At 40.0% G+C, this 72,089-nt stretch overlaps 1 protein-coding gene across 2 annotated transcripts; it reads left to right on the forward strand.

Moving 5' to 3' along the window:
* The first annotated feature begins 5,249 nt into the window (after positions 1-5,249).
* Positions 5,250-33,841, forward strand: TES (testin LIM domain protein). Of its 2 annotated transcripts, none has more exons than XM_032106893.1 (7): positions 5,250-5,365; positions 16,279-16,364; positions 25,374-25,623; positions 26,661-26,996; positions 30,288-30,503; positions 31,043-31,201; positions 32,401-33,841. In XM_032106893.1, the coding sequence occupies exons 1-7, from the start codon at positions 5,339-5,341 to the stop codon at positions 32,590-32,592; spliced, it is 1,266 nt and encodes a 421-aa protein (XP_031962784.1). In that variant the 5' UTR covers positions 5,250-5,338; the 3' UTR covers positions 32,593-33,841. The 2 variants fall into 2 exon arrangements, with proteins under 2 accessions (XP_031962784.1, XP_031962785.1); XM_032106894.1 differs by lacking the exon at positions 5,250-5,365 and adding an exon at positions 11,207-15,213.
* Positions 33,842-72,089: the final 38,248 nt, after the last annotated feature.

The raw sequence follows: 72,089 nt of genomic DNA on the forward strand, positions 1-72,089 counted from the left end.
CCACTGGTATTTGGGATTTCTGAAGGCCAGTCTTATTAGTAAAGACTGAGGTGAAGACGGCAATGCCTTTTGCATATCCCATGTCACCAGGGCCACTTCCCAGCAGTATGTCCACATTTCCCCTACTCTTCCTTTTGCTACTTGCATACTCAAGAACTTTATCTTGCTGCTTTTGACGTCATTTCTCAGGTTCAGCTACAAGTGGAGTGTGGCTTTCATAGACATATCTTTTCATGCCAGACAGTGCCTCACTATTCCTCTCACGTTACCCATCCCTGCTTCCACCTTCTATAAACGCTTTTTTCATGTTTGACTTTTGCCAAGAGCTCCTTGTTCATCTATGAATGAATTATCTTTGGAAACTTACTATACAAAAAGTTTTTCAAAGAACAAAAAGTGCATCTCTGGCTTTACTCAGTATTTTTCTGATACCATACATTTAATTTCTTATAATTTATAATACATTTTGAGTAGGTGCTTGAGAAGGTGTTGAGTAGGGCTTGTTGGCTAAGTAAATTTACCTCTATTAGAGATTTAATAATGCAGGATCCTTCTTCAGGTTGTAGCTACTGATGTTGTGACTGGGACTGAAAACCAGAGATGAAGTAAAGAACTAGCTCCCTTCCCCAGAACATAATTTCTGAGTTATATCCCGTAATTGACTTAGAAACCTAAAAGTGACACATTTACTTTCTGTGCCAGGGGACCTAAAGCACACAGTTCATGAAGCAGTCCCATCATTCGGAACAGACTCCAAGCCATGAAGCACACTGAGGAAAAAAGAAACGATAGTCAGCAAACTGCTGTCTCTCAACTTAGCTGAATCACACATACTTGATAGAAAATAGCTCTGTCTGTTGGGAAACAGAGACTCCTTCTATCCCAATTTTTTCAAAGAATGGAGCACAACTTATTCTTTCCTTTTAGAAGAGGTTTTTCTTTTATTGTTTTCTCCCTTTCTCTTTATGTCCCTAAAACTGTGCACAAAGTAGAATATACAGGTTCAAGTTCCTCTTCTGATTGAAGGCAGCTTTGATTTTCCCAGCAAGTGCCATAATCATGAAGCTACAACACATTTTTCCACCACTTTGCTTTGCCACCGTTTCAAAAACTGAAAAGTCACAGGGATAATCAGGGAGAACAAGAAAAAGCATGACTGTAGCCTGTGTTAAGGTTTCTTTGGATAACAAGCCCTCATTTGTAAAACTGTAAGTTTACCCAATATCTGGCCAATGTAGGCTTTGGGACTGCATAGCCATGTAGACAGATCTACCCTGTCACTATTTCAGTGGAGTACTTTTTCTTTTCTGTACACTTCAAAAGTATAGTTAGTACACCTTATTAAACTATGCAACCAAAGTCTGGTAGCGAGGCCACAGCCCTAACATATGAAAGCTGTAGTTTGATTCCCCATCATGCTGAGAAAAATCTTACAACTTTGTATTCTGACTTGGGGGAAGGTCCACTATCTACTCAGGCTTTATAGAAAAAGTGGTGCAGAGCCCCTTTTTTCTATATTCTTTTACAAAAGCTACAGTTATTACTGAACTTCACAAGGTTCTTAAATCAGCCTCTATTTCACGCACGGTCTGAAATTCCTAACATAATAAGCCTCTCTGAAGAGTGAAATACAGTGAAGTTTAGTCTCTAGATTTTGCATGGACCAAGCATGAAATAATTATCAAAATTACTGTGTCAATATTAACATCCACAGTATCTGAAATCTGAGACAGTAAAAAACAAAAGAATTAAAGTACAATGGAGAACCAACTATATGCTTACCTGGTAACCAGATAATCAGTAATACCTCCAGACTTACAACTTTTGATTTCTGCACCCAAATTCCCTTCTGGGTTTTTATCAGACCTGGCACAGGGCATTTCATGTAACATTCCTTTGTTTATTCAAATGGATACAGAAAGGCAAATGTTATTCCTTTCTTAAACTGAGATGTTTTTTAAACTAAATTAGTGTATTAAGCCACTTTGACACAAGACAGACTCCTTATATTTATATTACACTTCAGATTATACTTACAAAAAAAGATCTTAAAAGCACAGTGTCATTACTTCTAACATATAAAGCACTGAGTAAACAGCAAAACTAGAAGAATTTAACTGGAAGCTAGTGTCAAGTATTTGCATGAAAAGTTTAAACAGAAGAACTGTTTATTAAATAACAGCTTTACTGGAAACAAATTTTCAGCATTGCTAAGCTATTATGATACCTTCCATTTGAGGATGGATATATAAATCCCCTGTATAATCTACATATCTAATGTTTGGAGAAACATAGTTATGTTTGTCATTATGATATCTGAGTGCAAAGAAATTTGTAAAACCAGGAAAATTATCTGACAGACCATCCACTCTCTGCTGTCCATGCTCCCAGAAACGTATATGGTAGAAGTATTAGCCTTTTCCCATCTTTTACCTGTTGGGTTCATGAATGTTGCTGTGGGAAAGTTAGCGCTGGGATACATTGTGCACTTTCCTTAGAGAATACTAATATTTAAAACAGGTATTTGATAGTTCCCCGCCAATTATAAGAAAGCCCAGCTCTGTGCCCTGACATATCAATGCTGCACTCCTGGCAACTTCAGAATCCTTAAGTAGAAGAGTTATACCAGACCACATTCACGGAATAGGAAGTTATTTCTACCAGGCTAATTAAAGCCATAGAAAACACAGAAAACAGTTAGAACCTTAAAATGTATTCTTTATTGATCCAGGTCTCAGAGAAAATGTGTTGTAACAGCTATCTGCTGTTTGCAAATCAGAAGTTTTATATTACTGTCTGCATTTTCCATTATATACATGAATTTGTAGGCTTCATATATGAATTTGTAGATAGGAAAGATTACTGTATTCTGGTACTAAATGACACAATTGAAATACGCACAAATCACAACTAGAGCATCCCCAACTCAAGAAGTTTAGGAAAAATATAAGCAAATGAAATTATTATTAACTGAGCAGTGTCATAGCTTAGTAGGGAAAAAAAATTATATTATCAAAACCATTATTATGCTGTTGTACCCAGAGAGATAAGGATAAACAAAATATGCTTAAATCATAGAAGATTTTCTTTCACTTTTTTTTTGTTTCCTAGAATGAAAATATGCTGCTACATCCATTCCCATACAAAAAGCATATAATGAGGACTATGATGGTTTCACTTCTCTGCTTAAGTTGGTCAAAGGTACCTAGCTAGTCTTTGTAATTGCTGGCATTCGACAGCACATTCACTGAACAGGAACCATCTCCTGCTTATTCTTTTGATTTTAGACTGAGGAAGTTACGAGGCTTGATGGTATTCAAACTATATGGTCCCAGGTACCCCAACATCAGGCACTCTTAACTTCCCCTTGTCTTTCAACCCCCAAACCAGCAGGAAGTAACCACTAAACCAAACAAAACAGAATGAGAACCAGAACTGAAAAACAAAATTTCAAACCCAACCAAACAAAATACATGCAACAGCTCTCATTATTCACCTCTATTAGGGAGACACACACTAAACACAGCACCATTACCTGGTGGACTATGTTCTCATTTTTTCTAATGCTACAGCTTAAGTCCACTCTCTCTTAGTTTTGTATTGAACTTCTTGGCCAAGGTCTGCTGCATAGATTCACCTGTAGGAGCTGTTGGCCCATGGCATACACCATGATGCCAGTCCCAGCAGAAAAGTCAGGGTTTTGCTTGTATATGTTAACAGATACCAAACAGACCTGGTCTCATTTTTGCTTTGTTGGAAACATCTTTCAATAAGTGGTGTCAGACAAAAGTATTAAACACTGAAATATAAGTATCTCTGGCCCCTGGGGAAGAAACAAAATGACCTAAGATCTACTTGAGAAAAGCTGGTATGTGTGGAGAGAAAACATTAGATTCTGCAAATGAATGACAAAATTATCTATCAAATTATTCACCACCACTTCCTAGGGTAGCTATAAAGTCTGTATGAATGTTTGCTACTTTTTCCAAAGATAAAATAAATATGAAACATTAAAATATTTATGGAAATATTCAGTCTTGCAAATGCTTCATTTTTCTGTCATTTTGCATTACATACACATCATAGGTAAAAAAATATTTTATACTGTCGGTGACATCCCAGGACTGAACACACGCATAAGAGTTTGGACTGAGATCAGAGTCTAATTTTTTCCCACCGGCAAGTAGGTGCAGGCCGGGACCCAGCCCTTGCGGGCACGGCAAGGACTTCCTTGTGCGCGGGAAGCCGCCGGGAAGTCAGGAGCAGTCTCGGCTAGGCGGGGCACGGCAGGACCTCGCCCGCTGCTGCCTCCTGCTCCTCCTCGTGCCAATAAATCACAGAAGCATAGAATTGTTAGCGTTGGGAGGGACCTCTGGAGATCATCTAGTCCAATTTCCCTGACAAGGCAGGGTCACCCAGAGCAGGTGGCCAGATGGGTTTTGAATGCCTCCAGAGAGAGAGACTCCACGACTTCTCTGGGCAGCCTGTTCCAGTGCTCTATCATCCTCTGTGTGAAAAGGTTCCTCCTTACAGGTGAAACTTTCTGGGTTTTCTGTGTTTCTGTGGTTTTTTCCACGTTCTGTCACTGTGCACCACTGCAGAGAGCCAGCCATCATCCGACTGACACCTGCCTTTGAGATATTTATATGCGTTAATGTGATCCCTTCTCAGTGCTCTCTAGACTAAACAGGCCCAGCTGCTGCAGTCTCTCCTCATAAAAAGAGATGCTCCGGACCCCAAATGACCTTTGTGGCCCTCAATTGGACCCTCTCCAGCAGCTCTTTGTGTTTCTTGTACTGAGGAGCCCAGAACTGAATACAGCACTCCAGATGTCGCCTCACTAGGGCCGAGTAGAGGGGCAGGACCACTTGCTGGCCATACTCTTCCCTATGCACCCCAGGCTACCACTGGCCTCCTTGCCTCAAGGGCACACTCGGATTATAGCCCGAGATTTCCTCTTTTCTTTTCCTTCGGGAGGCTCCGCGTTTGCCGGTATCTGTACCCGAAGGCGAGAGGCTGCACCAGCGGCACCTTCTCCGTGACCCCCGGTCCCGCCGGGGCTGACTCACGGCCGGGCGGGGCGGCCGGCGGGGCGGGGCGGGGCGGCCGGCGGGGATTGGCTGCCGGGCCGGCGGCGGCCGGCGGGGATTGGCTGCCGGGCCGGCGGCGGCCGGCGGGGATTGGCTGCCGGGCCGGCGGCGGCCGGCGGGGATTGGCTGCCGCGCGGCCTTTGTTCGGCTGCAGCCACTGCTGCAGGGCAGCGGAAGTTTGAGCGTCGCGGGGCGCGCGAGCGGAGCGTCCTCCGTGGGAGCTGCCTCACAGCCGGACCCGCGCCGCCATGAACCTAGAGAATAAAGTGAAGAAGGTAAGGGGGGCTGCCCGCCGGGTTATCTGCCGCCCCCGCCGGTGTCCGCTCTCCGGAGAGTGGCGGATCCGCCTCGTCGCTGCAGCCCCCGCGGGGACTGCCCTGGGGTCGCCTCCCCGGTGCCGGGATCAGCCCTTCCCGGCGCCCCGCTCTTCCTGCCCGGCCCCCGTCGCAGAGGTGGGAGGCAGCAGAGCTGCCTGCCGGGGACCTTCCGCTGCCCCGGTGCCCATAGAGCCGGGCTGCCTCGCTGCTCCCGACCGTAGGTAGTCGCCGCAGTCGGTGCCCCAGGTGGGGACGTACCGCTGTTCTGTCATGCAAGTAAAACATGTGTTGGGTCCCCCCAGTAAACCCCTGAGATCTGAGAGTTGTTTTCGTATATGTACCCTGTGTATGTAGGTATGAAACTTAAATTACAAGCAGCCAAGACTCTGTCGCTACGTTAGTGATTATTTTCTGACCTGTGATGTGACTATCTCCTTACAAGTGTGATGTCAGCCTTCCTATGCATTACCCCCTTGAGCAAGAAGCCTGGGGTTGGTTTTTCTTTCTTTTTAAAGGCGTATTGACTAGTTAGTTGCGTCAGACTGGCAAGAAACAAAAGGTAAGTAACAGAAAGCAATGGGTAATCCAATTGTATTAAATCTCTTTCCAAAACTCACAATTTAAAACTTCCTATGTAAAACTGACTTAAGGTGGGATATTCATAGGCCTCTGCTTCTAGTTGTTTCACAAATTAAATGTAGTGCTAAAGCACTGACTTTTTTAAATTAAAAACTTATTTGTAGTATCTGCTTTGATACTATATGATATGGGAAAAGGAGCTTTATATGTGAACATGAGTTAAATCTGTACATAACCTTCATTGATATATGAGAACTAGTCTTTTGAAATGCATGTTGTATGAACGTGTGTGGGGTTTATTCCTCAACTGTTTTATTTAAAGGTAGCAACTTGTTTTAAAATACACATATGCATTTTTGTATACCTATGTGCTTTTCCAGCTTGCAGGCCAGAAACTGACTCGGGAATGGGAGTAGTTGTTTAGTGTGGAAGGCTACCTGTTAAGGCTGAATCCTAGCAATGGTTAGCCTTGAGCTACAGCTTGCTTCAAGTGATGTCAGCACATGATAGTGTCACTTGGGTGAGGATCCTGCTTTGGAGGAACTGCCTGTATCAACCCCCAGTCACTAGGCCATCAGTGAATAGATGGGTGTAGCTAAGTACTATCGCTGTCTTTAGAAGCTCGTTGTGTGCACAGGGTTGCTCCCCTTGTGTGACTCCTTGTATGTAATGAAAATCAGCTTCTTGAGTAGATTTGCTTATATTTACTAAGCACGATTTCAAACTGAAACTTAATGGCATCACAGAGCTTGTTTGCTGGAAGTTTATTGAAATCCAGGAGGTGAGAGACACATATTTGTGGAAGATAGAGCAGTCTAATTCAGAATTTATTCCTCTAAAGAGAAAATAAATATGGGGTGTGAAATGACTGATAAAATTCTGCTGATAATGGAGTCTTGGTTTGAGTGAACTTGTAGTTGCTGAACATCTGCTTTAAATTGCACTGTCATTATTGGGTAGTTGTGTGTGGTTTAAATTTATTTTACTATTTTTGTCATATTTTTCTTCGCTCATCTTTTACTTTTCTCCTTTATCAACTTCAAAGATTCTGAAGACTTTTCTGAGCCTGCTCAGATAGACACAGAAGCTACAGCTGCAAAAGAAAACCAGCAAAGCTCTGTTTATTGAAAGTAGTTTGTATTTCTATTCTGTTCTGCTTTAATACTAATATGCAGAGATGTCTATGATTTGAAAAACTTCACATTTTCTCTGTTTCTACTCTATGTATATTAAGAAAACTATTTCTGTTATTGAGCTGTTTCCCCTGCCTTGCTCTCATCTTCTCCTCATCTTTTTTTCTCTTTGTAACTTGGGTGAAGCTTATTTCCCAAGAGAACAGAAGAGTATCTGTTCCGAGGGAGAACTGGGAAGCTTTGCTAGGCACCAGAGAGTTTGGTACAAAATTCTTCTTTTTTGACTACCAAGATTTATTTAACCAAAACTTCTTAGATTCTGTACACTGATTAGAATAACAGTTCATGTCAACTCTGGAATAACTGTGTATCTTCTTTTTCTGACCTTTAATTCCAATTCTCAACCTGTTTGTTTTATTATCTTTTTGCTTCTCTCTTTTTTGTCAACTTCCCTCTTTCTTGAAGGGTGGAAGAACATTCTGAGAAGTTTCCAGTCAAGTTTATCAAAACCAGTAAACTACTTGGCTTTTAGAAGAAACTTCTCCTGAGGTGGAGATGCCTGTGTCAGAGTTTGTCTGTCAGCAGCAATGGGTTGCTTTACCACAAGTTGTAGTTCTCACCTTTTTTTGTCTTGCACCCTGCACCAAAATAGCTTAAGTCCTCCTACAAAATGTACTTTGTACTTTATGTAGCTTTCCATTTTGTAGTGACTTGTATGTATTTATTGCCTGGCAAATAACGTGGTAAACATTATGGACTGCTGAGTGGCTAACCTGCCTGTTGGGTTGGAAATTCCTAGAATACTGGGGTGAAGAAAGCAGGAATTGTCATGTTGTCCCCAGATAAGTAATTCCATTGCTTTTTTGAACTCTTTAAGTTTGAGTTTAGATGTTGTCTATTCTGTAGTCCTGGTGTTCAGCAGAGCAGAAGGAAATGAATGCCTGTTGGAGCAGCATGCAGTGTGGAGGCTCAGACACTCAGCTGATGCTGTAGAAAAGCTTCTTCCCCTGCCTGCAACTGCTAATTTATAACTGTACAGGGTAATATATTAGGATGTTTTCTGTTTCTGGAAAACTTGATAGATGAAGCTTCCAAGGTGACATTCCTAAGATTTCTCTAAGTGTCAGTAATCCATGAGTCCCCTATTCAGTTCTGAGCTTCTGTATTGTCTCTTTGGAAAGCTGCTACATACATTTATATCTACATGTCTAGATTTGTATAAAGAAAAAAAGCACTCAGAGAAAGTCTGTTTTCCTTGTTGGTACCAGGTTTGGTGGGTTTTTTCCTCCAAATGTAGCAGTTCTAGCACAGTTTGTCTGAATGGAATTGCTTCCTTCCAGTGGAAGACTGCTAGGACTCCAGCAATGTACCTGTTCAGCAGGAAGAAATACTGCCCCACCTGCCGCAATATCTAACCCATCCTTTCAGCAGTGGATACCTTATATGTTTGCTGCCTTGTGACAGGAAAGCACCAGTCCTGTTTAACATACCCTTCTTAAGGAATCTTAAGGGCACAATTACTTGGGTCAGACTTTTAATTTAAGTTCTACTATTTGGTTTCTTTCATGTCTTGTAAAACTCATCTTGCTGTCTTAACAAGTGGCCAAAGCAACCAGTACTACCTTGTAGCCAGATGTCTTGCTTGATCTGAATCCTGGGCTCTGGACAACCGCAGCCTGCCAGAAACAGAAAATTTCAGCATGAACTTTCTGCACTGAGCAATGTATGTGCAGAACATATGCAAATGTGTGAAATAACGTGTAACTTTTTTGCAGTCAGTTCACCATGCTTTTTATATATATTAAATGACTGGCAAACATCTAGGCAGTGAATAGTGTCTTTTTGGCTGCCTTGTGAATACTGAGACCTTCATGGTCTGTTACAATTTCCCTTTCAAGGGGATGGGGAGTTTAAGGGCAACTGTACAATTTTCTCCTTTTTTTCTCAGAAGAGATTGGATTTGCCCTTGCATTTGAGGATCATGAAGATAGTGTTGTGTATAAAAATATTGCACAACAGAGCTGAAGGCTAAAAACAGTATCTCCAGCTTGAAAAGTACTTGTGAAAAAAACAGACCACTGCTTCTCCCAAATACAATATATGCTGTGTTCTCAAACCTTGCTTTGAGGCTATAGGGAAAATGAAGATTTAATGCTTTGTGTTGAAGACTCTAGCAGAACTTTGTTCTAAAAGTCTGGATTCCTGCCCTATCTGCCACCTCTGAACTTGGTAAAATGAATCAGTAGGTCACGGTCCTGCTTTTCATCCCTGCTGGCAGCATGGTCTCGTGCTTCACTAGAGAAAATAAGAATCTGGCAGTGAGTCTGTTCCATATAAACTTTCACAGTATAATACTGGCTTTATAAAAAGAACTTTGATTGTGATGGAGAAGGGGCCAGGCAGTTTGGGGGGGAAGAGATGCAACTTCTCTAAAGTGGAATTTGTGCATGGTTATTTTTCTATGGTGTGAGACTTAGTTTGTTCTGTTACAGTTGGAAAACCAAACACAGAGTGCTTTAGACATTGCTAAGTCAACAACTGTAATGATCTTTGATAAGTGAACGGTGAATAAAGTATGTATAGGAGCAAAGTCAACTTTTCTGTGTTTTGCAAAGCATGATTTAGTAATGTCTGCTGGGCTGCACTTCCTGTTGAGGTCACTGTTTGTTTTGGTGTTACTGCTATGGAAACCCATTATAGTAGATCTTTTCTGCTGTTTCATATGTACAGTAAGATCAAGGAAATGTACTTTCATTCAGGAGTGAGTTTTGCCTGCAAGTAGAAGAATGAAAACATTTATGAAGATGTGAGAGGAGCTACCTCAGTTTTGTTCACATGGAAACTAAGTAACTGCTTCCTGCATGTGCTGTGGGGTTTGAGGGTTTTTCCCCCATCAAAGTTAAAAAAAAAATTTTAAATTTTGTGATGACTTTTTGAAACACCTGTCTGAATCCACACCTCTAGTTATTTTTTGTTCAGTATCCCTGGATAGAAGCTTGGCAAATATGGCAAGGCTAAATTAAACTTTTTGACTTTTACTTTTTTTTCCTATGGCAAAAGTACTCCCCAGGTGTCTGACTATAAAATATCATGAAATGCCTGAAGAGAAGGTCAAGAAACTCTTTGAATGCAGGACTGCGTGACTTTTAAGATCAGATGGAGCTTTCTTGGATAGGGTATAATTATAAGCCAAGTATTTTATAGCAAGGGGGAAAATTAGCTTACTTTGAGTTACAGTATTCTGTCATAAAAGTAACAAAGATCTGCTTCTGCAGTTGTTCCTGGAAAAAAGAAAGAAGTGTTTCTATTTTCCTCCAAGTAAGTAATAATAATGGTAAGTAGCAATTGTCAATGAAACTTGATTGGTAAATGTTGCTTAAAACAACTTTTTTTACTTCAAAAAAGTGTACTGAACGTGTCATGCAAATTACTGTCTTATTCCTGGCAGATACAAAGTTTATAGATATTTACATCTACCCCCTTGTAACTGTAATGTAGTGTATTTTAAAGTTGTATTTTACAATCTATCCTAAATAGATATGCATGTTTAATTTATATATAACTAATACTTATGAGCATGGGATGTGTGTGTGTATATATATACATATATATGTGCATGGTGTTTTATAGAGGTGTGTATGTACAAAACCCCCTAATACATAGTTTTTGCTGATGACCAAAATTGGTGGGGTTCTTTTAGGGCCTGGTGACCTTCAGGAAGAGTAGGGCTGCTAAGATGAAAGCATGTCACACTTGTTACCTAGTCTTAAAATTAGTACAGATCAGGGGAGTAAGGAGGCTTCTGTCCTGACATTTCCAGAATATACCTGATCTAACTTGTACTCCAGTACTGCTGTGTATGTGTTGCTGGTTTTGTTGTTTTGGTTTGGTTTTTAAGTCTGCCTAACTCTTTATTTGTGCCTTGTTTTCAGTCTGAGGTTGTCTAGCTACAGCTTTTAAAAGCAGAAAAAAAGCAGCACTTTCCTGCATGACTAAAGCTCCTAAAAAATGAATATGTAGGTGTCCAGGCCTGCTTCTGAAAACCTAATATTAGAGGATGCAACTGGGTAAGAGTGCTGATGTCAAAACAAATACATGGAGTATTATGAAAATGCCTCTGCAGTACTGGATGATGGATAGTGTGGTATTGGAGGTTTAGAGATAGTGTTACAGTGTGTGTCAGATGCATGCAAACTAAGCTAGTGTAGTGCTGCACTTTGTGAATAAGGAAGGCTTGTTTTCTGTCCAGCTGAGCTAGCTTTAATAGGTGTTAGGCTTTTGAAGGTACACTATGTAGCAGAGTTCTTAAATATTTAAATTCTGAGCTATTTGATATTTAGTAGAAGATATCACAATAAAATAAATTCCTGGGACTTACGTATTATCAGGCAACTGCAGCTCCTTGATTTATTCTTCTACCTGTCCTGCCCAAATTATTTTTCAAATATTTTTCTTGGATGCAATCACTTTTTGGCATCCTTCTTTCTGTGCAAAATGAACTTCTGTACCCAGGCTTCTTAATTCCAGTCAACTCTTCCCTAAATGAAAATGCATATTAAAAAACCCCATGTCACATTTGCAATCAATTTTATTAGACATGTTAAAAACAAATACAGAGTGGTTCATGGGATACTGTTCTTCATTACGGATCTGAATTTTTTTTTCTTCTCATACAGTGTCTGTCAAAGTCTTATAAGAGCATTGTCCAGATATTCATATGTCTTTGGTAGTGGTTTGTTCTTTTTTTCATTATGGAATCTTAAGAAGTAGCATCACTCTTCTGTTTTTAAAGATTAAATGTTGTAACCTATTTTAATTTTCAGTTTGTTGTGTTTCCTTGCTAGAGAAGACTTCTGATGGTACAGAATGGTACAGATGCAAGATCAGGTCTCAGCAACAGAGCATGCATAGCAATGAGATTTCTCATGGGTTTTTTGGGATTTTTTGTTTGTTGTTCTTGCTTTACCTTCCCTTTTTTAAAAATGCCTAAAGCACATTAAGATGTACTAGAAATCTGTTGTGCTATACAGGTGTTTTCCCACTCAAACATCCAAATAGATCAACAGTTAGGTAATCTTCAAAACAGAACATTCCTAGCATTTTATGGTAAATCCAAGAATAGCTTTAACATGGATCACTTCAGTTCTGTGTTTGGAGCACTGAAGAGCACAGGAGAAAGATCTGCAAAAAGGATAGTGAAGAAGATTTAGTTCTAATCTGAGCCTCACTGTTAATTGTTGCAATCCATTCTCACTGTATAGCCACATGCTTTCAAATTCTGGAGGAATCTGTAACATTGGAAAGGTTTTTGATCTTTTGCAGAGGCGAAGTACCAGTATGATGTCTTACTGTCTGTTGCAGGGTGAAGCTCACCTGTTTGGTGGTACAGGAGTCCTCTTGGGGTGAGGAAGGAAAAGCAGCTGAGGCCTGAGTTAATTCTGGTCTCTGGGTGGGACTGAGGAGATAAGAAATCTTCGATAAACTTAAGAATAAACCCTTCTGATAAGTCAGGTTTGAACTATTTCATAGGAACTGCTGTTTCTCTTGCACATCTGAACAAACTCTTAGACACTTGAGTATGATCATTTGAGTTTTTAAGATGACAGTAAGCTTGTGTTCATGACTCCTTACTGTAAAGTCAGCCAGCTTTTGTCACTGGATTCCAGTCTGAACTGAAATGGGGCAGTTTTTCACTAATTGTCACTTGGCTGTAACCATTTAAAGTTTTTTGCCTTTGAGTATTATGTAATCTTGAAAGCAGCATGCAATGGGAGATCTCAATCATAGTTACATCATCTTCAGTGCTCAGGCTATTTAAATCTATATTGGGTATTTTAGTAATACCAGATGGGTTTGGTTAGCTTCTGCTGTAAAATGAAAATTAATGGTGGTAGACGGACAGGAACCTTTTTCTGGCACTATTTCAGCTGACCTATCTGTGCCATTTCTCCCATAACTCCATTTTTGGGGAAAATGGGTTCCCTCCTGTTCTCAGGCATGCATTACCTCTGCTGTGCTCAGCCTGCTCTGTATCTCTTGAGTGCTTCAGCTTCGAGCTGGCCATGTTCTACGTGGGGATAGACATGGGGATAGATATGGGTCGCAGTAAAGAAGCAGCACACTGCAGTTTTAGGCTTTCTGAATTTCCTAAACTGCAGCTGAATTGGCTGCTGAAGAAGAAAGTGACTTCTGAGGCTGATGCTTCCTTAGAGCTGAAGGATGTCCTGTTACAGGACTCTGGAGAAATGTGTAATGCACCGATTTCTAGATAACAATAGCCCACAGTGCTTTTGAGTTTGGCTGGTTTATATCTTAATTTTTGGCAAGCAGCCACGTAGTTTCTCTGTCAGAACAAAGGTTGAGGCTGTGTGTGCATCTAGAATCACATCTAATCTGGTTTTCAGTGTGCCTCTCAGTCTTCAGCTAAACCTTTTCCATAAGGTGCCCAGACATCCCTTCTTTCTGTTTCACAGCAAACTGAAAAACCTGTTTCAAAAGAAGTTTCATTTGCTCATTCATTTGTCTCAAGCTGCACAATCATTTACATAATGATGTGCTCATTATTTCTAGGGAGGGAATGTAGAATCCTGTATTTCTGAAGAAATCTGCCCTGACGCTGCTGGCTGTGAAAGTGCAAGTAGACTGGCTGGTTGTTGTCCCTGTAATCTGGAGAGAGAATATGTTCTGGGTGGAGCATTTAGATAACACGTATTTCCTCTCCTTAATTTGTTTCTGAAGAGGGGTTTTTTTTAGCTGAAAAGAAAAACAAAAACTTAAATGTTAGGAGGCTTGTAAATTATAGCTAAAATGGATTTTGCAATCTTTTAATATTTCTTACTTGAATATCAGATTGTTTTGGGAATTCTTGAAATGTCAAGGTTATTTCTCTGTACTATAAAACAGTATTCTCTAAACAAGTGATCCTATGTTTCCAAATCTTGTAATTACAGTACTAAGGAGTTTATCACTATTTCTCTTTCTTCTCATTCCACTCTTTTTGAAGGAAGGGATAGCCTGAGCATAAAGAAATAATGCCAGTTTGTAACTGAAGTAGCAACAAGAGAGAATAGGTTAATGGTGTCTTTTTTTTGGGGGGGGGGGGGGGGGAGATGGGGGTTTTGGGGAGTTTTGTTTGGTTTAGGGCAGTTCAAGCATATTTTAACAGCTTTTTAGAGAGGATGACTTTAGAAACCAGAGAAACAACACTAAATAAAAAACAATCTGTCTCTCCTTCCTTCTTGCCATTCCCCCCCTCCCCCCCCCAAAAAAAAGGCAGTTGTCTTGTGTTGGTTTAGCTTCCTTTTTCCCTTTAGAAAACATCCTGGCCAACATCTTGTTCTCTATGAGTGTGAATTGAGAGGAGTGCTCGGTTTTTTTGTGGTACGTAGTGGCTGTGCATGCATATGGGGATCTCCAGATTGCAGATGAGAGGACTCCTATAAATGCCCATCTTCAGTGGAGATGAACTTTTATTAACCAGTTAGTATATCAAAAGTGTGGCTGATGAAGAAACCTAATCTTTTAAGTTATGTTTAGCTTACATACCTACTGGTAGACTTCAGGTTAGCACCTGTAACGTGAACTTCTTGAGCCCCTAGGTTGATGAAGATGTCACCAGGATCACAGCCAGCTTGTATTTCATCTTGCAGATATGCAAGAAACAGTGTTATGTCCTTCCCTGCAGTAGCTTAATAGCTGCCAGCATACGTCTTTTGTCTAAATAGATCACAATCTTCAGGAAAGTTTTCGTCAGGGATGTCTGATGACTGTTGAGGCAGTGATCCTTTAAATTATAAAATCACTGAAAATATGCCATTTGCTGCATTTTGCTGTGTGTTCTGTATTAAACAAGTGGTTTGTGAATAATCTTATCTTTATTTTGGACAAACAAGTTGAAAGTTGATCTGGTTTATATCCTTGTACAAACAACAATAGTAGTATGATTTTGCTAAGTAAATGGCAAACTTAATAATAAAACTGTATCACCACATCTAATTAACTCTGACATTGTGTTGTTGTTGCCAGGACAAAAATTAGTACCAGAAGTTGTCAGTTCTAGCTCAGTTTCCATTCACGGTAAAAGCCAAACTGCAGGTGAGCTGTTTCTACCTACAGCTCGTTGGGAGCGCTCCTTGTGCTGCCTGGGGGTGTGGGGATGGGTTCCTCTCTGCGTGTTGGGCATGAGCCTGCATACCCAGCTGTGGCCACATTTCCATGGTCCTTCATGTGTCTCATTTGAGAGCAGTGTTCCTCAACGGTTTAAAGCGCTGGAGTGAGACATTTGAAATTTACTGCATTATATGAATGCATAAGTTATCGTGCTTCATATTTGTTTTTCACCTCATACTTCAGGTGGCTGTTACTTGGTTAAATTTGCTGATGTGTTGCTATGTTGTGTGAATACCTAGCCTTTACTGTGCATTGTTTTTTATAGTCTCTCATATTTCCTCTGCTAAATGAATTGGTCATCCATACTTTTGAAACCCTTTGCATATCACTTCTGGTCATTGCTTTTGCTTACTGTGGTGTTTTTCTTTCCCCTCGGAAAGTAAGCTGGTATGAGTCCAGCTGAAATGTAATTGTACAGGGTATATGCTACTCTCAGTTACTATCAGAGTAGCCTCAAATATACTCAGAAATATTAGACATATCACTTAGTTGTTTCCTTTATTCCAGGTTAGTGCATATAAATGTGGGGTCTGTTTATTTCTTGATCTCCTGTATTTTGCCAAGTCATATACTGTAAATCACTTTGTCCAGACAGCTGGATTAAATTGACTTGAGATCTTCTGGCCTCACTACTGTGGTTTCACAGCCTTAGACCCAAGGAAATGCTGCAAAGAATCTACTACTTCTCTCATGTGAAGTTTGTAGAGCAAGCTGGGCTGGGGAGACAAGTCGCCAGAAAAATACTTGGTTTTGTCTAAGGCTAACTCTGCCTGCTTAGCTCAACCCTGTGTACAGGCTTGTGTGAACACTGCTACTTATATGGATACAATAGGAAGGTGAGTGGATCCCAAAATGCTGTCCTTATGTCAGCTTAGTCAAATGCTTAATCTTTTGCTTTAGCTGTTGATTGCAGATTATAAGGGCATCAGTAAGATCATTCATGCAGCATAATTCTTGAAGCTGACTGTAGTCATCTTGCTCTGTACACAGATGGGCTTGGGCCATGAGGAAGGATTTGGTGCCCCCTGCTTAAAATGCAAGGATAAGTGTGAAGGATTTGAACTTCATTACTGGAGGTAAGTGACACCAGGTGTATCCTAAGCTGTGACTCAGCACTGCAGACCTTGACACATGTATGCAAATGTCTAAGTAACCACTTAAGTTCTCTCTCTCAATTAAACTATTAAGATGCTTCAAAAAAGCTGACACAGTTCAGGGCCAGAACCTGTCAGCTACGTAACAACAGAGTATCTAATCACTTGTGAACATACATTTCATCTGCCCTGAAGTGAATGGTAGTACTTCTACTGCAGCATTTGCTTTAGCCGACTGAACAGTTGAAGTAGATTTGTAAAAATATGTCTAGCCTTATGATACGAGACATGACAGGAAGAAGTGTGTTTTATCTCTGTAATAAAATGCTTTTTCAACTCCTGACTAAATACATAAACTTTGATCTGAGATGCTAGGTAAAATTATTTTAAAAATATGTTGAAACTTTTTATACACCTACAACTTCAGGTGGGGAAGAAGTGTCACAATTCAACTAAGTTAGATAATACTGAGCCTTGGATGGTGTGCTGATCCTAAACCAGTGAGTTGATGATAGCAGTAAATAGTCTGTCATTACTTGTTTAGAAACTTTGTATTTTATTAAGACCTTTCTTGTTTTACTGAAACAAGATGTATATATGTATATTAATGCATATTTGTATCAGTGATCCAGTTCACTCATAATACTGGGTGTGCTTTAAGATGTGGCTTAGTAATTCTAATTTTGTAGAAAAAAGGTCTTTCTCAAAGGGAAAAGCCTGAAAAGAACAGAAAAATAATTGTTAGTAGCACTAGCACATGCTATCAATGAAAATTATTGCATTTAACCAATGCTGTCTAATTACAGTGAAAATTGCATTTGCAGTAGAGCTTTGTTTTGTGGGGTTTTATAAGGTAGCCATAGTGGCATTAGTTGCTGAGAAGGCCTAGGAGATTTTACATCTTTGTCTAAATGTTTGACTGCAGATGAGACTGTTTAGAAAACAATCAGCCAAACAAAGACAAAACACAGCAAAAACTTGATATAAGTTGATACATAATCAAGAAGTTATAGTCTTATCTGTAATATGTAGCTGTAGAAACAACTAATGACATGGATCAAGAAGTGATAATGCACTAGTAAGTAAATGTGCTCATCTAAAGATAAAAGATGTAATTAATTTATGGAAAGACTTTTTCAATACGCACTGCGTTTCTGAGGGGGTGTGTGTAGAAGTAATAGTAAAATAAAGCAGAATTAATGTGTGTAAGTAATGCAATAAAAGAGAATTTTAAGAAGTACAGGAGTCAATAGTGTTTATCCATGGTTAGATGAGAAATTGTATTACTTTCTACTTGAAAGCTCTTTTGTTCATAGTCACTGTGATAGATGGGGAAATCACGAGTGGGGGAGGAAAAAGTCCAGTTAACTTTCTCTTTTGGTTTTTTTTTTTTTTTTAACTTTTTCTGAGTTCCTAATGTTATACCTTGTAATTGCTAGTTTTTTCTTCAACATGAAAGAATTTGGAGTAAAAAGAAGTAAAATGGCTAAAGTGGTTTAGTCACATCATAGTATGATTGCAAAGTCAAAATGTGCCTGCTTCTGTGTATATTTGGGGATTTTTGCCTGTTTTTCTTTATCTGTGTTGCACTATCTTCCTGTGGTTAGGGCTCATTGTGTCAGGTCCTGAATACATAGCTCATCAGAACACTGTCTCTCCTAGAAAGTAAGAGCTTGTAGGCAGCATGGAGTAAAGAGAAAGTAATGAAAAATATGTAAAAACAGTGACTATTTAGCTAAGATTTAATTTGGAAATTGAGTTCATATAGGATAGACCAGATAAATAAGGTGGCTGGAAGTAGTCTGAGAAGTTTCATCGAAGTGTCAGACAAACATGGTACATGCCTCCGAAACAGTCAAAAAGTTCACAATTGAAACACTTCAAGAATGGGTTAGAAAATGCTGTTTCTCCAGCTGAGCTGTTGCTGGGGACAATAAGGGTGTGAATCTGAAGTCTTAATTCAGCTTTGTGTAAGTAGTTTTCAAAGGAAAAGATACATTAATATTCTTTGCATGATGCATGTATTTTAGTAGTCCACCACTTAAATGGAAAGTGATGCATCCCAAATATCTGTTTACTTAGTCCTTAGTGTTTAAATCTGAAACTGTTTTAAGTAGGAACAAACCGTAGCATAAGTGGACAGAATATTGTCTTTATAACATGAATAGTCAAAATCAGTTCAAGTTTACCCACTTTTTTCATTGCTACTCCTCTGTAAAAGACAAGTGTTGAAGTAAGAATTGTAATTACAGAAACTGTTACACATTGGGAGAATAATTGGGGGTAGGGATTGACCCTCGTCAGCAGCCAAACACCCACACAGCTGCTCACTCCCTGTCCCAAACATCAGGATGGGAGACAAAAAAGGAAGAACAAAAGTGAGGAAACTTACAGGTTGAAATAATTTAACAGGTGAAGTGATGGGTGAGCAAGTGATGCAAAGGGAATCACTGGCCATCTCCCACTGCACACTGATGCCCAGTCAGTCTCCAGGCAGTAACTACTCTAGAAGTCAGAAACCCTGACTTCTTCACGCTCTACTTCTGTTGTATTGCTGATCATGACATTGTATAGCATTTAAACCTCGCTGACCAATTTGAATCAGCTGTGCCCCTTCCCAGCTTCTTTATTTGCCAAGGTGGGGGCAGAGTTCAAAAACGGGGAAGCCTTGACTTTGTGCCAGAAGTGCCCAGCAACAGCAACTCCTGTGGAGGCTGTTTTTGCTGCAAACCCAAAGCACAGTTCCGTAAGGCATTATGAAGACGGTGACCTCCGTGCAAGCCAGATGCAGCCTCTTAAAGCGAGGCAGTAGCGGCCGCGTGTGCCGGGCGTGGTTCTGCTGCGGGCTGTGCAAGGCGGACACTGCCCTCTCCTGGGGACAGCCGAGGAGCTTCAGCACATCGCACAGCTCTTGCTCTGATGCATGAGAACGGTGCTCCTCAAAGAGACAACATGTAATTTCTTTTTGTATTTCCATACAAAAGACCCTCATTTCTTCCTCGGGGGAGTCAGGTTGTAAAGTGCACAAAAAATCCAAGTATACCTATCTAATAGCAGGGCTTTACAAGGAGCTGCTACACCCTTCTTTTCTATACTGGGAGTGTTTGGAATATATCTCTTCTGGGGTGGCACGTGCTATTTTAAGCAGTTTGTGCTGTAAATCTTGACACACTGTGTGGACAGGTTTTATCGGTGCAGAGCTGTAAATTGAGGCTAGTATAGAAATGGTGGTAAACCAAGCCTTTAGTAAAATTTATCCCTAAATTTTGAAATTCTGATAGCCTCAGTGTTGCGAGCTGAACACAAAATGAGTAAAATGAGAGATGTGGTCTGCATCTGGTAGTTGGATGGTAGTTGACTGGTTAACAGTTACCTGGTTTATCTTAGTGTCTTAATAGCTTTTGCTTTTAAAATTGTCATTAGAATCATGCTTCTGTCCAAGTACAACAGCAGCAGAAGTTGGGGAAGGTCTTCTTCATTCAGGTGTTGGATTTATTTTAGACTGGAAAACAACTCCCACACATATCCAGTGGCTCAGGCAGATTGAAAGAGACTGCTACTCAGTTACATATTGCTCTTTGGGAATGTATTTCCCACTAGAGGGAACTATGGGACTGGAGTCAGAAGTTGCTAAAAGCAGGAGGGAAGGTTCTGATTTATCTTGATTGCGTATATACCAGAAAGCAGTAACTGTCTCTGGTGTGACCTGCCAAGATGTTAAAAAAACTTCAGAAAACAAGACTCTCAAGCTTGGGAATGATCTTTTTCAGCGTCTGGCTTCTCTGCACAGATGCAGTACGTGGAAGGCAGGGACAGCCTTAAGTAGGATTTAAGATTTTCTCATAGTGCAACTGACAGGGAAGTACTGAGATGCAGTTCAAAGCAGATGCAATTACAACAGCTGTACTAATAGCAAGAAAACATAACAGAAGGAATCACAGCATCACAGACTTGGATGAAGAGGCAAAATGCCTTCTCAGTAAGTTCACTGATGATGCAAAGCTGGGAGGAGCGGCCAATACACCAGAGTACTGTGCAGCCCTTCTGAAGGATTTTGACAGGTTGGAGAGATGGGCAGAGAAGAACCATCTGAAATTCAACAAAGGCAAATGCAGGGTCCTGCACCTGAGGAAAAATAACCCCATTTACCAGCACAGGCTGGAAGCTGACCCTGCTGGAAAGCAGCTCTGTGGAGAAGGGCCTGGGGGTCCTGTGAACAGCATGCTGTCTGTGAGCCAGCAGTGTGTCCTAGGGGCCAGCAAGACCAATGGTGTCCTGAGGTGCGTTCTGCATGTGGAGTGCTGTGTCCTATTCTGGGCTCCTCAGTACAAGAGAGACATGTAGCTCCTGGAGTGGGTTCAGCAGAGGGCAGCAAAGCTGATTAAGGGACTGGAGCATCTCTCTTCAGAGGAAAGGCTGAGGGAGCTGGGCCTGTTCAGCCTCAAGAAGAGACAACTCAAGAGGGGACCTCATCCATGTCTATCAGTATCTGAAGGGAGGGTGCCAAGGGGATGGAGCCCAGACTCTGCTAAGTGGTGCCAAGCAGTAGGAGAAGAGGCAATGGGCAGAACCTGATGTACAAGAGGTTCCACCTGAATATGTGGAAGAGCTGCTTTACTGTGCAGGTGACTGAGCACTGGAACAGGTTGCCCAGAGAGGTTGTGGAGTCTCCCTCACTGGGGATATTCAGGAACCCTCTGGACACAGTCCTGTGCCGTATGCTCTAGGTTGGACCAGATGACCCACTTTGGGGTGGCCTACTGTGACCGACTTTCAACCTTACCCTTCTGTGATTCTGTAATGGGAAGAGGTTAGCCTTTCTGCAGGGAGGGCACAAGCCTCAGGATTTGCCAGGTATTTGTTGAGGATTTCTCTTTGCTTGCAGCTGCTGCCTCCTGTCACTAGGAGCCAGCATAGGAAGGATCATGATCTATCTTGTTTTTCCTTTCCATGCACCAAAATGTAGAATATCAGGAGGGCAGTTAACATTCGAATTTGGAGAAGGAACTGGAAGTCTTTGATCCTTGCTGTCAGCAGATATTCAGGACACAGGAGTTCATCACTTGAGAGGATGGAATCTCTATACATTTCTTCCTTGTGCTTTCTAACTACTCAAGACCTGCTAGCAAGGCACTGTCTAATAGTTGTGTCTTTTACAGTGATACACAATTTTTCATTCCACAGATTTTGAAGTTTCCTCCCTATCTTCCATGTTTTGAATGGGAAAAGCTTTTCAAGTTGCTGAGATGTGTGTGAAGGAACATTGCTTTGCTTTGATGAAGTCCTGAGAGCTGTAAAGACATAAGCAGGAGTCCCTAAACCACCTTCAGTAGGGATCTTGCTGAATGTCCTCAAGTGAAGGACGTGTTCAACATGTTTTCAACAATGTAGATGGAGAGAACAAGAAATTTTCCGTGCCTGTCCTCTTGACAGAGTCAGAGGAGATAAAATTGTCTAAGCTTATATGTTTTTATGTATTTATATGTCTGAGTGTATATAGCAGCAATTGTTTTTTCTTGCACATGTGAGGTGTTCACTTTAACATCACTGATAAAAATAAAGCATCAGTTATCAGACAGACTTGTGAAATTTAAATTTGAGGTAGTGAAATGGGGTCACTTCACTGAGATAGCTATGTTAAAGCCAAAGCAATGACGAGCTGTTCTGTTCTAAAGAGAAGTAATTGGCCATATACCTTCTGCAGACGAGACAGTGAGTGACTTATGAGCAGGATTGCGCTGTGGCAACTTAGTGAAAGAAGTTAGGACTAAATTGTAAACAGTACTGTTCAGGAAGAATTATGTGTGTAAGTGTTAACTGGATATCTTTTAGTACTGGAAATTACTCAAGAGGAGACATTATAAATTAAGACAGGATACTTTTTTTGGCTGTTAGCAGCTGTATGGACATCTTCATATGGCTGAGATCCAGAGGGAGTGTTGGGGAGCATGGGAAATGACAACAACCTAGGGATTTTCCTTTGATTTACTGAGATCTGCTGACGTCAGTTGTGACTCAGCATTCTCCACATTCTTTCTGTATTGTTTTGTCCTGTATTCAGAGGCATAGTGGTACATAAGTCCTAATGCCAAGGCCACTATTACACTTGTAACATAGCCCCTGTAACAGCTTCTTGCAAGCTCTTGACAAAGAATTGTTCACTTAACTTTGAAAGACCAAGGAGATTAGACTGAAATGTACACAGTCAAATTCTTAATTTCAGTGGGTGCAGGAGTGGGGAAGATTAGCGAGTACGTCATTATTTTCAATGCAAGTATAAAGCACAGCAGTTTTATGCCAGTTTTCACAGTGAGTCCCAGGAAGGACCTAAGGACGAATTGTGTGCTTTCACTTCTTTGCAACTACCTATTTATGACGAAAGCAAAAAAAAAACCTCTCGCAGATACTGCAGTCAGTGAAACATGTGAAGCCTTCAAGGTGGAACCGAGAATGATGACAGCAGCTGAGTCAGGGTGTTCATCTAATTGAAAGTAGAAACAGGATCTGTAAGCTATTCGGCATTCTGAAAGAATACTATTAGAAAAAAAGATACTCAATTTCATGATGTAACATGAGCGAAAATAAGGTGCTCTTGTGGTTTTTCCAGCACATGTGAAAGTCTCAGGACAAATTTCCACTACAGCTTGTGGAAGGGTGGTATGGTCTCTGCAGGCTTTCAATGCTGCTTTACTGTAGTTGGATTCTGTAGAGTGGGAGAGTGCACAGCCTGTCACGTGGCAGTTGTGACCACACAGGCAATACAGCAATATGAACTGCTCTTACTGAGGTCTGTCTTGCAAGCAGAGCAGTTCTGGAAAGCATGATCATACTTCACTTGAGTAAGTTTGTGCAGGGTACCTGACAACACCTGGTCATTCACCAGTGTTATTAAATCATATCCTGTCAAGACGCAAGACTAAAACTGGGGGTTACTATTGCTAAAGATTTAAGTTGTAAAAGTAAATAAAGTGCTTGGTGTCATTGTTCAGATGGATGAACTGCTTCAATTCCAGTAGCATGTGTACTGTGAGGCATAAAGCTGCATGATGATCATGATGTAATCACTAAATCTGCAAAAAGCAAGGTCTGATTCTGTCACCTGGTATTAGATCTCAAAAAAGGTACGATTGAGAATTGGTAATAAGGTATAATCACATGCATGCCATAAAATGAGCAAAGTGAATATGTATTGCTTTATTAGTACATTAAATAGTCTCTGAGTATTAGCTATGTGAAGGACCTGTGTAGACAGATGCTGAAGATCTTGCAAAATTTTGTTTCGAGTGCTTGAGATGCATAGTGTGGCTTTTAGGCTTAATGGGCAATGCTAGCTCCTGCTTGAGTGTTTTGGTAAACTGGGAGATTGCAAAGTGATTAGTGTTTAGTAGCTATCCAGATAAGTATCAGCTTTGAAATTCTGCACATCTTTCCTGTTGTGGAAATGAGTTGGAAGCTGTCAGGCAGTCTACACCTCAATTAGTGATCTCTTCAGGTATTTGTGTTACAAAGTGGAGTCAGTTCTGCTTAACATTCTTACTTTGCATGAGTGGCTCATTTTTATTGTAGAGTTAGCTATTTTTCTTTGGAGTGGGCTTTATAAATTAAGTTACCACAATGTATGGTTTCTGTATAACCACATGACCAGGGCAGCATCCACTGCACACTGAAATGTTAGTACCGTACATCCTAAACTGGTGTACATATAGGGAGCATATGTTTGGGACTGGCTCTGTATAACTTCAGGTGGTCAATTAAAGGTCCTCCTTCCTTTTCCATTACCTCAGGGGCCTGCTATAGTCATGGCATGTTCTTGTTCTGTTCCTGTTACATACCGTAGCTTAAGGCACCTAACTTGCCTTCAAGACTAGAAAGCAAGATGCAGAGCAACATTAGAGTTTGATGGGTTTTGGCAAGCAGGGTTCAGAAGCCTTTTGCAGGTAATAGTTTATGCTATTTGCTGTATGAAGGATAAATAATGGGGTAAAATACTGCTCATTCCTCTTCAAACTCTAGAGATCCAGAAGGTTGATATGTTTTCTTAGTCTATAGTAAGAACCTGTAGTTAACATCAAGTTTCACTAATTTCTGTATGCTGTGGCTGACTGCTGTGAATGGAAGTTTTGGAGACACCACTAATAAATAATGGACTAGCTTGTCTAATCCAAGGTTCTGTGAATTGGTTAATTACGCTTAAAGTTACAAATTGCTTTCTAATATTCGTTAGCCAAAGTAGTTGAAATGTGTTGTTTATGAAAGAATATCATTTATATCCGGGTTAGTAGATATACTTCTACCTTTTAAGGCTGTTTTCTGTGAAAATTCTCTCTACAGCATGTGCCAGAGTACCTCTGACTTGGTCCAGAGCTGTTTTGAAAGGCTTTGTCCATATAAGCCTTTCACTTTTCTTTCGTCTTCTCTTTAAATGCTGTGCTTTGAACAGAACTTGGTGCAATAACAGTCTTTGTCTGTCTGGATCCATTTTCTTCCTTTCTAGGAAATATTTGTTTCCACATGATTGGTTATCCTTTGATAACCAAATATCATGCATACAGTGAAATACATACGAAGAAAGTAGTATAGTGTGTGTAACTTTGAATGTATGAAGAGCAACTGAAAAACTGAAAGTCCAAGCAAATGATTTCTGGGATAGTCATGTTGATGCATTAAGTTATCGTATAATAAATCTGGTAGGTGACTGATAATGGATATGTATGTGTTTGACCAATACTGAGATGTAACTGAAGGAATGACATAGCATCATATTAAAAATGCGTTAGTGTAGTCAACTGATAGCTATCTGATAACAATATCTGTAAATAAACAATGTAAATAATACAACAGGATACATAAGGAAGTGTTTGACATATGGCCGAAAAAATATGTATAATTCCTAATCAAAGCGCTGAAAACAAGGGTTTGGGGTCCTGGTGATGTTACTACACACCAGATGGTGTGAGATTGTAATTTTGTTGCTTTTTCCGTGAATTTCAGAAAAATATGCCGCAACTGCAAATGTGGCCAGGAGGAGCATGATATCCCTTCAAGCAATGAGGAAGATCGGAAAGTGGGGAAACTCTTTGAAGATACGAAGTACACAACCCTCATTGCAAAGCTGAAGAACGATGGCAATCCCATGTATAAACGCAATGTAATGATACTGACCCACCCAGTGCCAGCCAAGAACATATCCATTGATACTGTGACTTATGAGTGGGCTCCTCCTGTTCAGAATCAGACACTTGTAAGTCCAACTCACATTTTTTCATGTTCGAGGTAGGAGTTGGTGGGGGATAAAGTAGTAGAGCTTACTGGAAGGATACGTTTTCCTCTTGTATCTGTCATCTTGCTTTATGGATGCTTGTTTGTAGAAGTTCTTTAAAACCTTGGGAGATGAGGTAGTTTTTAATAGATAGGATTAAGAGTTATCTGCTGAGTCCAGTCAATTTCTGTAACCTGCTTTTTTTTTTTTTTTTAAACAAACTTGAAAAATTTGCATGGGGTGTGGGCAAAAAAAGCCAAACCAAACACCACATCAATTTATTTTATTGTTTAAAGTTAAGGGGAACACTTAGTCTTGCTTATAGCTTTTACTGTATATGGTAAGAACAAGGTCAGTGTTGACATCTGAAAGAGCAGCTCCCTTCCAGTATATTTTCAGTTGAAGTAGATGAGATGGTAGATAGCTTTCTGAGAATTTTGCTTCACTTTTCAAACTTTGATTACTAATTTATTGTACTAAAATGTTGTGCAATCCATGCCAGAATTACATTATCTCAAATTATTCCTTTTCAGTGAATTAATCAAACCTTGTGCAGATAAGACTTACTAATTTGATTTTTAAGCTTTTCTTTGCTTTATTAAAACTAGAGCTTTTTTTTTTTTCTTTATTTAGCTAGAGTTATTTCTTCAGTGGGCTGTATGCCCCAAGCAGATTATTTCAGATTCTATTTTTCTAAGACTATCCTCAGGATCAGTATTTATAGATAGAGACATGGTGCTGTGCTAATGTTATTTACTCAGAGAAGTAATAACTCTTTCCTGTATGTTGTAAAAGGCTTAAAAGGGAGCCTGTCTCTTTCTCTGGGAAGAAGCCAATTAATGCATCTGCTGTATTTTATCTCCATTATTGTTTCAGGAGCTTAATGTTTATGGAAAGAACCTTGTTTTTGACAAATTTGACTGTCACTAAAAACTGTACAGATTATTTTAGTTGTGTTCGCTTATGAGAATGGGTATGTAGTTGAAGTGCCATCTGATATCTAACTCTTCCTGATTCAGGCTAGACAATACATGCAGATGTTACCAAAGGAGAAGCAGCCTGTTGCTGGCTCAGAAGGCGCACAGTACAGGAAGAAGCAGTTGGCAAAGCAGCTGCCTGCTCACGATCAGGATCCTTCAAAATGCCACGAGCTTTCCCCCAGTGAAGTTAGGCATATGGAACAATTTGTGAAGAAGTACAAAAAAGAGGCACTTGGTGTAGGACATGTCAAGCTCCCTGGTGAAGTGGAAGTGAGAGCTCCTGATGAGAATAACTTGAAAAATGGTGACAGAGGGATCTCATCTGCTGTTGGAACAGTGGAGGAGAAGTCCCCAAATCAGAAAGCATCTCAATATGTAAGTATAAGAAGGGAAAGATAAGGCAAGAAGGTATATTATCATCCGAGTGCTCTATTTGGTCATTTTAGCCCAATTAAATTGTTTGTTAATTTGGAATAGTAAAAATCTGGGGAGAGAAAGGAAGAAGGGGAACTGGAAAATGTTGTGAATGTCTGCATGGAGCCTTGGTTTCTGACAGTATTTAATGCACTGCAGCAAATAACTTCCCGGGTGACTCTTTTCATCCTCAGTGCAAAAACATGTTAGCTTGGAGATAGTATATTAGGGTGGCTTTTACAGAGTAATAATCAAAAAGCTAGTGTCTTATGGACTAATTGCTACGTTCTTCTCCTCTTGAAGAGTTTAGTTTAATTTTAGAAGCTTGTTTTCTCCTCTTTCATGGAAGAGCACTAAAATTACCCACTTGATAAATTGTGTTTAAAATTAAATGAAACTGAGGAATAATAAAGTTACACCTCCATCCTGTGTCCAACAAGTTGAGCCATACAATGGCTTTTTTGACCAGCCTTTTCATATTCAGCTCCATTTTCTTAACTATTTTTTTTCTTTGGCATCTGATTTCTCCTTGTAATAGCTCAGTGAAAACCAAGGTATATAGAACCACCTAGTTTTCATTGATATTTCAAAAATCATAGCCTTAATCAAGTATTTCTTACATAACTACTGCTGTGCGTGTCTCAGCTACCAATCACAAAAACAAAATAGGGGTAGCGTTACTGAGGGAACATTAAATCAGTTTAGTGGAGGTAGACATTACTTAGCAGTGTCAAAAGCTCTACTATAAGCTGATTTCTAGAAATGTTGCTATTATATGTATGAATCCTTAAAATTATTTTCCTGCGCGTTGCTTACAGAAAATTAATATACAAGTTTTAGATGGAGAAAAAGTTTTGCTTAACACTGGTTGTAGAACGTAGCTTTTGGTGTTATTGAGGGGTGTGGTGTGGATTTTTGTTGTTTGTTTTTTAACTGACAGTATATATGACTACTGGTGTGAAATATAAAATCAACACATTTTAGCTTTTTGGACATGGCCACTTACCCTAAAAATTTTCAAGCTGTGCCATTTGGTTACCTGTAGCTATTTGCTAATTATATATATATATTTTTTTTTTTTTTTTTTTTGGTCACTGTCTTGTTATGGAGAATCTAAGAAACTACAAAGTTTTTTTACCATGGCTTGATTAGGTTACTGTCATTTTGTCTTAAGTCAAGCTTTCCTTCTGGTTTACTTTGGTTTCACAACAGCAATCCCAACTTACCTCCTCAAGGAAGACCTACAGAAATACACATCTTGCATTGTGCCCTGCTGGCCAACTACCTTGGACTACAATAAGTCAACAGCAGGAGGCACTCTGTCCTCTTGAGTAATTGTATCAGAAGGTGCTTTGTTTTTACATTATACCTGTTTATCACTTCCATACTTTTCTTACTCCAGCACCTGACTATTCTTCCTGCAGTTTAAGCCAAGCATATATTATCACTGTGGCAGTAATTTAGAAAGAGACTTGTAGGTACTTAATAGTGTAAGTGAATATTTGGGTTGCTTACCTATTGTTAGGTATTGAGTTTACACTGGGTTAAATAATTGGGATTTAGATATGTTATTTTAAAGTATATTGTGGGGGTCTGGTTTCTGCAATGAGACTCTGTTTTGCCTATACGATTTAGCATTATCTCAACTGCTTTTTAACAGCTCAAAATAAATTGATACAAACAAGAGCCCTTAAATACTTAGCAGAAGTGCCGTCCTTGTCTACACTTTTTTTTATTGGTTCTGCAGCCTTGCTCATCAGATTTTCTTGTACATTGTCTTTCAGACAGAGTTTGAAAGCATGTATTCTTGTAGCTGTGGTAAAAGGAATCTCTTGAAAAAATAATTTTCATTATAGGAATAGACTGCAGTTCTTTGAAACCTGATAAAAAATAAAAAAGCAAACCAAACAACACTAACAACCAGGTCTCCACTATTAATGTAAATATACCTATAATAATTGTCTCTGTGTTTAAAAAATATAAAGCTTTCTCACTATGACTGAAAGCTGAATTAAAGAAAAATAGATACTCAGCATATTTTCATCTTGTAAAGGAGGAAATTTTATGTACCTTTTAACCACCAAAGCTGGAGATGTTGATGGTAAGCAAATGAATCCAATTGCCTAGACCTGGGTCTAGGCAGCTGCTTAACCTTCCAGTGGACTTCTCTTGGAGTGTGAGGTCTAAAGTAGAAAGGTCAGAAAGCTTTATATACATGTATATTTGAACTTTCCCTTTCATTAGTTTTTCTGCATTCTGTTTCTGTTCCAAGTTATTCTTCCTCTTTTGGTGTCTTTCTGTATATCTTTTGAAATTATCTGGCATGTGGGATCTGATCAATATATCTTACAGCTGAGGCACTTTATATGTATTTTATTTTTATATGCACGCACAATTAAAGCCGTTTGTGGCTGATGTGAGTCATAGAGGAAAACCTTCCCAGGATGTTCAGCCCAGTCTACAGACCAGCTGGAGTGCAGGAAATGCCAAACTGGTGATTAAACTGTAGATAAAAAATTTTTGGTTCAGTAACATAAATCATCTGTGGTTTTTTACTTGATGGCAAAACCCTCTCTGTAAGCAGGTATGGGGCAGAAGGCTGACTATGAACTCTCTGGAACTATTTGTAGTCTAGCTGTGTACATACACTTTGTAGGTTATCCATAGTCACTCTCCCTGTCCTAAGATCATTACTCACAGGCTGTTGGACAGCAGCCATGGGTGACTAGCATCCCTAGAACACAGCTTTATACAGAATCAGTTTGAAATATTCACTTTTTATTTTCCTCACCAGTGATGCAGATATGGCTTGGTATTCTCATGACCTCTAAGTACAGCCATTTCCTTGTCATGCGTTCTAGTCATAGTTCGTTAGCTTGGATGGAGGCTTATTATTCTCTTCTTGTTCCTGAGCATGTAAGGTTTACAGAGCATAACATGAATTTTGATTGCTTGTTATTTTCTTTAAACACTGGACTGCAATTGCAGAATGTGAATACAGTGAAGTACAACAATCCTTTTAAGGAGCACTGATGCTATGACAGTAGAATGTGCATCATCTTGAATTGCTTAGTTAAACCTAAACCATGGTACAAGTATATCCTGTACCACTGATGTGTCTACTCATGGGATTAAACTTATGCTTTCATTTCAGTCTGGAAAGATGGAATTTATTAAATATATCGATAATATGTAATTTTTATAAATATACCTCTCAAAGACTTAATTAACTTGTTAATAACCTCTTTCCAGTCCTGCTATCACTGCAAGCTGAACATGCAGGAAGGTGAGCCAGCTGTCTATGCAGAACGTGCTGGATATGACAAATTGTGGCATCCAGGTTGTTTTGTCTGTTGCACCTGCAGTGAACTTCTAGTAGACATGATCTATTTCTGGAAGAATGGTAACCTGTATTGTGGAAGACATTACTGTGATAGCGAAAGACCCCGCTGTGCTGGATGTGATGAGGTAGGAAATATCCTAGTCCTTTCTTGTGGCTCGTAAGTTTGTTCCCCAGAGAAGTGATTAAGAGTTTTAGTAAAACATTTCAGTGCAGGAAGATGATATGCCTTCAGCAGTTTAGTTAATATTCTAGTTACAGAGAACTGAAACCAGTATGGACACTGCACATTCAGGAAGATCCATAGTTTGCTTTGGATTTGGTGGTGATTTTGCACAATCTGTGGGGACACAGGATGTAATATGTGAGGGCAAATTCTTCCAACAAGTCCCAGTTATGCAGTTGTTTCCCTTATCGGGGCACTAGGGGCTGAACTGACCCTGGGCAGTTCAGGGAACAGCAACAGGGAACAGCCCTCCTGGGGCCTCTGGCATTTGCGGGCTCTTGGGAGCAGCATGGAGGCTTTTGGGAAACAGTTAAACAATGGTGGAACTGCTGGGAGTTCCTTGGAAATTCCAAAGCATCCAGAGGCTAGATTTATTGAAAGGTGCACTGTTCAATTGAATGTACTTGTTTACTTGTATACTTGTTTATATCTTCCTCATAGCTAATATTCAGCAATGAATATACTCTGGCCGAAGGGCAGAACTGGCATCTGAAACACTTCTGCTGCTTTGACTGTGATTGTGTTTTGGCCGGGGTAACCTATTTAACAGTGAATGACAATCCAGTCTGCAAATCCTGCTACGTGAAGAACCATGCTGCGGTAAGGTCCTTACAGATGTCTTGGTGTTGTGAAGGAAGGGAACATAAGTCCGTGGAGCTTCAAACTCTTACTTTCTCTTAGTCTGGGAGTATCTGAAGAGTATCAATTGAATGTGTGTTTAGGTTTGAGTCAGTCATCTTTTTCCCCTTCGGGAAAAAAAACCCACAACTTTAAGCAGGCAAGTGTTCTGTCAATTCATAAACTTGAACAAAAGCCACTGATGGCAGGGGGGGAAAACTGTTGGAAAAATACCTTGAACTTAGCCAGCGGTGAAGCAGGATTTGGTAACAGAAGGAGTAAAGTGGGTGAAGATGAGTGATGCTGCTAAACATTTAGTTCTCATCAATTGTAGTTCATTGAGCCTGGTGGGAATCAGCTTCAGCTGATCTGCTAAAAGCCTGTAGTGGTAACTGCAGTCTAGGTACTTTTGTTTCTTTTATTTCTAACCACATGTGTTAAAAAGAGTGATTGACAGGATAAAGCTAGAAGTTTGGAAAAGAATGGCAGTTCTTGATTCTTGCTTATGCTGGAAACTAGTCTGAGATGATGGTCCATTCATATCTGTAAGTTAACTAGCTACTAGTTGGGGGCTCAGTCTAATGTGCACCTAGATGGTTTATATAGTAAATGGAGAAAAAATTTATTATCTCTAGTTGGTAGTTAATAATATTTTGAGGTGGATGTGAGGAATTGTTTTTTTGGAGAGGCTTTTTTTTATCCTCTTAAAACATTAATTTTCCTAATCTAAATTATAATTTGTGAACAACCAGATTTTAAGATGAATTGCATCCCAGACTTTCTAATAACCTTTAGTTATTTGGCACTGCCACCCAGCCGTCAATGTACAGGAAGATTTGTAGTTAATCTCTTTACATATTTAGGTTAATATATGAAGATCTGTGCTGTTCGACATAAAAGGTTTTTATGATTATTTGGCTATTGGGAAATCCTAACCATCATAACTGTCTAAGCTTAGCCCCAGCAGCAAATTACTTGTGTATCCATTTTATTATTCTGTCCCCTCAGCTGAATTCTAATCAAAACACTTAAAGAAAAAAATCAAAAGCTGGAGACTTTCATAAAAGGCTTATTTTAACACCTGTCTCTCTCCTCCAAAAACATTTAAGAGGTCCAGGTTTTACTGGACTCAAAGAGGGCATGTGTATGCTTCATTTCAGTGTTGTTTGATTTCTAAACAGATCTGCCAAGGCTGTCATAATGCTATAGATCCAGAAGTTCAGCGTGTGACATACAACAACTTCAGCTGGCATGCTATGGAGGAATGCTTCTTGTGTTCCTGTTGCAGCAAGTGTCTAATTGGCCAGAAGTTCATATCTGTGGAAGGGATGCTTTTCTGCTCCGTGGAATGTAAGGAAAAGATGACGTCATAAAAGAAGACATGCACAGAACTAATCAAGTATTGCTGTGTTCCAAAGGCTCTTGCATTTCTACTGTAAAATATATAGTGTCAGGACATTTAAAATTACTGCAAGTATTAAATAGCATTTTTCCAAAGATTTTTTTTAATGTCTAAAACGTCCTATGTAATCTTTGTTTCTTAGCCATAATAATACTTTCTTTTTTGCAATACTTTTTGTGAGTCTTTTTTCAAATTACTTCATATCACAGAAATGTAAGAAAAAATGTGTTACACGCTATATACATTCTAAGGAAGCTCTTCACTGTGAAGAATCTTCTTGCTGTATCTTGGCTAACAGAACAAGAAAATGTGAAAATGCTCCAATTTATCTTGTTTTGTATGATAAATGTAACTCTTCCACCTCTGGTTTCACTAATTTATCATTTGTGTAGTTTTTCTGCTTTCATCAAGCACTTTAGGCAAAATGATCAGTTTTACTGCCATGTACAGCTTTGTTGCCCTGAGTTCAAGTATCCAGGGAGAATGACACTTAAAAAAAAAAAATCTGCCTTTAATAATTTCCTTGGTTTTGACACATGGGTTTCTGGGGGATAGTGACTACTCTTATGTCTAGTTTTGAAAATAACTCCACCAGTAGAAAACTGTTGGCTCATGTTTGTTACTTGCTACTGTTCATGCCTGGAAAAGCTTTAATTTTACAAATACTAAAGTTATGTTATAGATAGGGGATCGGGGGTGTTGGTGTTAGAAAATAAGAGCAGGTCTTGCTTAGATTAAAAAAAAATCCACCAGAAGGTAGTGGGTGTCACTTTTAGCCTTTCAGAACTGGCTTCTCTTTTATATCATGAGTGTTCCTTTCATAAGTTGTGCCTTCTATCAAGAGGGATGTGGCACACAGTACTGTATGCATTTCCAAGAATGTATTTCTGCAAACGGATCCTGCTTTTGATTTTTACATTCTGAACCAAAGCACGAAGAAGTCTTTCCCAGAAGACTTCAGTATTTGAGTGAAAAATTTCACAGCTGTGTATTAGCTTTGCTCTACTAGATAAACCAAATGTGTGGCTTTCTTAAGAATTACAGATCTACAATGAAGCTTCTTAGTTATCTTTGTGCTAGACACTGAATGTCTTTAGCCTAAAAAATTAATAAAATAATTTTTAAAGAAAAGTCTATGCAAGTCTTATGTTCAGTTCTTGATAAGTTTTATGGTGATTGTATTGTAACACCTATCAATAAAATTAGTGTTTTTCACTTAAGTTGTCTACTAATTCTGTTCTTGTTCAATCCCTTTCAGGGGAGGCAAAGAGGAAGGGAAATGTTCCCATACTTTACATTAGCTTGGACGTAATTTCCAAAAAACTGAAGGCCTGTGTTACTATACAGTGGTTACTGTCTTGTGTAACATTGTTAATGTGCTTATAGGTGCAGAACAGTGGGTCTTGTTCCAAAAAATGCACAACTTCAGAACTTAGTGTAATTTTTTGTTCACATCAACTATTTTAAGATATTGAATGGGAAGTTTTGAATTCATACAAGTGAGGTAATGTATTGAGAAAATAAAGTGCATTGTGATCCTTTGAGTGCTGCAAAAATAACACCCACTGAGATACATTGTGATTTTATATGTTGTCTAAGTTGTAGGCTTTACATCCATGTTCTGGGAGCCTGTACAGCTTTTCTCAGAGATCCTCAGGAAGTACAAAAAAATGTATGTATTTCAGCTCATACCAATAGGGCTGTATCCTTCCCAGATTTGCAGATCTAAATAAGGAACACCAGAATGTCTCAGTAAGAGAAAGTTTTTCCATGTAAGTGCTACTTAACCTGTAGCAAGTTCTGTACTTTCACCTGTACAGGACATGCTGTGAGAATGCTGTTTGGGGGTGGGTCTTATGTAATGATTATCCATAAGGATGGCTTAATAGTGACTGGGGTTTATGTGTCTTGAGTACATCTGTCCTCAGCCACTCACTAACATCTCTTCTGGAAGACGCAGCTGACCTTTTAAACTGTGAAAAACTTTCGCACCTTTCCCTGCCCTTCCCTTGCCATGCTGTGTAACAGCTTTCCCAGAAATGTCATTACTTGCACTGATAGCAGTCAGACTTTCCACTTTAAATCTTTTGAACAGTTTTGTTTATTAAACTTGATGATAGTGTAACGTTCATTTAAAAGGCTGAGCAGGAGATACCTTAGGGCTTATTTATTCCATCAAGACACAATTGTTAAGGAAATTTATGTCAAAGCGAACAATTTCAATAGTCCATCAACTAGGACTGACTTTTTCCATGCCTCTTCTGAAGCATATTGGCTTGCTGGCTTTAGCTGGGGCTCTTCTTGAGTATCTTCCCTTGCCTGCTTGATCCCTTCAGGCTCTCCTCCCTGGAACCTGATGCATCTGGGTGTTTCTTCTTTGGGGTATGCAAAGTTTAGTTTCTGTTCATGCAGTAATTGGAAAGGATTGTGTCTTAAGAACATCAAGTGTAATGTACAGATGATACAGAGAGTAGACAAAGATACTGCTGTGTGACTTCAAAATAGGTCAGAGATGATTCAGAGCACTAGACTGTTCTTGTAATGAGCTAGGAAGGAGTTTATGTTCCTGCAGATACTGCTTTTTGTGTTAGCTGAAAGATACATCAACATACTGGAGCTTGAAAACAAGCCTTGAGGAGATTTCATTCTGTCACTGTCACAGTAAAAATATTGGCAGTAAAGTGTTGGGGTTTTTTCTCTTGCATTTTTTGGCTATTTTATTAGGAGTCCCTTTGGACCTATTTATCTTAATAAGCTAAGAATAGAAGCTGGAAGATTTTGCATACTTCTGTAATAAAAATATATACTTTCCAGATGAAATTTTGACCTCTCTTGAATGTTGAAGTTCTTTGCTTAAGAGTAGAACTTTGTTGGTAAGAAAGTCTTATAAGCAGTCATTTTAACAACAAAAATCTTTTTATTTCAGGAAGAGCTATCTTGTGGGTCTGTAAGATGGAGACTGGTAAAAGCTTTGCAAAAACTTTAAAAGAACAAAGCTAAGAAAATGCATCTTTGAATTAGTAACATATTTATGCATGGTAGGAATAACTGTAACTTTTACTGAGATTTAGATTACACTTCAAACTTAGTATTGTTATACATATGCTAGAAATAAAAGAAAAATGTATTTTAATCATCTCTTAAATATTTTTTACCTCTGGAAGTCTAAAGTTTCTGTAGTAAAAAACAGGCTAATGAGCAATCAACACAGCAATGTTCCATTTGCTTGCAGAATCATAGGTTTTGAGTTTTATGGAATATAGTTTACGGTGTGAAGCAAAATTATCTGACTTTGTTGTAGTAATGACCATTAGCACAAAAGTATTTGCTTTCAGAACTAGAAGTACTTGGGCGCTCTAGACCGTCTGTTCCCAGAAGAACTGGCGAGATGAGGGTGGCAGAATGGTAACATTTTGCTCAATAGCTTCTGCCAAATCTAGCATGGGTTTGGGATGCTAGAGCTAGGAATGGGTGGGAAGAAGGAGGTTGGCAGTCCAGGAAAGGGTCAGCAATTCACCTAGCAGCAAGCTCTCCAAGGGACCAGTGGCATGATGGCTGTACTAAGAACAGGATGGAGGGATCTAGTGTTAGGTAGTAGTTCAAGGGCAGAAATTCAGACTTCATATAGGGTGTCCTCAGATCCTGGGTGTGCTCTCCCACCATAGCAGACTCCCATACCTTGTTGAATCTCAGTGGAAAGCCATCCTAAAAATCACAAGAGCAGTCCTCTGGGACCCAAGCAGTCCTCCTTTCTCAGCCCAAGTAAAACACTGTCAGAGAAGATTCCAGTCTGATTCACATCTATATATGTGAATGCTTTTGTGTGGTGAAAAAGGGTGGGAGAGACCAGTAGAAAATCTTTTGCTAGGCCTATACACCTCATGTGTCAGGACTGTGGAGTGCCGTTTTTTCCTAGAACTGACAGGAACCAGTCCAGCTGCTCCTCACATACCTACCAGGCTCCATTGAGTGCAAATGTTATTTTCTTTATAGCTTTCAGGGTGAAACACAGGGAAGGTTCGTTCACCTTCTTTTGTGCCTCTCAGTGAGTGAAGTGTTTGCTTCCAGAAGTGGGAAGTCTGGATTCAAGGCTGTCCTCAAGCATTTTAGCTCCAAATTCTCCCTCCCACCTTCTGGGAGAATGTCCCAGCCATCAAGCCGTGGTGTCACCTCCAGGTAAGCACCCTTCATATCATCTGTTGTAGGTAGACCAAAGCAATTAAGAATTTCACAGTCAACCTAAACTACACGTGATACAGCTAATGATTTTTAATGTCAGCTGAAGTACACCATTGAAGTTGTATTGCTGTGTCATTAGCAGTCAGCAGCTAGTAGGGTCACACACAAGTAGATTTGGGGATTTTTGTCTTGTAAAGAGCTGCTTGTTAAGGTATAAAGGTGGACCCTCTCTGCACTTAGAAAGGTTGTAGCTGGTCATCCACATTCATGTATTGCATCTACTACCTTATTGCTTCAAAGAGCTGAGGCTGAAAATGTCTATAGGCCAGGGGCTTCCACCTCTTCTGCCTTTACTCAATCCTTCAGTAAATAAGCAAATTGAGTTTGTTAATTAAGCATAAGGCCAAAGAATGGTACTTAATAAAGTCAAGTGTACTGCCAAAGAGGTCCTAGAAGTAAGTGTAAAATGGAAAACATATAATCTAATTACCAGCAAGTACTGAAAATAACACCTTCATTTTTTCCATGTCCTTACTAACATAAAATGGTGGGTAAAGGAGCTTTAGGGAACAAAAGTCCAAAACCATCTGAGGCAGGATTACGCTCGGATTGTAGACTGCCACCCTGTGTTCACTGCCTAACTCACAAAAAATGAGCCAGATAGGTTTTACCTCTGGCAAGCACTGAGGCAATACCTGCTTCACTGTGCCACCACCAGAGCAGTGCAGCAAAATCCGGTTCAGTGGTTGCTATGAGCAATCACAACAAAGTGTAACAGATCAGTTTCCCCCTTTGCCTCCCCCCTAAACAAGTGAAAAAAGAGCCAAATAAGAGGATGTTTCTGCTACAAATTAAGCCCAGCATTGTTCAGATTTGGATTCATGCCCAGCATTGTCAGAAAACTTTTGCACCCAGCTTATGAGAAACTAGTCAAGCTTCATATATTTTTTTAACACTTCATTTGTTAAAAAAAATTAGTGTCACAATAAAGCATCAAGGCTGTTTATTGGTTGCCCTGAATGAGTTGTTTACATGAGTCAAGACTTGATTTTTATGTTGGCAGTAACGGAATTATTGGAAGCAGCCACCTGATGTTCCTCAGTTCCCCAGCAGATGCCGTCTGTGCTGCGCTCAGTGCACGGGCTGCTGCGTCCCGCAGGGCAGGGCTCTGGGAAACAGCAGGAAAGTAAGTTTTGAACTGAAGGAGATGTTCTGAAGGCGTCAAGAAGGAGTAAGCTGAGGACAGGGCTGTAAGTCCAGGAGGCAGTGCAGAACTGGAAAACAGCATGACCAGGAATTTGGATAGGAGAAAGAGGCACAGGGAAGATATTTTAGAATGAACATGAGTAGAGTGGGAAAATAGAGGGAAAAAGATGTAATAAACCAGGGCATCATGCATCATGGAAGCACTCTGAAATAGTTTTGAATTACTATTAAAAGATGAAAAACATGAAGTGCTGAAGTTCAATTTCTCTAGAAAAGGAAAATTGATGATGCTGTTTAATTGCTATAGGTAGAAATCAGACCATGAGGGTAAGAAACAGGCTGCAATAACCAAGGTCGTGAGACAAGAAGAGGACTTCTAGATAACAGGTGGTGAGGAAGGGTTGTTCTTCTGCCCTGGTGAGGCGTATCTGGAGTGTTGTGTCCAGTTTTGGGCTCCTCAGAATAAGAAAGACCTGGAGTTTCTGGAGCAGGTTCAGCAGAGGCCAACAAAGCTGATTAAGGGTCTGGAGCATCTCTCTTATAAGGAAAGGCTGAGGGAGCTGGGCCTGTTCAGCCTTGAGAAGAGACAACTGAGAAGGGACCTCATCACTGTCTATCAGCATCTGAAGGGAGGGTGTCAAGAGGACAGAGCCAGGCTCTGCTCAGTGGTACCGAGCAATAGGACAAAAAGCAACAGGCAGAAACTGATGCACAGGAAGTGCATCCTATATTCTGAGTATAACAAAGAACTTTACTGTGCTGGTGACTGAGCACTGGAACAGTTCGCCCAGAGAGGTTGTGGAGTCTCCCTCACTGGAGATATTCATAACCATGTGAACACAATCCTGTGCCATGTGGTCTGGCATGACCCTGCTTGAGCAGGGAAGTTGGACCAGATGACCCTCTGTGGTCCTTTCCAGTGATTCTGTGATTCAGCAGTAATCCATGCTCCTAATGTTGCACACTTACATCTAAAAAGTTATCTGTTACACCTGTATGGTGATTAATAGGTGTACCTCATTTAAATAAAAAAACCAGAAATCTTTTTGTGTGCTAATGGTCTGATGCACTGTGCTGAAGTCTGCTGCCTGAGATTAACTTTATGACACTTCCTAGCAAGGAGATCTGTTTCTGAGGAATTTCACTTCTCAGTCTGAGGAATCAGAGCAGAAGTGAAATGCAGGAATAGCATTTGGAAAAGTTTGAGGCAATCCCTATGTTCCTAAACAAGCAGGAGACTGATGTCCATTTAAATTTTCCAAAAGCTAAGGGCATCCAGGCCAGATGTTCATGCACTGGTAACAGCTAAGCAACATAAAAGCAAAATCAACTACCCATCTTTTGACTGTGGAATCGGTGTTTAAGGGCTCATAACATCACACAAAGATCTAAACCGAAGAGACCTCTAGGAGCCAGCCAGTTTGATGCCTTAGGATTTTAGCTTTTATATTTTTCATATATTTGTAATTCTGCAATTCTTTAGTGCATAACTCTAAACTCCATATACAGTGTTAGCTGCTGTTCTCCCATTTTGGTCAGACAAAACTGTTCCTCTCTAGGCCTGAAACTCAAGGACACCTTACTCTCTCAGTCCCTGAAAAATGTAAACAAAAGTGAGTTGGAGGGGAACAATCTTGGGGTAAATGACTTCATTACCTGAATGTGTAAGTGAAGGATTAACCCTCAATATGCAAATGGACCAAACTTATAAAAGTATGAAAACCCATGACCCTGTCATCCATTTTTGGGTGTTGTCTCTGTGTGGGGTTCGTTTGTCCTAAATGCACCTGAAGGCCCTTCAATAAATACACCCATTTTTTATTCTCTTAATTTTGTCAAGCCTCTGTTTTTAGGTAGTCCCAACAAGGCATTAAGTTCAATCCTCTGCTGAAAGCCGGGTAAAATTTGTGGCTACATCAAGTTACTCAGGGCCTTGTCCAGACCAGTCATAGTCACCAACCTGCTTATTCCAACGACAGCTGTAATTTAGGTCTTTGTATCTCATGGCCGGCTCTGGTTTTCACCATCACACATCGCTGAAAATGTACCTACCAGCTGCCATTTCTCCCTCTAGCCAAGATCATTGCTCCATAGCATTTTCCTTATGTAAGTCAAAGCATTTCCAAGTACCTGAACCAAAGCAGTTTAGCTCCCAGAGATTTTGTGATTAATTGGCAATCTAATTGTATTATATTAGTTTGCAGAAAGAGTTTCTCCCTTAGAGATTTCAAAGAGTCTAATTGGGAAACCATACTTATAAATGTATTTATGACTTATATTGTCATCTACATTTACTAGGTAGCAGAGACTCCATAACTCAAGAACTCTGAGGTTTCCTGCAGCTTGATATGTAAACTCTGACTAACACATTTTCCATGGTTAGGGAATTTATTAGATCTTATTCACCCATGTGAAGTTTCTCTTGTCTTTTAAGAGGCTGAGGCTCAGCAGAGGTTCAGCATTAACAGACAAAACTTGTTTTGCAAGTTTTTTGAAACTTTTAGGAACTTAATATTTAGATGTCTATTCCTCTGCCAAGTTTGGCTAAGGTTACGGAAGAGTCTCACACACAGACCGCCTACATGGAAAACACATCCACACATGACTCAGTCTGAAGAGTCCTTCCTAAAGTACTTTAAGTAACACTTCAGTGTGGTCTGCACCCATTTCTGTCTGACACTAGCAAGCTTCAGAACAGGCAGAAAAATCCATGTTCAGCATTTGCAGCACTTCCTTCTGGTGTGTTTTGGTGGGGTGACCCTCTGTTCAGCATGTTGGCATTTTGGCTCTAACCTTTACTGAATTTCAAATTCTGGACCCAAAAATGGCACATTCTGACAGACAAATTTTAAGTACTGACACTTTTTAGTTGGATTGTATAGAAATTTGACTCAATGGAAGCTATTGAGGCTTATCTTGTCTCAGTTGGATACATATTCATCAAAGAAAACATGGAAAAAAGTCAACAATGCAGCCTAAAGTTCCAGCTGAAACAAGCTGGGAGGTATTTTTAATTAGTAAGTTTGGTGGTGTATTCATGAGAGAAATCAAGTATAATCAGTAAGAATAAAATCAGTAAACAGTTCACCAGTTCTTAGAAAACATTTTAATGACCTTCCAGAACAGGGAGCCAGAACATTGTGGGCAGAATACAAACACCATCTCTCTCATTCCAGGAATTCAGTGCACTTTTTTTCACTTCAAAAATTCTCAATATGATAGGCATTCAGAAGTTTTTCAGGCCACTTTTGTGGAATTGTGTCTATTCCATTGCTTCTTTTTTTGTTGTTTTGTTCCTTTTAATGTTAGGGAAATTATCTCTAAAACTGAATATTCCTCCACAAATTTCTTAATTACAGCAAACCAACAGGTTCTTAGCCCTCTCTAATTTAATCACAATGCATGGAAAGTATCAATATAGGCTGCTTGGAATCCTTTTTATGTAAAATTTCTTTCCTGTGTAAAAGCATAAGTAATCAGCATAATTTAGTAGACTGCAGAGTATGACTGCAAAGCAGAAACATCCAACATCTAATTCCAGTTGCCAGCTGAATGCAACGGGACATTGTCTAAATTCCTTGGGCATTCTGTTCCTCAGTTCACATCCTATGTGGGATGGGTGTAATAGAACTTCACAGGGGTATTTTGAGGCCTGGTTCACTCTAAACGGTAAAGTTTACTGAATCTGTAAACTGTATGACTGCAGTGCAGTTATACAAATGGTCATAACAGTCTTTTCTGAAATACCTTTTTTCTTCACTTTGGAATTCCCATACAAAACTGCCAAACAGACTCTGGGCTTTATATTTAGGAAGCCTGTAATCATTCCATGAAGTTTAAGAAATCTGGCAGTGATCTGGAAAACTTAGGAGGTAATAAAAGGTTACCATGAGGAATGCAGAACTGCCTTGTATGGTAGTGGAGAGTAGAACCAGTACATATTTTGATAACACAGCACAGCTCTTGTCTTTGGGGTGGGCCTTGGTTGTATAGCTCTGCCTGCATCTGAAATGCATGGCAGTGTAAACATGACACAGAGGTTCTCTTAAACATTTGTAAATAGTTCAGCAATTTTGAGAAACGGGGTGGAGCCTGCAGATGGCTAAAGAAAGAAGCATTATTCTCATGCTTGCTGAACTCACTGTCCCAAGCCCAGTTCTGCTCCTAATGTAAACCACTGCCACTTGCCTTCAGGCACAGTTGTACAACGAGGGTCTGACCAGACTTGGAAGGCACACACTGTTCCAGAGAGGGCTGTGCTGCATCCAAACCTGACACAAATGTGATACCCCAAACTGAGGATTTCTTTCTACTTAGCAAGAAAAGGTGCAGTATTGAGTATATTGTGGGTGGCTTGGAGGACATGCAACTTTTTATACTGAAAACTAGTTCTGAAAACCAGAGCTCCTGAGGTATCATCTTGAGGCTGGGTTTTCTCTCTCTCACTGCTAACCACTTAGAGAAAGCCGTTACCTTTTCTAATTCTGTAGTTTAATTTTAAATTAGGATGGCAGCACTAATGTTTCTGGAACCTTCTGGAGTCAATTAATAATTTTTAAATAACTTGAAGATGAAAGGCGGTAAATGTTTCCTCCAGGTGAGTGTGTTTTCAACATTCCAGCTTCACTGAACTCAATATAGAAGTTTTCTTGGCCAGCAATACCTGGCTATTACACATAGGCTTTGAGGCTCTTGTTGTATGCTGCCACTCAGCTTCCCTGCTCCAAATCTCAGCTCAAGGTGTGGTATCTTGTATTTCAGAAACACCCTGATAGTGTTACTGCAGGTAAATTTTACTTCTTAGTTCAGCCAACTGAATTTGCGTACTGAGTTAACTGCAGTTATTTATTTACTTACCCGAAGACAACATTTAAATAAAGAACCAAATCAAATCAAATTTTTTAAAAAAATCAACATCCTTTAATCCAAAATTATCCCAGATGGTCTCATTAAGATTGCATAATTTTGTTTGCTATAGTAGCACTATACTAGTCTGCGCTACTAATCATTCAGAGAACATCTGTGGGGTGGAAGATCTCATTAGTGCAGGAAAAGGTTGTATCAGCAAATGCTTCATCTTTCAAATTGATAAGAACGGGTCCCTACTGACAGAAGTCTGTGGAAAGGGAATAGGATGTGGAATTTTAGACTCCCAGGCTGGAGCCTGCCAGCATTCATCATACGTGGCGGTGCACAGGTCTCAGTCCCATTAGCAGAGGTAATAGGATGACAGAGCTCTTTGGGAGGGGTTCTCTAGGGACTCCAGTAACAGGACAGGAATTGGAAGCCTCTGTGGAATGTCAGAGTCCCACCCCATTAGCTAACCCACATCCTTCACTTTACATTCATAGTGATAGGGCTGACATCCACAACTGAGGCAACAGTAGATCTGAATCATCTAATCTAGCAAATTACTTTCACAGGATTCCCCATGTCTTATACAGTGGACAAGAAATGTGGAGGTATACTTTTTGTTCAAGCACAGTTCTTTTACACCAAGACAGTGACATTGCCTCTTCTATTGCTAATAGTGACCCCTACAAGAAACCTGTCAGAGGGAAGGTACAGAAGTGAGACCTGGCCAGCTGCCTGCTCATACCAACCTGCAGCAAATTCAGCTGACTGATAAAATCATAGAATGATCACAGTTGGAAGAGATCTTAAAGATTTTCCAGTCCAACCATCCACCCAGCACTACCACTGTAACCACTAAACCACTAAACCACATCACCCAGTGCTAGTTCCAGACACCTCTTAAACATCTCCAGGTACAGTGAGTCACGTACCTCCCTGGGCAACTTATTCCAGTGCCTGACCACCCTAACAAAGATTTTTTTTTTCTAAGATCTAATTTGAAACTCCCCTGTCTCAGCTTAAGGCCATTTCCTCTGGTCCTTTCACTGCAGGCACAGTAGAAGCGACTGGCCCCCACCTCATGACAGCCTCCTTTCAGGTAGTTGTAGAGGGTGATGAGCTCCTCCCTGAGCCTCCTCTTCTCAAGACTAAACAAACACAGCTCCCTCAGCCACTCCTCATAAAACACATTTTCTAGACCTTTCACCTTATTGCCCTTCACTGGACACAGTCCAGTGTCTCCATGACCCATTTAAAGTGAGGGGCCCAAAACTGAACTTAGTACTCAAGATGTGGCATCACCAGTGCTGAGTACAGGAGGAAAGTTCTCAGGTTTAGGAGGTGCTCTTTTCTTTTGGGGTGCTGTGTTTTAACCCCAGCCCACAACCAAGCCCCATGCAGCTGCTCTCTCACTGCCCCACCAGCGGGACTGGGGGTAAAATCAGAAAGGTAAAGCTGCAAAACTCATGGATTGAGATGGAGACAGTTTAATATGGAAAGCAAAAGCCGTGCATGCAAGCAAAGAAAAACAAGGAATTAATTCACTGCTTCCCATGGGCAGGCAGGTGTTCAGCCACCCCCAGGAGAGCAGGGGCCTATCACACATAACAGTGACTTGGGAAGTCAAACACCATCACATCCATCCTTCCCCCTTCATCCTCCCACTTTACATACTGAACATGATGTTATATGGAATATTGCTTTGGTCAATTTGAGTCACCTGCCCTGGCTGTGTCTCCTCCCAACCTCCCATGTATCTCTAATCTTCTCACCAGCACTTCTCAGCAATAACAAAACCATCTCAATATTACCAGAACTGTTTTCAGCACAAATCCAAAGCACAGCCCCTCAGTCCACTATACCTCAGTTCAAACCAGCACATGGGCTTAAATCAGAAAATGTCGCGGTGGAAGAATTTGCTTTAATAAGGACAAAAGGCAAAAAAGCCCATTGTCCATAGCATCTGCATGCAGCTGACACTTTCTCTAGTGTTAAAAAAAAAGCTTTGTAGATGCTCATATTATCAGGACTGTACAGCAGCTTACTTTGAGCATAATATCGAGGCTGCATGCACTCTATGCCTGGAAAAGCAGCATGGGACAATCTATAGATAAGCAATGATGTAAAGTCTAGAGAATAATAATAGAAAACTGAATTGGAAAGAAGGCAAAAGTGACTTCCTTTGGAAAATGATGCTTTTGGGTCTCCAAACTGTCTCGTAGTCCACCAGACTGCGCTAGGTATTGTCTTAGAAGGAGCTATTAGAAGATCCACATTTTACCTTAGTAGCATGTAAGAATAAGGTAACTTCTTTAGACTAATAGATGATATTTCACATCAACAAATAGATCAAGGTAGCAATTTCTCTTCCTCTTTGTGCAAAAAATTGGTTCATCCTTCACAAAATTTCCTGTTTGCTGGAGCACATCTCTAGCACACTGACCACTCAATATCTGCCAACTTAAGTAGATATTTCACTTCTCACAGTGGGTGGGAGAGTGAAGATTTAGGTCACCATCTTAGACAAGACTTTTCTCAGAATGAAGCTATCTGCAGTAGAGCCTCACAAAATATGAGAGTCCATCTTGAATGGGCAGCAATGACAAACACGTATTGTGGCAACTAGAGTCAGAGAAGAAAATGAAAAGTCCTGTTTTATATTAGCTGCAAATAAGCCAGTATGTAACAGTCTTCAAAATATGACATGTTTTCTTTGCTTTGTTTTGACCAGTTTTGTAATAAGTCAAACAATATAATAAAAGTCGGAACAGAGCTGCTAAAGCCAATCCTCTCTTTGGCCTAAAACAACAGTAACAAAGGCAAGAGAAGCATTTTACTCTTTCAGTCATTTTGGAAACGAAACTGGATGGCTAAATAAGTCAAAGCTTAATTTTCTGAATATTTGTCAGAAATTCAACGTTTGTTTTTGCCGGATGATAATGTGCTATACTCACCATGTTCAAAGTCAAGGCATAGGACTGTTTAGTAGCTTCTATTTTATCTTTGTGATATGCACACAAATAGGGTTTAGCCTCATACTCAAACTGCTACACAGTTTATGAAAGGCACTTATCTAGATTGCTGTAAAATAATGCTGTAAAATATGATAAATACTGTGTGAAAAACATTTTTGTGTTGCTTAGACACAAGACTTCAGTGAAAGCAGGGTTTGCTTGCCAACTTGCAGGGGAGTTAAATGGGCTCAAAAAGGTGCTTTCTGTTCTTGCAATATCTAATTTTTCCATGTGTACTTTATACCTTGCCAGGAAACAACCAGGCAATAATGTTGCAATTAAATAGCAAAATAGGTAACATTGGAGGTTATGGGCAGCTAATGCTGCTGTTCCCGCTGTCCCTTTGAATGTCTCTTCCCATTGACTGTAAGGGGAATCTGGATTCCTAAACTTGCATTTCCTTAATTGTACCTAAGGTATATGCCTAAAGTAAGCACAGTATATCACTAAGTAAATGTAATAATTGTATGTTAAATCTATTCCCTCTTCAGTGTCTGTGCTTTTCCCTTCTCCTGCCTTTTTAAAATAACAAAAGAAAATAACTTTCAGATGCTTAGTGTTCAGCTGGATGTGACATGTGCAAGCTCTTTTTCGTACACCTCCACTACCCTCTGGTAAAAGCAGAATAGACAAGTGGTAAACAAATCCATTCAAACCTGGTCCTCACATTTTAAAGCTGTAACTGCAAATAAGAACAATGATATTGATAGGAATTTCAAGTGCTAAACACCATTAGAGATACAGTATTTAATCCTGCAAACTGATGAGCCCTCTTGGCCTGGTCCAGCAATACACTTAAAAAGATCTATGGCTTTTTATTTTACATAAGATTGCTATTAAATGCTTTGCTGCATTGGGTGAAAATAAATAATGGCAAGATAAGGTTCATGTCACCTAATTTTAGCCATTTAACAGTAAGATGTCAATCTGAAGCTAATCATCAAAACTCAGCCTGTTATTAAAGAGAGGAGGTAAAAGCATCTCCAGAGGGTGATTCTGTTTTAGACATTTATTTATGAATGACTGAATTTTACCCACTCATTCCTCTCTTTCTCACTCTCTCTTGATGGTAGCACTTTAGCTTAGACTACACAACTGACTTTCTGAGAGTCAAAGTAATTGAGTTTAATTACGTATTAAGTTCTGCAGAATTTGTAGTGATTTCACATTTAATCTATGTATCAGCTCAAAATATTGATATAATTTTAATTCAAAGTTAAGGTCTGCATCCCTCTGTTATTGCATGTAAGCAGAAAGAGAAAATAAGTGCTACCAGCCTCTTGAACTCTTCTTTTTTTTTTTTTCTATTACGCAAAGGTGAAATCACTTGGCCACCAAATTGTCAGAGAGAAATAATTTATTCTCTTCTTATCTGTTACTGAATCTGCAGATTGCTGTCACAGCCACAGTGATAAATTTATACCTAGCTCTCTGATGGAAAGAATTCAGGCAGTGAGAAGTAACTGCCTGTTAGGAGTGGAGCTCTTATCTAGGTGTGGTGTCACAGCTAAAATTGAATTAATAATTTATTGAGAAAAAAAAAGCACAGCACTTCAGTTCTTACATGTTAAAAAGTTTTTTTCAACAATTGGATCACAACTGAAGCTAAAGATTCTCAAAAGGCAGCCACACAGCATTGTGAAAAACTCTGTAGTTGAGGTTTGCCAAAGACTTCCTGTGTGGTCTTGAGATCCTGTGAATGCTGATAAAAACTGCAAAAAAACCCTGTGATAATATCTAATGTCTTTTTCTCTGGAAGTGCACTTAGTACTGTAAGGAAGAAATGGAAAGCTTGATCATAAAAAACTAGAATGAGTAAAATGCGGGTAGAAGATGTGAACCTTTGCATGGTACCTGGCTTTATTTTAATTTCCATGTAGTATCAGTAAAATAAAACTTTTATTACAAGCCTGACACAACATACTTCTTTTAGTGAAGTGAAGGCACTTTAATGATATGTTCCCACAAGCTCAGGTTAACACATCTTTACTGTCTGTCAGTCAAATGGCAGTGGCTGGATGTGCCTGTGGTCCCAGCAAACAAATCTTCATGGGTGACTGCTTATAAACCCAGTTTACTTCATGGTTGCAACAGACCAGGAACACGCTTGGAGCAGTCAGTCACTGCCAGACCACTGAAAGCCAGGAATATCTTGCAATCAAGAAGGCAAATGGAATTAGAAATGGGAGCCTGAAGAACTATTGACTCTTTCACCAGTGGATTCTGGGGCAAAAAATGGTAAGATTTTCCCCTTTACTACATTTTTCTTTTTTTAGCAAGCAAATAATTATATTACAGTGTAAGTCTGGTCTACAGTTTAATTAAAGTGTTGTGATTTTTTTCTCACAAATTTGGTCTATATTTCTACAAATCGTTGAAATTCACACATATTTCTTCTTAATAAATTATTACAGTGGGGCTTATTTAGCTTCCAAACTATTTACATCACCCGCAAGTCTTTCTTTTAATTACACAGAAATGCATTTTTTTGAAAAAAATATATTGATGAGCCTTTGTTTTCAAGACCTATATTTCTCATCTGATAGTTTATATATCTGATTTGAGCTTACATGGATATTTGACACTTCTTCATTTAAGACCTTTGAACATTTCAATTTATTCATCGATGCCAATTTAAACATAATTTCCTTGTTGGAAGAAGTGAAAAATTTGAAGTATACCCATCAAAAAACCATACTGTACTAATTCTAAAAGGTAACGCACTGCCCTGCAGTCTGGTTAGCCTGTATGGACCCAGAGAGGTCACTGGGGTTCCTTGTGAATGCAGGAGTCAGTGTAGGACGCAGGGCTGGGGCAGAAGTATCTGTTTGCTTTACCTAGAAAATGGATTTCAGATATTCCTGGGAGGGCTTTCAGGATCTACCCAGATGAATGTGTTCCATCTTGAAGATGGGTAATACTGATAACATACAGATGTTGTTTATTTGTAGAAGCCCATTTCTTAGATTTTAGAAATGTCAGGAGTATACTGAGGAAAAAAAATTTTCCAGTGTGGTACAGCCTACCCTTGGTAACAAGGCATTCGGTCCCTTCCATGAGCTGCAGCACCAACCACTGACTCACAGAGAGTCTAAAGCAGCTAGAACCATGCAGAATTGCTTTATTTGCAGGGCCAAGAGACTCTGGGAAAAGGCATCTCTGGAAACTACTTAATAGCCACAAAGCCCACATAACATCAAGGAAAACTTCCAACAGCTCATGGGTTAGATCTCCAGCTGGTGTCAGAACACACCCCCCATAAGATTACAGCCTTGGGACAGTTGTAGTAGGTCACAACAAAACCCCATTTACACCAACGTCCTGTCTCCAGCAGTGACCACAAGTCAGTGTCTAAGGAAGAGTGTGGGAACTAGGAAATCACAAGACATATCACAGACATGCGTTCTCACCCTTGAGTAATTTGCAAATCAAAGTAAGCCCTAAGAACAATATGGGTATGTTGTAGGCTTCAGACTGGTTTTGTTGGGTGTTTTTTAATTTGGTACTATTTACTGATTTCTTACCTGTGGGCTTGTCCAGCTTCCTTTTGATGCTCTGTAAACTTTTAGCATTCACAGCACCCTGTGGCCAGCAGTTCCCAAGCTGTACTATTTCATGAAGAGCAATAATTGGGCTGTTTCTCATCTCTGTCCCTTAACCTAGAGACAAAAACATGGATAATTGTGGCAGTCCATTGAGATTTTTCACAGTGATACTCATTAAGATAGTACTAGGCTTTTCAACTGTTTTATCGCTGTTGAGCACTGCTTTCTTTTTTTTTTTTTTCACTGATGCCACTTGTGTGCCCTCCCAAGGAGTAGCTGGGGTCAGTTCCCAGCTCTCCCACAGGCTACCTCCGTGCCCTCTTGGGTTGTGACCTTATCTGTATAACCAAGTGTTGAAAGCACTGGCAGATTAATCCCTTAAGCTCAATTTCCACATTCATAACAATAGTTTCCTTCCCCCACCCTTTGCTTATCTTGTATATGTATGCAGAATGGTTCTCTGGAAGTGAGTCTGCTTTTTTCTTAGGACACAGAGACCCCAAATCCAGAGGAAGGACAAATAAACTTTTAGGTTGACTTTAAAATTGTAATACTTAAATGAAAAAGAAAAACAATCTGTCTTTTTCTTTCTGTTCTGCATCTGGTTATGAACTCTTAAGGTCTTTCTTCATGTTATGCAGTTTAGAATCTTTTTTTTATTAAGCAATAGTAGAGCCTCTCACATGGCACAAGAAAAACAGGGGAAAAGAAGGCTTGAAGAACACTAAAAATCTTGAAAGCCATAAATCATGAATATCACTAACTTCAATCACTATCTTTACACAAATACAAAGTGCATTATTTTTACTGTTTTATTTTTGACAGTTGCTGGTCTCAGGATTATTATGTTTCTGAGGAAAAGAAACTGGAAAAATAAAGTGCACTTGTGTGTCTGCAAGTAATTCTCTCCTTGTTGTATTCATGATCATTTTACTGTAAGATAGCTCACACTATGAAATTCAAGAACATTTGCTTTGGGAGTATTTCAGGTGAAGCCACACTAAAATTGTGCTAACAGTGGTGTGTCAAGGTATTATCAGGGTCAGAGTAAAGAATCTTGCAATGTGCCATGAGTACATTCTTCAATATGAGCACTTCCTTATGTCTTCTCTTAAGTCAATAACGCTATAGCTCTGAGAATGAAATGGGGTCTATTCAGAGTTTCATTGACTTCCAACAGAAATGGAATCAATCTTCTTCCATGTCAAATTATGCACCTCTGAATTCAGACCCACAAACATGGTTTCCATCATTTTATCTTTCCCTTAATAGATAAAAAAAGAGTGGTGAAAGAGCTCTCAAGATACCACTGACTCACCTTCCAGCGAAACCGTTCCCCACAGGTGATTGTTTGTCCTGTCTGCAGATCCCAGTGAGGAAGAACCTGGAGCATCCCTCGGTCATCTGATGTCACTCATTGACCATACACTGCTAAGCAAAGCATATTATTTGCTGAAAAACACTCTCAATTTGGTAATTTGGTAAGTGAGATCTGCTAATTAAGGAAGATCTTTCTTAATAAAGAAATTGTTCATGGAAGGTCTTATTGCAATGCCTCTGACCTGTCTAAACTAATTGGGCAGTCATGCTTTATTTATACTTAACACAGACTTCTTCCCATCTAAAACTTGAAGACTTTTAATACCCTAGAAAGTGCTGATTTAAAAGAAGTGTGGATTACCTTGCAATGTACCTTTTCAAGTATGTAGCTTGAGGAACCAGTGTTTTTCTAACTTTTCTTCTAGCATACCCTTACTTAGGCGAGACTCTTAATAAACCAGCACATTTATAACCTTCACAGTGTGGCAGCACAGAAATGCAGTGGACAAGAAGCCGTCTCCTCATGGGTGCAATGTTCAGAGCCCTGCCAGTGCCAGGGAGGCCAGTGGCCCCTTCATGGTAAGGGCATACCACGTACTGCCAGCCCACCCTGCAGAGCCCCACTGCAGCTTCCCTCTGCACCAAGGTTTTTCATGGCATGTGAAACATTTTGCTGGCTAAATGCAGAAGGGAAAAACGTTTAGAAATAGCCAGCTTACAAAACTATATAACAAATGCAGTTGTAGTGAGGGATAATGTTTGTTGGCATTCCTTGAACATGTTGCAGATCATTTACAGGTCTCAGCAAAATTCCTACAGAGCGCCAGGCCCAGCGAGTGAATTACTGTGCTTCATGCTGGTGAAGCCATTTTCTTTAAACAAAATACAGAGTTTAGGAACTGCATGAACTTTCTAAATGGCATTTTCTCCTTATCTGGATAATGACCAGTTACCAATTAATAATTTCTTGTTAGTTACTCTTAGCTTTTTCTAATTTCTTTCAGCTCCAATGTCATTGAGAAATTTCTAAATGAATTTCAGGTCTGTTACCCAAATTGCTGTCCTTGAGTTCCTTACCACAGTCCCTGACTGCCATCTGAGTTTTTTTCTTGTAATTTGCATGAGATATGTCTGTAATCTGGAAGAATGTACTCTATCCAATAGCCAGGCATGTTGCAAAATCCTCTTGTTATTTTTGTCCAGCTTAGCAGTTACTCGAGGAACGTTCAGTGCCTCAATAGTAAATGGTTATCTAGGTATCTGTCAAAAGGGAACATTGTTTCCTGACTGATTCTAAAGCGTATGGATTCTACTTTATTTGTTATAAATAGCTTATTTCTGCTTATGTAACAGAGTTCCTCAGACCAACTGGAATAATAATGTGGCATGCAGCTACAGTCCGAGAAGCCAGCCAACCAGAGCATGATTCTTTATCATAGTTTTGCATTGTTCTGCTAACTGCATGATGCCAAAAAATAATAATAATAAAGAAAAATCCTTTGTTCCCTTTCATTAACCTAGAAGGTCACAAAACAGACAGTTCCTTCTTGATTACACTAAATAAATAAAAGTCTGATTCATAGAGGGGAAACAATCATCTGCCAACTGCCAAACCCTATAAAGGGTAAATCTGTTTTTACTTTGTGAGCCAGATTGATGAGTCACCGAGGCTATGACTAATACCAGCAAGAATTAAAATGTACCCAAAAATATAACCTCCCTTTGTACTACACAAGGGTACCTCAGCAGCAGACTCTGCTCCAACAAGTTTTGGTGGGGAGTAGGGACCACCCCGGCATTTGCTCTCCAGATCCAGGGGCCCTCCCTACCACAGCTACTGACATGCATTGGCTTTATTCACAGGCGTAAACTCAGCAAGGGAGATGAATAATTAGGTTCTTCATTTGGGAGATCAGCCACTATGGAAATAAACACCCACCTCTCGTCCCTCCTCCCTGCCCTGGGCGAGCTGCCTTCAGAACATGCCATAACCAGAGGTTCCTCCCGGAGCCCAGTGACATGCACTTGGATGCAGACAGGAGGTTTCTCAATAGGAAAACACAAGCAGACTGGTCGAGAGAAGGACAAAGATAAAGATCAGGGGGATTTTTTGGATCTTCTTGCGAAGCATACTCTCCAAGAGGCTGGAGAAAATGGGATGAAATGAACTGGTCACTTAGTATTTTGAAAATTATGCAAGAAAAGTGTTAAAACAATGGCAAAAAGAATAAAAAGGGTCTGTTCATTCATTTAATTTCTTTAAACGGGTGATTTTGCAAGTCCATTACAGTCACTGACAAAATTCCTGTTGATGGTAACTGTGCCAGAATTTCACCAACTGCTCTTATCCCCTAAATGCATGTTTTAATAACTCATCAAAACTAATGCTGTAAGACTTTTGCTTTTAAGTTCAGCTCTTTCCACTGAGACACATCACAACCTAACAGAAACTGTCTTCGAAGAGATAAGGTAAATCGTTGTCATTCCTTAATTCAGATACATTTTGTTCCAAAAATTAACTCCGGCATCCTCAGCTATTCATGATCAGGGTCCATGGATAATCATTAGAAATTACACAAAAGAAGAGTTACCTAAAGTGAACTAAAATGAAATGAGGAAAAAATAACTGTCGCCTATGGATGCCAGTAATTGTCAATTCTCAGGTAAACGTCTATATTGTCAGCCTGGCATTTGGGACCCTTTGCAGCAAGACCTAGCATGGGTCTGAGCCCCTACATTTGGGTGTTGTTTATTAAAAGTAAAAACTAGAGTTTCACCATTTATTAAATCTCTAGTTTCCTGATTAGAAATCATTTTGGTGAGGATGTCCCAATGAGAAAAAGAGAAAAAAATGTACTGTACTCAAACACTGAATCATTAACAGGGAAGAATGCACACTTCTTTTAGGCCTTACATGAATCTAAACAGCAGAATAGCTTCAACTGGTACCAGACTGGAAGAGCTGCAATTGATACTCAAAGATGGTTAGAGCAGGTACTTTTATGTTCTCTACTGCACTGTAATTGAATGCTGTAACCTTTGGAGAGCATGGCTACCAGTGCTGAACTGGAAAACAGTACCCTATTTTTATTGAATTTTATTTGGTTTTATTTAAAATGCCATAAATTATTCATTTTTCTAATCCAACAAAGTGTTTACTTTTATTTAAATATTTTAAATTAATTTTATTTTTATTACCATTTAAAGCATGAGCCTGTTAAAAATAGTGGGGGCTTATGATTAAATTTTTTTAATTCAGCCTTTAGAAAAATATTATTTGCACAGCTCCATACATTTGGTAGATTTGTCTTGAGACACTTTTCTAGAGAACCCAGAAACTTAATATTAAAGCTACTTTATATTTTTTTAATGCTTTGGTCTTTAGAGTAATGGGAATGGGGTTAAAAAGTAGATAATTCCACCTTTTTACTACGATTTCAATCTTTCACAGTTATTTCAATCTTTCGTGGTTATTGTAACAATGACAATTGCATATGTAGTGGAATATAAAGAAATATGCAAAAAGGCACAGAAAAATATTTGGCCTATGCAGTCACAAAATGTAGGGGAAGTTAAGATACCAAACCCACCTGTCTTGCCAGCATCAGTTTAGATATAAATACCTATTTTTTTCCTAGTGGTTCCATCAGAACAAATTAGCATATATCCCTTGGGAGAGCAGGGTTATAAACTGCGCTCATATTCCTGTCTAGGAAGCCTCTGAATAATACATGTAATTTGTGACTCATATGCCAAGAATCCCAATTCAATGTATCTATCAGCAGTACTAAGTGTTCTAATTTTTTTAATAAATGAATGAAATGCTATAAATCAGTCATTTAACAGTTATAAGATTCTCAAAAGGACAAAAGATTATATATTTATAAACCCTGTAAAAATGGAGGAGGAAAGTCAGTGAACTGGGGTGGAGTCTATTTGAAAATCCTTCCCTAACCTTGTGCAAGTAGCTAATTTTTCTGTACCTCAGTTTTCCAGACATGATAAGCTCATAATCATTCTCTGCCTTGGAGAAGTGTTGTGATGACAAACCATGTTTATCTGAGTGGTTTACATATACAGTGATGAAGGCAGCCATAAAAATAAGTAGGCAGATAAAAGTGATTCACTGGCTGAAATAAAATTATGTCTGTTAAATTAATTTCAAATTTCATCTTTTTTGTTGTATATAGAGACCTATGGCATGGGAAATAAACCGTGGGTTTACTGCTGAGGCACTGACCTGGAAAGAAATAGTTGACATCTTTTTCTGGTTTCCATTATTTTGTTCATCTTTCTCTCTTGATCTCAATTGCTTGACCTAATTTTTCCATTTCTCTTTGGAAATTTCAAATTTTTTTCCACTTCATCCCCTCCTCCCTAATTAAATATCTGGACAGATGTGTGGGGACAGGCTGTTTAGAGAGCTGGGTGACAGAGCAGGATGGAGCACGACAAGGCTGTGAGTCTTTAAAGGAGCAGGGCTGTGCCCCAGACTCAGTGTGTTTGCAGAGGCAGGATGACAGATGCATAGAGGAATCTGACTTGAGCTTAGAAAAGACCTAGGAGTGTGGAGAGATAAAGCCCAAAATGCCAGCAACAGAGGAAGTTGTGTCCAGTCTTGCAGCTTTATGTGAATGGTGACATATTTCTATGTTATTTACAGTGAGGAGTAAAGTATAGGGTTCAGAACTTTTTTGGCTACTATTTGTTTCATGTATCAGAAGCCTCTAAAGTGTTGCACTGTAAATCCAGATAGTGCACAAGGCTGGAGGGCTTCAAGCTCTATGCTGAACTTGGCACCTGAATAACACTTCTGAGTTTCTGTGGCTGAGAAGCTCCCAGCTTCCACCAAGAAGAAGCAAACAGGAGGCAATGTATGCAACCAATATCTAAATGAGAAGAGCAGGAGAGCACTGTGGATCAAGGGCAGCTGAGGAGTGATCTCTGTACACAATAATCAAAAAGAAGCAGCCTAAAGATTAATATAAGCAGCTTAATGGTTTCTTTCAAGCAAGCTTAAGAAGGTTACTGCAGCAAATACAAAGGAAAAAGAAAAAACAAACAAATGAGGACACACACAAGCAAAAAAAAAAAAAAAGCAAAGAAAACAACAAAAAATCTCACACTGAAACCGTGCCAAACAAAAATTTAGCTAGAATAGTCTTCTGTCTGCAGAACAACTGTAAATTTCTCCTCTGTGTGTGTGACACAGCAAGTCCCCAAAAACCTTAATAAAACCCAATAATCAGAGAGGAGAGCTTTGAGTAATATGCAGTAGTGGTAACAGTCTAAAATGCACAGCTAGCACTGAACTGATTGACTGATTGCTTGATGGCACACGGTTTTGTCCAAGCCAAGAGAGGTTGTAAAGGTGACAAGCTGTTATGTTCTTCAAGCTTTGTGCAGGGGTGGCATAGAGACTTTGAGAACTGCCTCCAAGACAGAGAGAGGGCAACGTGCAGGGAGAGGCAGCAACAGTACTGCTATTGTGCGTGTAACAGCCAAAGTTGATGAGAAAAGTGCTGTCTTAGCATTCTGTGAATATCTCCCACGAAGTTACCAGCTCTCCCTACACTCTGGTCTCACTTAGGAAAAGGATAAAGCCAGCATAAAGCCTTGAAGTTTCTTTCTCTTGGTGCTTTTGTTTCACCCTTGCCTTTGAACAGTATGTTGAGACAAGATGATTCGTTTGGGATGCTTAGAAAATGAGATAGGAACAGAAAGGGAAAAATACAGTGTGGCATATCATATTCCTGGCTTAAGCAAATGAAATGGAAACAGGGACATTAGCTTTCTCAATTGTTCTGTATCCTGAAGTTGTGAAATTGCAATGGAAATGAAAAGAAAGGTAACAAAATGGAGAGTTGTCACACCTTAGTTGAAGGCTCTAACAAGAGAGAAAAGCTGTATGTCCTTAATGTGTTCTTTAAAAAATTAAATGCAAAGACTCTTTTATGAGAAAAGCAAGGCCAATTACTAATGGAATAAAATAAGCTTACATACTGCTGGGTTTATTGCTATTTTCAATTGGGCTGACTCCCACCAAGTATATTTTTCTACATGATATTGGGTTTTTCCAGATTTAATCCATAATATAATTTTAAAATACAGATTATAGTGGCAGAGGGAGAAGAGCAGAAAGAAGATCAGATCCTGAGCATATTTCTGCTTTTCACTCTGACAAGCACTTTTAAGAACGAAAACAAGCTCTGAACAAGGGCAAACTACTGCTGGGGGAAGAAGCTGGATTACAGGTTTCTGCAGGGGAAGCATTGGCGTTGATTACTGGAGCCATGTGTGTTCAAAAACCATGTCTGTACAGCAGAATTAGCCAGGATGAGAGAGGTGAGCAAGTGATTAGGGTGTGACATAGCAGCAAAGGCCAGAAGAGGCTTCTTTTAGAACAGTTGCACACGTTAGAGAAAACTGGCCCCTCTCGTTCCTCACTGACTTCAGGATAACAGGATTTTTCATGCATTCTTTGCAACCAAACCAGATTACCATTAGGAGGTACCTGACTTTCCAAAGGCAATGACCTAGACAGGTCTCTAAACACATAAATTCTGGAGCAATAAAATTTATTGGCCCAAATGCTGCATGTAATGCTGCAAAACACTCCATAAATATATGAGAAGACAATCTACATGGAATTTGTGCTCTGCAAAGAACATCTTTCAATTACATGTGTTCAGTTTTAACAATATCGTGCCTGTTTTAAAGACTTATGTACAGTTTATAAATTCAGTGGTGAGTGCTCAGCCTCTGCCCACTGTAAACCATGGGCCGATATCAGGGAAATAATCTGGAGTTCCTGATTAATGGGAATCATGTTTCAATTTTTTTTTCATTTGTGTAAGCCACTGGTACATGTGTGTGTAACTGCTGCCAAATAACAGAGGATGTGAGCCTGGAAAATTATTAATTTACCAGCTCTTCAGTGTAAGGAATGAAAATTTCAGTCTTTAATTGAAAAAGACATGGGCTTATTTGCTGATGCTAACCAAGGTAAGATTCATACAGGCCTGTCTGAAATCTAGTGTTCTCTTTGCAGAGAATGACAAATCACTGGAGATGGATTATACATGAAAAGCCAGAGCCTTCACCCTATTATGAACAGTATTCTGAGGAATGAGCCTTGTCAGAAGCACTTCACAGAAATCTTGCCCAGCTGAAAAATGACACTGACAGCCCTTTGCCACTCTTTGAAGAACATTGTTCTTTATGTGCTTTATTTCAATAACCTCTAAATGTGAATAAAGCCATAGACAGGCAGTCTGAGGCATACAATCGCCCACATATTGTATGGAGAAGAGCAAAATTAGGTGCTGATCAAAAAAAGGCAACATAGAGAGTGGAAGTAAATATTCTGCTAAGGAAGGACACTGCAATGTGGGAATCCCAGCAATAGTTTTTATTCTTTCCCTTCATCTTCAAGTTACTATTTGATTTTTGGTGGAGGAAATCTTTCCCCCAGTCTCACCATGTGCTTTTTGTTCTAAGAACAAGAGAGATTCAAACCTTGGCAAAGAAGCACAAGAAAGGAAAGTGCAAGAGCTTAGACAACAATGAAAACTTTTATTCTAGGACAAGAAATAAAACAGGCTCAACTGCTTTGGTATTTGTTGTAAAACTCTGGCCTACGTATTTTTCCTATTAGTCCATCTGGCAGCCTTCAGTAACTGTTCCTACACCTTGACTCAGCCAGCAAGGGTGAGTCAGCGACCCACAGAGCAGGAACACGAGTGAGAAGCTGAGCGTGTACCAAGTGCACTTGTAGCCAGAACTGAACTAATATCAGGCAGAAAAGAAGAGCTGTTCACCTAACACGGTCTTCTCATTTCAGCTAATTTAAACATCCCTGTGGGAGAAGCTCTACCTGTGAGTCAGCAAAATGCCATAAGCACAGTTCGCTGGAGAAGTCCCATTTAAGTAACAACTGAAAAATATACACAGGTGTTAGAAAATAATATATATAAGAGTGATGGTGGAAATTCTGTGGTTGGGGACCACAAGAAGAAATGGAGAAGAATGGATTTGTTCTCCTAACTGCTGTATGGGTTATAAACCAGCAGCCAGCAGAGCCAGCCTTGGGATCATTGAGGGTCCAAGCTGCTGGCTGGACTAAATCCTGAGCTGTCTCTTCTGGTCTCTGGCCAGTGGAGGGACAGTCATAAACAAAACTTCTTTCAGCTCTATCTCGGCTGAAAGTCAGCAAGTGAGCTCAGCTGGTGATGTGCATTCCCTGCACTTGTCTCTGACCATGGTTATTTGGTAAATTGTGTGTTAGTCAGATCATGTCCTCCATGAGAACCAGCTGTTGCAGCTTCATTGCTGCCACTTGCACCAGCTTGGGATATAGCACTCACTTACAAGGTACCACTACATCCTGAATTTTTAATGATCACCCCAGAAGGAATTTCAATAGAATTATAAAAATTCCATGAGATGATGAAAATTAATCTCAAGAGCCAGGTGTTGATGTATATTTCTTGTGGAGAGATGCATTGTTTCTTGCCAGGTGCCATAGTATACTACATCCTCTACTAGATTGCCCTCTAGATTGCAACATATATATTAAAATAATAGCCTAATTCATGTCAGAGAAATACAACCAAAAGGGACAACTAATAACAGAGGCAGCTGAATTAAGCTGGGTGCACCTCCCACCCAAACCCCACCTCAAGGACACTGGGTGGAGATGGAGAGGACAAAAGAGACAGCCTGTGCGCTAAGCGGATCTATAAATCCTGGTCACACCAGAGGAGAGATAATGTTTCTACTTTATCACCAAAGGGACTTGGGTTTTTGAGAGATAAATATTTTTTAAAGCTACAAAAGGGCAAACCCTGCAACATTTTCATTTTCCTATTTTTCATTAAATCTCCTCCACTTTCTGATCACATTCCAGATGAACAGAAACACGAAGATATTAGTAAACATTATTTTAAACCAAAATGCAATTTCCTCCCAAGTCAAAATGAAAGATAATCTGTGTAACTTCAGGGGTTTGGAGGCTTTTCTATCAGAAAATGTCTTTTTCTCGCATTAGCTAATTCAAGAGAACCTTCTAAGCAGTCCTCCAGAGACACCAGTTCCCTTTTATTGCATTAATCTGTCTTTTATGGCTTTGCTCTCATGAAAGATTAATAGCTGCAAAGGTCAAGGGCCATTGTGAACATTTAGTCTGACCTGCATAGCATAGGCTATCAAATTTTACCCAGTAATTCTTGCACTGAATCCCATTAATCGGAGATAAAGCATCATATATCTTTTAGTAAGAAGTGTTTTCTTGATTTAAGGGCAGAAAATTATGAGAAGCCCGCTCCAGAAATTTTTTCCATGGTTTATTTACCCTGGCCTGCAAATTTTCACTAGAGCTGATTAAGATTTTTTCAATGAAATATTTTACGCTGGAGAAATGTGGGTATTTTCAAAGAAGTGTAGTCTTTGAGCTTTACCTCACCATTTTAATTCCACAAAGGGAAAACAAAACAAAACAAAAAAAAACAATAACAGTGTCATATTCCTCAACACATTCGACTCTTTGTTCTGATTTTCCTTCTGGATGGTCCTCTTTCCCCAACATCAGGACAGCTGGGGAACCAGGCTACTCATGCTACCCGTGCAGTGCTAGGCAGTGGCAATGCCTCTTGTGATGTCTCAGCCAGACCAGATGTTCTCAGACACACTGAGCCTGGTCTAAGACACTAACCCCATCCTCATCAGGTGCATTTTCCCAAATACCTGCAAAACCCTACAATTTCTCTCAGGCCTGTGGTGCTACTTAAAAGTGCCATAAATCCCATTTCTGCCTCCTGTGTTTGGAATATGGCTGTGGCCTCAGGAAACTCATCCATTGCTTTCAAAAAAACCACACAAAATAAATTAATCTGGCAGAAGGTTATAGGCTCACAGGGGCAATCTGTTCACTTTCTGGAGAAGGGTTTGATCTCAGCCTGTCAACAGATTGAAGACAGAGAGCCTCTGGTGATGTACAGCCTGAGCTACACAGATTAGTTTGACCTGCAAAACAGAATAACACACAGACACTGAAGCGATGATACGATGGTCATGGGTTTGGATTACTTTATATCCTTTCCAAAAAGATTCCCTTTCCCATAGACTGAAATTCAGTAACAGGAATATATCAGAGTGGCTCTGACATGGTTTTCTAACTGATTTCTTCCCTCTATAATATAAACCATAGGCTTCTAGATGTAAGAAGCTGAAAGTCTCAAAGGAAACTATTTTTCCAACAGAAAATTTAGTTTCTAAAGGCTGAAGTTTCCAAAAAAAAAAAAAAGATGCTTTTGCATCAAATCATTTTCCAAAAAATCAGCATAATTTCCTATTTCAAAATAGTATATTTTGTTCACATATTTTTAAGATTTTAAATTTTGTAAATAAATTTTTCTACTTAGTCAATAATACGAAGTACTTTTTCAAAGAAATATACCAAGCAGCTTTGCACTAAAACATTCTTTTCTTGAACATTTTTAAAATTTCTAGTTTATGCAACTATGTCAAAGTTCCAAATATTACAATCACAGTTTCTGACCTCACTATGACACAATTTATATATTGCAGCAGAAACTGGACAACATAAATCTCACAAACTGTATCACTGTGGTAGAGGAAATTGGAAGTCATTTCCTCATTTTCTTGCTCTGAGACTTTTTGGACAGGCATGAGAACACAAGCACACTCTCCACCTCTCCCCATTGTACAAGGACCTCAGGGAAGAGGTTCTCATAACCTTGTCACTTCTGCTTACTGGCTAGCAGAGGAAGAATGAGTCCAGGCCCAAGTGCCCATGGTAAAGCAGGATGCAACAGCAGAATGAGACACAGAACCTGTGAGTTCAGGAATACAGGCACAAAATTAGAAAACTCACATTTAAAAATACCAACTTACATAAATTTTAAGCAATACTTCATTTTGCCACTTTATGCAATATTTCTTTTTCTTCTTTCTCTGGTAATTAAACGTTAAGAAGCCAAAGATTTTGTGAAGTGCCGTGAAAACATGAAAAATGAAAGTATCATGCCAAAAGTATTCACAGCTCAATCACACAGAGCACAAGCAGATTACAAATGATGACAGCAAGACCACAAGTGTAAGGTCTGGTGAGCCAGTAAACACATTTTGGTTACAGCCACAAACACACCAGACTTGTTTAACCTTTCAGTTACATTGGGTCCTCATATGACTTTGAATGGGAATATTCCTTTAAGACATAGGTGTCAGTAACGAGAAAACTATGTTCACTGTTTTTAGATTGGAAGATAGGAGGTAATCCTTGCAGATGTCAAGCAATGGTGACCAAACTGTGAGCAAAATTGAACACTGGAATGAATTCTCTGACATGCTGAAAACTGTTAAGATAGACCTTCTGTTCAGCAGTGGATTTTCTTTTCTGTATCTGATACTCCTAACAGCTATTATACTGGGCACATTCTCACAGTCTATTGTTAAATTTGAATAGTAGTTACAAATACAAGCATTTTCAAGAACTTCCTGTTTTTTGTCTGTTCAAATTTTTTTCCTTTTGTAAATGAGTTCTGTAATTATTTTTATGGTGCTTATTGTCTCGAGATTTTAGCATTCTATGTGAAAACAGTAAATGGCATAGACTTCGGGCCCCATTCTAAAAACTTGCCATTCATGTATGTGTGCTGTGGGACCTGGAATCTGTAATATTCTGCTGGAAGAGCAAAAGCCTATGTAGCTGCGATCAATTTATTGAGAAGGCAGTGCTTGGCTGAACCAGAAAAATATCCCTTTTGATTCTCGAAGTAGCAGATGGAAGGATGCTTCACTCCAGAAACACAATTTTAAACTACAGTGCCTTGGCGCAGGTCTTGGAGGTGGTTTAATAATGAGCCTCACACAGCAATAAGGCTCCAGAACCTTCTCTGAATATATAAATGACACATGGTGTTTTGAACAAAAACCGTCAGGGTAGCCCAGCCACAGACCTGCTGGGCACAGCCAGAACAGGGATGTTGCAGCAAAGCCCACCACTGCCACTGCTCTCATGTACTCTGCTTGGGAACTTTTTACACCATTTCCTACAAACCTTTCCGACCTAATCCAAGAACTTGAAGCTGGGAGGTGAGGGTGCTGTTGAAACATATTGTTTATCCACGGAAATCACTGCTTTAGTCACAAAGATGACAATCACAAATCAAAACTAACCATTTGACTCACATATCTTACCATATTATCACAATTATTTAGCAGATAATTGCTCCTCATTGCATCTCTAATGTCCAGAGGGGTATTACCCTCCTCTTGAGTCAGATACCATTTTTGTAAGTGAAATGGCAACAGCCTATAATCAAAACGCCATTTTCTTAGCCTTTCTTTTATCATACTTAGACTTAAGCCATCCATAAAATTTTCACTTCTACTGCTGCAACTTACAGCACTAAATAGCAGATCTGGCTCAAAGCTTCATGATGCTTCTCTGTGCTGTGGCATGGACTGTTTCTATTTAAGGTTACATGACAGCCTCATTGCAACTGCTTGTACAAAGAAATACTATTCAAAAATCATTCCACTCATTTTAGTTGACTTTTAACTTGTTTTTAGATCTGCAGGAGTACTTGGCACTGGATTGTTACACACCTACATAAAAATAATGAGGCTCCATGCAACATTTGATTTGAGAACCTTGGTTGAATCACAGAAATAGTATAAAAAAACCTAAGTTAAACACAACAATTTTTTTTGTTTGTTCAGCCTAGAGAAGAGGAGACTGAGAGAAGGCCTCATTACGATCTTTAACATCTTCACAATGGGAAGCAGAGGGGCAGGTACCAATCTCTTCACTCTCATGACCAGTGACAGGACCCAAGGAAAAGGCCTGAAGTTGTGTCAGGTGAGGTTTAAGTTGGATATCCAGAAAAGGTTCTTCAGCCAGAGGGTGTTTGGGCACTGGAACAGGCTCCCCAGGGAAGTGGTCACAGAACCAGCCTGCCAGAGTTCAAGAACTGTTTGGACAATGCTCTCAGGCACATGGTGGAACTCATGGGGTTGTTCTGTGCAGGGCCAGGAGTTCGACTTTGATGATTCTTGGGGTCCACTGCCACTCAGCGTATTCGGTGATTCTATATCTGATAACCAGGCAGTTGGGTCAACTGATCTCTGTATCTTGCAGAAGGCATTAAATCTGTTTTCAATCCATGAAGACGGAGGTTCTGAATGATATAGACACTGACCAAATAATAACCATACACATCTTCTGTGTTGGTTTAGGGCTTAGATTTTCTAGAGCTGAAAGTGGCAGGAAGATGATTATTCATCTACATGACAGAGAAACCTCCTCACAACAGGTTAGTTCAATACAATACAAAATTACTTATTTTCTACTTTTTTTTCCCCTGAGAAAAACACTAGCCTTGAAAAAGCAGCATGTTTTTGCCACACATGGGCATAAACATCTTACTGAAAGACATTCCTGGTACTAAGAGGCCAAACACAACAAGAGCCAACAGAAGAAGGTCAGACAAGTCAAAAGAAAAATGTAGCTTTTAAAAAAAATATTTTAAAATCAGCACACATAATTATTTAAAGAAGTCATCACATCAAGTAATGGATTATCTGTGTGTTCGTATCTGTAACAAGGTTGTATTCCTTTCAGTATATGCTTCAACCAAGGACAAGCTCTTGGATGAGTTGCAAAACAATGCAACTCAATGCAAAACAATGAGACAAAGCACTTCAGCCTGTGTTAAAGAGGACAGGTGGGTAGTCCGAGGCTTTCTTTTGTCCTTAAACACTCATCATTCCCTAAAAATCTGTTCAGTCTTTTATTTCCATATTTTCTAATTTTAAACAGAAAGGTGCTTATTCAAAACTTTGGGTACCAGCCATCACTCATAAACAAAATTGCACAAGAAATAAATAAAATGTCCAACTTAAATGCAACCAAGTAAAACTATAAACTAATGTCTCATCCTTTTATGACTTTATGAACACAGTTGTTTATTTGCTTCTTGCTCATGTCTCTTGGATTGGTGATTGGTTTAACACCTAGTTGGTGACATGGACAGTGGGATTGAGTGCATGTTCAGTAAATTTGTTGATGACACCAAGCTGTGTGGTACCATCAACATGCTGGAGGGAAGGGATGCCATGCAGGGAGACCTGGATAAGCTTGAGAGGTGGTCCCATGTGAAGCTCATGAAGATCAACAAGGCCAAGTGTAAGATGCTGCACCTGAGTCGATGCAATCCCAAACACAAGTACAGGGTGAGCAGAGAAGGAATTGAGAGCAGTCCTGAAAATAAATACTTTGGGGTATTGATGGACAAGAAGCTCAACATGACCTAGCAATGTGCAGCAGTTCAGAATGCCAACCATATCCTGGTCTGAATCAAAACCAGTAGGTCAAGGATACTGGGATTCTTCCCCACTGCTCCACTCTGGTGATACCCCACCTGGAGTGCTGCATCCAGCTCTGGGGCCCCCAACTTAAAAAGGATGTGGACCTGTCAGAGTGAGTCTAGAGGAGGCCACAAAGATGATCAGAGGGCTGGAACACCTCTCCTATGAAAGCAGGGCAAGAGAGTTGGGGCTGTTTAGCCTGAGGAAGAGAAGGCTCCAGAGAGACCTTAAAGCACTTTCCCATACTTAAAGTGGGCCTTCAGGAGAGCTGGAGAGGGACTGTTTACAAGGGCATGTAGTGATCAGAGAGGGGAAGTGGCTTTAAACTGAAAGAGGGAAGGTTTAGATTCCATATTAGGAAGAAATTTTTTACCATGAGGGTGTTTAGGCACTGGAACAGGTTTCCAAGAGAACTCGTGGGCGTCCCATCCCTGGAAGAGTTCAAGGCTAGGCTGGGTGGGACTTTGAGCAACCTCGCCTAGTGAGTGGCATCCCTGCCCATGGCTGGCGAGTTGGAATTAGATGGTGCTTAAGGTCCCTTCCAACACAAATCTTTCTATGATTCTATGATAAATATTTTTTTCTAATGTCCTACATTTCATTATTGACTGACTTTTGCTTGTTGTAGTAAGTGGCAATTATCTCTTCCCACTTGATTTCTGTGCATGGCAGCTTCATATAGAAATGATCCTATTCCCTCGCTGCAGGACTGGCAGTATACAAGTCATATTTGTTCTCCATCAAAACTTGCCACTGGGAAAGTCAATCCAAGCTGACTCCTAACCAACTGAAAATGGGTGATTGTTCCTGACATCAGCGCTTCAATGCTGGCTTCTTTTGTTACATTTTTTTTATATCTGGGGAGTCCTAGCTTCCAAAACTACACAGTTTGTCCATAAGACACTGAATTCACTTTTCAGGGAAGGTTTATGACCAGAGAGGTCAGACAACTTGACCTAAAGCCTGAAAATGCTAGATGTAAAAAAAACCAGAATTGCTTCAGTTTTAAGCCAGTCTGATGCTTTTCACTGCATAACTCACATTTTTCTAACTCCAAGTATGGACAATACTTGTGCTTTCTCATGGGGTCCTAGTTAAGAACAATGTCTGGTTCTGCACTGGGCTCTTCTCCTCAGTGTCATTTTGACTGCAGACTACACAAGTGCTCTTTGAGTGTGGAAAAACGTAACAGTCCTGCTCTTTGTGGGCAGAAGGTAGATTGAAGCAATGATGAGCAAAGGGTAAATTCTTGCCCTTATATATCCAGGCCATTTATGGAGAAGCAAATAGAAAAGCTGAGGCATATGGCAGGAACCAAGCCCGTTCTGGCTGAGAGGAGTTCTGCAAAGAGCACAGTGTGCATCGCTCCCTCTGTGGAGGTGGCTGCATCGTGCAGGCTGGAAGAGTCCACGTCACCCTTCCAGGACAAATCCTCCAGAAGCAAACAGCTGTAGGCATGCTATCCCTGCTCCTGCTGTGCACCTCCCCACTGGACACTAGCACAGCAGGGCAGCCACAGAAACAGCCTCCAAGTCCTGCTTCCTAAGAGGTGATTTCTGGGCAGAGGCAGGGACATGTATGCCCAGCTGATTGTTGTCTTCACAGACACAATGTGATTTTATAAACAAGGTGCATATCTGTTAGACTGTTCATGGTAGTGAGATGTTTCCTATTCCTTTTCTATTTGCTTCCCCGAACAGAGATTTTTTTTAATCTATCACTAATTGGATAGCAATACAGTAATATGAGCTTGTGACTCAAGCTCTGCTAGCCCTCTGCAACAGGAAATAGGAGCTCTGAGCGCTGAAGTGTCTATCACTCCTCCAACAGTCAGGACAGCCTCTTAGTCACAGTGACTAATGGCATTTTTGACCATAGCACTGTTTTTTATAAATGCATCTGGGCTGTTTATCCCAGGCTAAACCCACCCTGGATCCTGTGAGTGCTACAGTCCAGCTACACACTGCTAATCCTCCAGGGGAAAGCGTCCCTACAAGTGTTTAAGATGACTCCTCTCACTAGATTCTAACACTAGCGAGTGAGATGCTTTCAGGGAACTTTACAATGCTGTATCCCCCTGGGATATAGCAGGGACAGCCTGTGCAGGATGAATCAATGCCATACGTCAAGTACTGTTTGTATATGTTTCAGAGTAACCAGGCAAAGTCTTTTAACTTTCCATCCTAGAGCCCAAGCAGTACTTTCCTGAATGTCAGCCAGGAAAATTTTGTAGATTTGGCAGTAGGACTGTGGGAAGCCTGGTTGAAGACCAGCCCAGAGTGCTGGAGCAGAGGCTTTATATAAAGAGAGAGAATCCAAACACCTTCCTTTGTTTCATGCTACAAATGAACACAAATGGAGCCCTGAGATTGCAATCAGGCTCCATTGTATAAGCACAGTCCTTTCCATTACTCCATTGCAGCTTTTTGGCATGTAGAGCTTCATTATTTTTCAGCTGGAAAACTAATTAGAATGAAATCTTTTTTATTTATCAGAGTGTTAATGCTTCAGTTCTCAAGTCTCCACTGGCTTCCAGCCATTTAATTTTGGTCCCTAGGGCAAAGCCTGACAAATTAAGATAAAGCCATTACTTAATGTTCCCCTCCTGAGAGAAAACAAGAAGTATTTCCTGTTCTTATTAATTGCACAAAGTCAATTTCCATGGTAAAATTTCAGCATCATCGGAGCCTTTGCACCCAACATCTCTCTCCTCCCATGCTCCCCACTCAGCTGCAGTGACTGAGGCAGGGAGCATTGCCAGGCTTCAGCTGGGCTTTCCTCAACCCCGAAAACCAGAGGGTGAACAAAAGCTCTGCTCAGGTGCTTGCCCTTTGCCATTTGGAATCACCCTCTCCAGTAGCTCTAAGGTACTTTTGCTTCAGGAGTGCTGTGCTTTACCTTCACGGAGAAGCCAGCCCTGGGGATCCTGGCCATGCCAAAAGGCTTAGTCAGAGCTGTGGTATGGGCACTGCCCAGTTCAAGTGCTTTCAAAGCAGCCAAAATATGCCTTCTTTTTTCTTTTTCCCCTGTGTGTATATCACAAAAGTTCATGCACTTTTCAAGCAGTGTGTTGACTTAACCGGGACCTGTTCTCCCCAGCTTCCGAGCCTGGTGCAATAGGTAACAAACAGCCCCTTCCCATGGCAACACGCTTTAATGCCTGTGCACGAGGGCAGTGGGAGGACTCCAGCAAGCAAACAAGGCGCTGAGTCTCCACTCAGGAAAGCAGCCAGGATGATGCAAAAAGTTTAGAGGGGAAGCAGAAAAACAAACAGAAAGGAAACACAGCAAAGTATAGGCAGTTGTGAGAAGACAGACAGAGAGCAGCACCACTGTGTTTCCCTCTCCATCAGTGTCTCTAGTACAAACCTCAAACCCCTTGGCCCAGCATCGCTTTGCTCTTCAACATTCTCTTTATAGCATTCTTACATTTAAACAAAGCTGACACCATTGAAGCCCAACTCCATAGCAGAAGTTCACTGAAATATTTTAATAAAGCCAGCTTGTTTAGGGGAAGACTTGGCCAGACAAGGAGACAGCTTGCTGAGTGCTGTTGAATTGCGTTATCTAAGATGTATTGCCATGTTTGGGACTCAGAGCAGATATTTCAAAATGTCTGTTGACTCCCTGGTAGCAGCACAGGGCTGGCACAGTGGGCCAGGCTGTGCCAGTGCCCCCGAGGGATGAACTTGTTCTGTGACCTCCCTGCAGGCTTGGGACACCTTGCTTCACAGGCCATGCTGGTGCAAGGCCTCGCAGGGAGTCAGGAGCAGCTCACACAAGTACCAGCACACCTCTAACTGTACTGACATGTGCCAGGGTCAGCACCTTTATCCCATGCAGGGACAGGCCCTGCCATACAGCCTTCTCCTGTCTGAGTCAAAGTGAGATCCTGCTGCCTGGCAGGGGCTGCCCAGAGGGGGCAGGAAAACACAGTCCTGGGATGCTCCCAGCCAGGGCCACCACTGAGGCTATCAGGTCTCCCAATGCTGAGAGAAGGAGGGGAAGGCAGGGAGGAGATGGCTGTTCCACAACAGCTTGGATTCGGGAGGGGAGAGAGCTGGAAGCCCTGTGCTCCCACGTTTCTGGGGCAGGCACAAACAAAAACATCCTCGAGGGCAGATGTTTGGAAAGGAAGCAAAACACGCAGCTCCACTTCTGCTAACTTACGCCAGACCAGGAAAGCAGCTGAGTGAGGCATGCAAAGAACAAAACCTATTCACCAAAGACCTTCACACTGCCGGAGTGAACGGCAGTATACTCCCTGTTTACCTTGACCCTCCCTCAAAATCAGCTGTTCTTTGCTGATTTTTTTTTCAAGTGTTACTGATTAAAAAATACACATAGGATTTGAAGATGTCCTTTTAACTACTCTTTTAAAACCTCAGCATTTTAGGGTGAATTATTATTGTGTATTTACAGTTTTGTACAGAAATTCATTGCACATTCTCAGTTTTTCTAACCTCAGCACAAATCTCTGATGGGTCATCTTGTCCTACCACCTATTCCTGAATTCCATACAGATGAACTGTACTGGGGCACATATGCTGTTAAAGCAGCAGACAAAGTGATGAAGGCTGCAAAAATGCATCCTGATACCATGTGAGATGATTCAATGGATTGAAACTCAGAAGTGAGCAACAGTGAGAGTCTAGAACACATTTTGTGCTAGAGTGCTTCAGATAGGTTGCTACATGCCATTACAGAAAAACTTGTAACAGCCAGTGCTATGTGACATACACTACTTAAATCAACATGATTCAAGTAGCCATTTTCACTAACCATACTGAGAATTTCATTAAAAAGTGTTATCATTTTGAAATGTTTTTGAGGAAGATATGAGAGGTTGGTCTTGCCAATAGCTTAAGCAGATGCAGCTACTGTGCACTTTCAAGTCAATAGGGAATTTGATCCCTTTTTAATTTTTCACATGCAAGCTTTAAAACCCCAGCTGTGGCTGCTGTCCAGGATAAGGTCAAGGGAAAATACATGTTCTCTCAATGTTAAAGAATTTTTTAATGTATTTGTATTGGGAAATTCTTCTGCTTGCTTACTAGGAAGGAGGGACTTAAATTTAATAGAAAGGTAAGAGGTAGGATGTACTTTTTGAAGTCCCTTAGAAAATCACTAGCACACTGTGTTACAAACCCCTGACAAATTCCATTTCCCATGGACAATACAGTTTTATTGGAACTTACTCTGTAGTTTCCCCACTGACTCTTCACCCTCTCAAGGTGCTCTATGCAACTGCAGCAAAAAGGAACCACTCTCATAGGTCTGGATATGAAAGCCGTGTGCATGCTAAGATCAAGCTGTTCAAATGCTTGGGATCTGAAGGCAGGGTAGAAGCAGTGACCTGATGAGAGCTGATAAGGAAAGAGCAGTAATAAAGAATTATGTGAGAAGGAGAGTTGTAGTGCAGCAGGCAGGAGCAGAGATGGGATGAGAAAATAAAGGAGGAAAGAGGGAAATGAGCTGTCATCAAGATGACTCATGTAGAGTGCAGGAAATAGGGAAAACCTCATTTCTGGTCCGTATGGTTTCCTCACACACTGTTGCACAGATTCTTAGTTCTTCCTCACCCCCACCCCTCTGTGCAGTAACAGTTTAAAGAAGAAAGGTAAAATGCACTCCTGCCTTCTCCCATCTCACATAACACATGGATTGGCAGTAAGGATACCCCCTGGGAGTACTCAGCAGAGAGATACCATTAGGTATTTCTCTATACGTAATTACTAATTACTCGGTCCTGAGACAGATGCCAAGATATTTTGCAAGGTTCGCTGGGGAACCTTGGAGTAAAAAAATCAGCATTCAGTGGTGTTTGGGCATCCAGTTTAGGCAGAGTTTAGGCAGCTGAAAAGAATTCAAAATCTGCTTTTCAGCTTCCACATCTAGGGTCCATGTTAGAAATTCCCTGAAACCTCTCCAAACTACCAAGTGCTTCACTTTGCACTGCTAGCTGGTATTTCATTAACTTGGGTGTTTATATAACATTAATAGGAAACCATGTCATTTCAAGCTGAGTTTAATAAAGCTATGTATTACTAACCCTGATATTATTTTGCTTCTATTTACTGTTTTGATAGGAGAAGAGGCAAGCCCTGCTGGACTGCTAAAACGGCAAAAGCTTTTCTACCATCGAAATTCCACTTATAGCCATTGTTAAATTTATCATCCTTGGGCTTTTTGCTCTATAGGAAAATGAGCAAAACAAAGGGTTGGGAATTCTGATGAGTACATCCAAAGTCACAAGGGAGCTGGAGAAGAGACAGCACCTCTTTTTGCAATCTTGTGAAACCTTACAGCCTCAAGGGACAGAATCTTCAATAGGATCCAATATTTTATCACAGGATCAGATGTTAAAATGAATCATTTTGTCTGAATTGCTGCTAGCCATAAAATTTGAGACAATAAAACATATAATAAATATATCTACATTGCATGAATGATGGTAACACATGTAAGCTGGATCCAGCTTTCATGGGCAACCATAGCAGGAAAGACATAGTAGCCTTGGATGATGGAAAATTGTTTAAGTATCTACACAGCCTTGGATTCTCTGCTGTGGTTAACTGCATTTGATTTTTGTATGGAAAGACAGCTAAAAGCTTTCACCACAGGCCTCTACTTCGTGTCTTCGGGGGAAAGGTAAGCTCCTAACATGGACAGATGTGATGTTAAAGGTGTACAACCGCACTGTAAACTGCACTGCAGATAAAAAAACCAAACAAACAAACAGAAAATAAAAACAACAAACAGACCAAAACCAGCAACAATAACAAAATAAAATAAATAGGCAGGCCCAAAGTGCAGTGTTTCTTGAAAGAGGTTAACTTGCAGGAAAAGACATCTAAGGTCAGGATGTATGATTTATTGCAATTACTATTGAATAGTTTGTGGTCAACAGAAAAATGCACAGATGAAAACATAAAGACATAAAATATGACATTGTCAAG

This window comes from Corvus moneduloides, chromosome 4 (genome assembly GCF_009650955.1).
Source record: "Corvus moneduloides isolate bCorMon1 chromosome 4, bCorMon1.pri, whole genome shotgun sequence".
NCBI lineage: Eukaryota > Metazoa > Chordata > Aves > Passeriformes > Corvidae > Corvus > Corvus moneduloides.

Excerpts from the sequence above, each read along its gene's own strand:
- TES (XM_032106893.1), top strand. The coding sequence starts at position 5,339 with ATGAACCTAGAGAATAAAGTGAAGAAG. Across the intron at positions 5,366-16,278 it reads TAGAGAATAAAGTGAAGAAG|ATGGGCTTGGGCCATGAGGA; the intron begins GTAAGGGGGGCT and ends CTCTGTACACAG. Across the intron at positions 16,365-25,373 it reads TTTGAACTTCATTACTGGAG|AAAAATATGCCGCAACTGCA; the intron begins GTAAGTGACACC and ends CGTGAATTTCAG.